Genomic DNA, 72,089 nt, shown 5'->3' with positions numbered 1-72,089 from the left:
CTTCCCTCCAGTGCATACCCATGTGTGGGCTGCCCATTGCTGGTCCAGATTATCCCAGTAAAAGCACTACCGCTGACTTCAGGGAGAGGGGAGCCCTCAGCGGGTTTCTTATCTGGTCTCCCTGAAGGAGTCAGGATTTTAAATGCACAAAGCAAATGCTGAGTGTCTGCCACAGCTATTACAGGAAGGGGAAAAAAAGCTTAATGTCATGCAATAGCACGCTTCTCTCTCAAGAAGCTTTGATGTCAGGAAACAAAATACCCAAGTACCACTGTTTTTCTAACTTGTTCATCTTTGGGGGTTGCCAGAGGAAGGTTGGTTTTGCCTCCCAGACCACTACAAAGTTGAGATACGGAGAACAAGCGATCGTCCACATGACTCTCCTGTGAAAGTTCTGGATTTTCCAGAATGGTCATTTACAGTTACATGTTTATTCATTGTTCCAGTCAGTTAACATTACAAAAATAAAGGACAGAAAAACAGAGGTTATGCTAATAGTTCCCAAATGACTATTGAGAGCATGTAGTTTCTGCCTCTGATGCAAATAGATTTTCTCAAGAAACTGAGGGAAGACACAGCCTGTCTTTGTGAGATTGCATACAAGATAATAATTTGAAAAATTTTTATTTATAAAGCCATATCAACAACTGATTTTTAGGCAATTCTTGGAATTATTGGTAGCATTCATCACATTCTCCAACCAGTACCAATTGTAATAGTTACAGTAAGGAATTTTCCATCAGAGCTGAACAGCCCTTAGATGAGCTAGGACTTCAAAAAACTTCTTTCAGTTAAATAAGCAGTACCAAATTTCTCATCTTCTGAGACTCAGACATATTTGGTAGTTGAGAGCGGACATTTGGAATGTGGGGCTTTTATTAGATTTTCTTTCATAAGAAAAAATCAAGTCCAATTAGTAAAACTCCGTGGAGTTGACTGAATAGTGAGAATGAAGCTCATCTTCCTGCTCTCCATCATGATTAACTGAATAATCCAATATGCAGCCTTGTTTCAGCAGTGGTGGACTAAATTATACCTTGCTTCCTCATTGGGATGTTGATAATAGATAAGCTGTTTATCAGCATTAAATATTACAACCCTTCTTTGTGATTTCTCCTTTTTGCAACCCTCAGAAACTTCTGAACCAAATTTAATACCGGTTGATAAGCCATGCCACAGTGAAAGCACTCATGGACATGCAGTGCTCCAGGTGGGGGTCTCAGAGTAGAGGGGCAGATCATCCCTCAACCTGTCAATCACACTGGTTTTGATGCAGTCCAGGATACAGTTGGCTTTCTCGGCTTCAAGCACCCATTGCTGGCTCATGTTGAGCTTCTCATCAACCAACACCCCCAAGTCCTTCTCCTCAAGGCTGCTCTCAATCCATTCTCCACCCAGCCTGTAGCAGTGCTTGGGATTGCCCTGACCCACATGTAGGACCTTGCACTTGGCCCTGCTGAACTTCATGCGGTTCACACAGGCCCACCTCTCAAGCCTGTCAAGGAGTCTCTGGATGGCATCCCTTATCTCCCACATGTCAACTGTGCCACACAGTTTGGTGTCATCAGCAAACTTCCTGAGGGTGCACTCGATCCCACTGAAAAAGATGTTAAACAGTGCTGGTCCCAATACTGACCCCTGAGGAATGCCACCCATCACATCTCCAGAAGATCCATCAAGTTACTAAATGGGGGTAAACTAGGCACTGGAATGGGGTAGTTGTGTTTTTACTCACTTGAAGTATTTAAATTGGGATGACACATTTTCCCATCATCACCAGGAGCTGTGAACAGGAATCGTTCAGTGAAATTCCAAAGCTTATGTTACGTAGGAGGCCAGCCAGGATCATCGTAATGATCCCTTCTGGTTTTAAAAGCTCTGAATGCTGTATGTAATCCCTGTAATTAATCTAGCTCCATAGGCTTCTGTTTGTGAGTCAGTTATTTTGGCTGTCTGTATCAGGAGAAATAACTAGTTGCAGCCAGTCAGGGTTTATTGAAAGTAAGGAATTACTATTTGGGGGACAGTCTATTTCTAAAAAGCCTGCTGTATAAGTCTCTGCTCTTTGGAAACACCGAAGGTGATCTCTATGACACATGCTATTTGCCGAAAGTTTACGGTAGATTGACTCATGCAGTTTTGTGTTGTGCTCTGTTTAACATACTATTTTTTTTGGTTGAGTGGTAGCTGTTTCAGTGGTTACCTTTTGGTTTGATGGTTTGTTTTTATAGGGCAGAGAAAGTTTACCCAAATTACGAGCAGTTGCCAGTACTGCCTGAAAAAAAATGTCATCCTGACATTGATTTCTTTGGGGAATGAATCATGCAGCTATATAACTTTTAGCAGCTCTGTCTGTGTAGATTTGTAATCTTTTTTTCTTTCTCTCGGTACAAAGTTTGTCACTTGAAACAATGCGTGATGTCTCGTCTTAAGCATATTTATAGTTCTCCCTGTGTTTACTAACAGTTCTGTTCTGTGTGTCACTCGGGTCTGGCGTATGCATCATCAGTAGTTCCATTTCAGAATGGAAACCCGTAATTTCACTTTATATTTTGTCCATATGCATCATTTTTGTGGTTATGTTTTATCCATGATGGGGCATCGCAAGGAGGCCTTCTTAATGATAGAAACCATAATGTGTCCCAAATATAGCCCAGTATGGATAATTGCAGACAGGAGTTCAGGAGTATTTTGGGGTTTTGACAATTAATGGCTGCCTGCATGGAAGTTTTAATGCATTGCATCACACAAAAAACCACCAACAGAAACCCAGTGGCGCATTCCTTCGGAGAGTTCCCTTGAGCTCAGCTAATCCAAAGAAAATCAAACCGGCCAAATCTTTAAATCAGCACAAACAGAAAACCTAAGCAATGAATGCAGCTTTACGGATTTCTTCAGGCCAGATCCTGCTCATTTGAAATGCTCCAGTGTAGAGGAAAGGGCTGAGGAATGCCAGGAGCAGCAAAATCAAAGCAGCAGACATTTCTAGCCTGGTTCTAATCCCATGTAATTAGAATCACAGATAAATCATAACTTCTCATTTTCTTATCCCTGCTTTCTATTTATGATCCCTCAGTTCCTTTGTTCCCTTGCTCTATTACTGGGTGGCCACGTTACTTAGTTTTTATTATGTGCTGGTTGATGCAAAGCTTTGGAGGTATAAAGCCATCATGTTTTCCATGATGTCTGGGGATGTAGTCAATAAATCTCAGCTTTTGCCCTTTGCCTTCCTGAAGAAGGGCAGCTCAGCGTTCAGTTTGCGTCTCCATAACCCTCCCTGCAACAGCACGGAGAGACGCTCACTGCACGTGCGCCTGTCCGATGGCACAGCATGACGGCGGGTACGGTCATCACATCTGAGGGAACTGGCGCTGAGGACACGCTGGCATCCTCACACAGGGAAAGACTCACACTTACTGACTCATTCTTGCCACAGATCCTCCTTGAAGGAGAACACGTGCTGTCAGTGAAGCTCTTCCTAGAGCTAGCCAGCAGTAATGCACTTTCAGATCGATTAAGTCTAGAAATTTAAAAAAAAAAAAAGCTATCATTGAGAAGTGGCCAGTTCCAGCTGGGGAGCTGGCGTAAGGCAGCACCAAGCAGGATGCCAGGCTAAATCGGCTTCCAGTGCTCATCTGTACCCCTGTGAAATTGGCTGCCCACCTCTGTGAGCAGGCACCACGCCATCCTCCTGCATGGGTACGAGGGTGGGCAGCCAGGCGATAATGCACACGCACTGTGGGCAAGAAGGGCACGAATCCAAACCCAGGAATGTGGATGCGACGGCATGGCTGGAGCCTTTGCACAGATTCAACAGCTAATGGACTGTGTCAACAGCGTGAAGCTGGAATCACCTCTGAGATCAGGCAAAGAGCCTCCTCCCCTGTGTGAAGTCATTTCTGCCACCAAGGAATCAGAACATATATTGCAAAAGAAGAGAAGAGTGAGGAGAGGAAGGAGAAGAGCAATTGGAGATTTCTTCATGATGGGTTATGCTTTCAAACTCTGCCTGCCTGCTGCTTAGTCCTGATTCATTTGATCAGGTTGTTGTTCTTTGGAAAGAAGCCATCTGATCCGTAATGCAGCACTGCCAATGCTTTGTATGGCAGGTCTCTTCTGGGCTATAAAGCTGAGGACCAGTTAGCATTAGAGACAATCTGTTACCATTAACACAGCTTCTCACAAGTTCAGGTTTATTATTAACTGCTTCTGGCTGGTTATGGCACAAGGAGTAAGACTTCCCTACTACAGTGTAGGACAAAAACCTGCCAGGATCTACTGTTCTGTCCCAGCATATGGTGCTCTGACCAAACTGCAAAATCTATCAGGTGTATATACAGACTGGGAGAAGAGCTCCTTGAGAGCAGCCCTGACGAGAAGGACCGAGGGATTCTGGTGGATGAGAAACTTAACATGAGCCAGCAGTGGCTCTTGCAGCTCGCAAGGCCAATGGTATCCCGGGCTCCATCAGAAGAGGGGTGGCCAGCAGGGACAGGGAGGTGATTGTCCCTCTCTACTCTTCCCTCATGAGGCCCCATCTGGAGTACTGTGTCCAGATCTGGGTACCCCAATACAATACAGATGTGGAACTGTTGGAGAGGGTTCAGAGGAGGGCCACGAAGATGATCAGAGGGCTGGAGCAGCTCCCCTACAAAGAGAGGCTGAGGGAGCTGGACCTGTTCAGCCTGGAGAAGAGAAGGCTGCGGGGGGACCTCATTGCAGCCTTCCAGTACCTGAAGGGAGCTTATAAGCAGGAGGGGATTCGACTTTTTGAAAGGGTAGACAATGTCAGGACAAGGGGGAATGGACTAAAGCTAAAGGAGGGAAGGTTTAGATTAGATATTAGGGAAAAGTTCTTTACAGAGAGAGTGGTAAGGTGGTGGAATAGGCTGCCCAGAGGGGAAGGAGAATGCCCCATCTCTGGAGGTGTTCAAGGCCAGGTTGGATGGGGCCCTGGGCAACCTTGTCTAAATCATGCCTGTTGGTGTCCCTGCCTGTGTCACGGGGGTTGGAACTCTGTGATCCTTGGGGTCCCTTCCAACCCATGCCATTCTATGATTCTATGATTATGGCAATTTCCTGTCCCTGGGACTGAGAATGACTCCAAGTCCCCTAATACGGTTGGAATCTCCAAAACCCTTGGAGAAATATGACAGTGCTACATAATTTTTTACTGACAGTGTTGGACATAGTCCAACATTGTCCCTGGAACTGATTTAATGTAACTTCTAAACTCATAAATTCTTTCGAACATTGTCATAAAAGCCCACACATTAAACAAAACCATGCACCAATTTTTGGTGATGAGAAATACTGTGCTGATTTATGAGCCTTTCTTCTGTATCTGTACTTACATTGCTGCAGCCAGAGAGCAGGTAGATTAAAAAGCAAAGTACCCAAGCAGCTGTCATTTCCTGTGTGGGGATGAGACAAACAAAAACTTCAAGTTTGAGGGAATCCTGGCTGGGGGAAAAAACGCTGAAAACAGTGGTTCTCAACAGTCCCCATCAATGGCAAAGTAATTACTATTCAGAAATCTTTTATAAGCCCCGTAGCTGAATTTTGTCCTTACCAGGGGTGGCTCAGCAGCAGTTTCAAGTGATGTGAATTATCCCAAATGGTAGAAGTCACAGCAGCCCTTTTATCCAGCCTGTGCTAGTGCTGTGCTTTATATATTAAACTACTCTTAAACTAAAACCCAGCCCTAACAGCACCACATCGTGTACCGAAGCAAGTATCCACAGTTCAGAGACACGCATTCAAGGTGGGGACTGGAATCTAGCCTTCCAGTTCCCAAAGCTCCAGAGGTACTGACAATAGTCAGAACCAAGTTAAAAAAAAAAAACAAAAAAACAAAAAAAACCCAAACCTTTCATGTTTTTTTCTTTGTTCATTACACAAAACTGGACGCTGCAAAAAGCCTAATTCATCAGCAGGTTAAAAACCCCCAAACAGCTTTTTGAGCATGGACTGGGAGAAGGGGTTCTTTCTTTTTGGTTTTGGTAGGCTGTGAAGCAGAAAATATGCCACCACCATCACCCTCCCTCCCCTTCATGAGTAAACAGTCTGTCAGACAATAACTAGGAAGGTGAGAGAATGAGATTGAAAAGTTTCTTGCCAGAAAGACACCCACGCAGATGTGCAAACGACGTTACGATAATGCATTACACAACACCATGTGTCTACAAACACCATGGAAGCAACTCAGGAGGTAAGATAGAGTTCACTGAGCACGACAGATATCTGGGGACACATTTGGTAGCAGGGTTCAGGCAGTGACCAAGGCCAGGAGCTCTGAGGGCAGCAAGTTAGCCCCTTCGAAGCAGTGAGCAGCTGCTGTCATCACTGATAGTGTTCAACAACACAGAGAAAAACCTATCATCTGGAATACCTGTTTTAGACTATGCCCATATTATCATAAACCTATGGGCTGGGAGGGAGGTCATCAAGCTTTCTCTGGTGTTTATCCTTCTTGTTCATTGTGTTTGCCTTTCTCTCATCTTCCTGGCGCCCTTGCTTTTTCCCTTTTTGCTGGATGAGCTCATAAATCTTCCACGTGTTTCTCTTGCAAAGTGCTGAAGAAAGTGCTAAAAGCTGTTTGGCTCTGGCTGTTTGGAGAATGTGCGGGAGAGTTTGAAAGAAGAATGAGAAAGAAAAAAAAACTAAGCAACTATAAATCTATGCAATCTGTAAATACACATGTTCAACAAGAAGGCCAAATGGGCAATGCAAGACACAGCAGCTGAATGCTAGGACCAGGAGACTAATCACAGAATCACACACACAATCACTGGATGTTAGGGGTTGGAAGGGACCACAAAAAATCATCTAGTCCAACCCCCCTGCTAGAGCAGGATCACCTAGATTAGGTCACAAAGAAAGATGTCCAGGCAGATTTTTAATGTCTCCAGATAAGAAGGCTTCACAGCCTCTCTGGACAGCCTATGCCAGTGCTCCATCACCCTCACAGTGAAAATGTTCCTCCTTATATTCATATGGAACCTCCTATGCTCCAGCTTGCACCCATTGCCCCTTGTAATATTGCTGGCCATCACTGAGAAGAGCCTGGCTCTGTCCTCCTGGCACTTGCCTTCTACATATTTATAAACATTAATGACATCACACCTCAGGCTCCTTCTCCAAGCTAAACAGCCCTAGCTCCCTCAGCCTCTCCTCATAAGGAAGGTGTTCCACTCCCTTCATCATCTTGGTGGCCCTGTGCTGGACTCTTTCAAGGAGTTCTATGTCCTTCTTGAACTGAGGGCCACAGAACTGGGGGGGTGCAGTCTCATCAGGGCAGATTAGAGGGGGAGAAGGACCTCTCTCCATCTACTAACCATACCCTTACTAATACACCCCAGAGTGCCATTAGCCTTCTTGGCCATGAGGGCACATTGCTGGCTCATGGTCATCCTGCTGTCCACCAGGGTCCCCAGGTCCCTCTCCCCTACGCTGCTCTTCAACAGGCCAGTCCCCACCCTATACTGGTACGTGGGGCTGTTCTTCCCCAGGTGCAAGACTCTACACTTGCCCTTGTATTTAATAAAATTTCTCCCACCCAACTCTCCAGCCTGTCTAGTCCTCACTGGATGGCACCACTCCTCCCAGTTTTGTGTACTGAGACCCTGTTGGACTGACAGAGCTTGTGCTTTGAAGTTTTGCCATTGCTCTGCACGAAAAACAGGTTTCATACAAAATCTGCAGGTCAACACATGACCTAGACACCACTTACTCATTTGCACATTTTATCCTGGGCACAAGCATAGCCCCTGCCATCTCTTGTGACTATCTCTTCCATCCCACTCTCCAGAGCACTCACCCAGTTCTGCACTTCATGGAAGGGTTGTGAGCATGTTGGCAAGCCAGGCTCAGGTCTTCACTAATGCCAGGCTTCACTGAAGGCTCTGTCAGTCTATACTTCAGGGTCAGTGACTTTTCTGTTCTCTTACGAAATGTTAAGGAGAGCATGATCACCCTTTTTCGGTCTGTTGTGGTGGGCCGAATACCTCTTCTCTTGGGGCAACTTCTGCACAGCTTTGCCACTAATCCCTACTATAAACTTAGAAAAAAACTCAAAAGACTGCCCCCCAGTTCTATTCCAGTTCACATCAATCTTTTTAGGTCTGTTTCTAAATATAAATAATTATCCACACAATCCTCTGTTTAATTGCTTACATGATTTATTATTATTTTTCTTTATAGAGAAGCCTCAAACCAGAAGGGGAAGGGTATTAACTGGGAGACAGAAGAGTGATTCCCCAGAACATTACATTTGGACCCTATTTCTGCAGCCCAAAATAGCAGCTACTCAAAGAGCATCATGGATATTCAAATTCCAAAGTCAGAAGTAAGCTCCACGGTTCAAGACATGATACAGTCTCTTGGAGGGGAGTGAGGAAGAGCTCTAAAAGAGAGAAATGCCTGAGATAAGAGCATAAAAATCCAAGGCTGGGTACATGCCTATAATCTCTCATGTGCAAACAAAGAGTTAAATTTCTGTCAGGGAGCAGCATGTTCAGTTTTCTGAAGAAGACATGTTTCCCAGAAGGAATTACATAAATATTTATGAAAATGAAGCAGGAAATATTTTCCCAGGGTAGGACACTCTGCAGCACTGCATCAGGTCAGCAGAAGCTGGGGTTTATTTTGTCAGTCTTCCCCTGGAACTGAATCATTGCCCTCTTGTTTGCAAAAATCTGTTCTGACACAGGAAGAGGCTGCACTTAGATAAACACAATTACAAACCACACTGAGTATTTCACTTTCTATCACATCTCTGAATGCATATGTGAATGCCTTGATTCTTCAGGCAGCTTCTCCAAGTGACTGCACAGGACAACATAACAATAGGTATCTGTCTCAGGCCTCTCGGGAAGGCTGATGCCGTATGAGTAAAGTCAAAGGCATCTTCAGCAGAACCAAAAGCCTGCAGGCTAACTGTCAGAGACGTGTCCAGAGAGAGGTCATGATAAAAGTGCTTGTGACACAATCACTAATCACTGTGAGCCGGCAGATTCTCACCAAGTGCCAAAGTTAGAAGTGCAGAGTTGTGATGCAGCGCTGCCCGAGCGAGCGGAAGGTGCACAGAGCTGAGGTCTGTTTAAAACACAGGGTACAGGGCTCAGCACTGCACCCCACAGACCCTGTGGCAGCTCTCTGAACCTGTGCTCTGCAATCCAAGCTCCTTCTGAGATTTTGGTGCTGATCAGCTGTTCTGCTCCCTGAGGCCAGGCTGTCTCCCAATCCCTCCTGCCTCCTAGCAGGCGCTTCCAGATGGAATCTAGGCCAGCTTTTCTGTTTAAGGGCTAAAAGCTGAGGGGTGTAAGAGTGGGAAAAGAGAGGTGGATTATCCCCTCTAAAGTTCTTATAGAGCCCCATCCCTGTGTCAGACCAGGGAATGCTCACACCCAACTCAACAGAGTCAAACTCACCAGCAGGAAACCAGGGAGGCCATGGTAGATAGAGGAACATACATTTCTACACTGCTGAGGCTCACAAAGCCCCTTAAACATCCAACATGAAATACCTAAAGTTACTGGAGTCCTACAAGCTCTTTTTACTGAATGTAGAAGCAAGGAGGTTTTGGAGAATTCTGTGCTTAGTTTGGCTCTTTTTGCCAGTTATTTGCAGGCATATCAAGGTCTAGTCATTGTTTATATCTTACTCAGAAAAACAACTGGTGGAGACCGTGTTTACAGGCTCGAGTAGTCATTGCGTGGTGTCAAAACCAAAAGTGATGTTTTACAAAATAGCCCTAGGATTACTTTCCTTCCTACACTTGGCAAACCACAGGTCTCTGCTTTTCTTCTTCCATCCTCTCTAAGCTTTGCCACCATGATTGATGTATCCTGTATGACAGGCTGAAACACTCCAAATCGTCATGACCTCTGCTACCAGGAAAAATGAAACGATGTCGGATCCCAAAGCAGAGAAATATTGTACTTCTAAAATTTCTTCTACTTGAGATGCCCCTAGGTTTATTCAATACTGTAAGTACAGGAGAGGAAAGTTCTCCTTAACACTGTAGTTGGGTTCAAAAGGACTCTCAGCACTTGTGGTTGAATCAGCCCATGTAATAGGCAGGGTGTATTAGCCTGGAGTCGGACTTCAGGATCTGTGACTCCAAAAATAATTAAAATTGGCTGTAGATCTGGCCACCCCTTGACAAACACCATTTCAGGATGTTGTCTGTACTTCTTATGGTTTATTGATATTTAATTACCAACATTTGAAGAATAAGCAAATGAAGGTAATACAAATTTCCAAGGAAGTACTTGGACTTCCTTGTACTTCAGGCTAAGACAGTTGGGCTTGTTCAGCTTGGAGAAGAAAAGACTCTGGGGAGACTTTACAGTGGCCTTCCAGTACCTGAAAGGTGCCTGTAAGAAAGCTGGGGAAGAACTGTTCATGAGGGCGTGTAGCAGTAGAATGAGGTGTAATGGTTTTAAACTCAAAAAGGGGAGATTTAGGTTGGATATTAAGAAAAATTTCTTCACTATGAGGGTGGTAGATCACTGGAACAGGTTGCCTAAAGTGGTAGTGGAGGCCCCATCCCTGGCGATATTCAAGGTCAGTCTTCATGGGGCTCTGAGCAACCTGATATAGTGAAGATGTCCCTGCTTACTGCAGGGGGTTTGGACTAGATGACCTTTAAAGGTCCCTTCCAACCTAACACATTCTATGATTCCAATGGGGCTATGACTCCAAAGGGGCAATGCACTACACAGAGTTTACCTGACTACCAGTCAACTCAGCAACATAATCTTTCAGGACTTTCTTTGGTGACTTCTCAGGCTTTCCTTGTAAAGCCCTAGGAAATGTTTGCTTTATGTCTTTTATGTCTGGACAACGCTGCTTAGTTTGCTTTTCTCCCTTCCTTGCAGACATTTCTCTAAGTCTGCTTCAGTAAGAATTAACGTGCACAATAGGCAATGTACCTTATTAAAGTCCATGGCCAATGAAGCTCCCTGATGAGTTTTCAATGCAACTGGTTTGAGACATACCAGTTTGCCAAAACTACATTTTTTTTCATGCTAGTGTATCAGTTTTGATGGACTGTCTGTTAAGGCAGGTTTCCTAGCTCCAGGACAGGATTTCTGGTCCAGCACAGGGGAATACATAATTGACTAATGAACAGCCCTGTAATAAGGCAACATAACCAGAAGGCCCTAGAACAATGGTTAAAATTATGCAGAGAAAGAATTTGAATCTGGATCTCCTACATTTAAATAAGTTCCTTTGTTACCAAGCTCTTGGATGTATTAAGCTTCATCTCTCATTGTGAGTTTAGGGATTTTGTGACTTTTGGTGGGGGGTGGGGGGTGGGGGAGGGAGTAGGGTCTTGGTTCCTTTTCTAATGTGCAATGAGAACATTTGAAATTTATCACAGGAATTGTAGTGCCCAAAATATGTTCCTGACTTAGTCCTGGGCAGTGACTGAATGGGTTAAACAAATGGTTTCCTCTCTCACTTACACTTACCCCTCTCTATCCCTGATAAATAACAAAGAATTCACTGTAAGTCTCTCAGTACTTCAGAACAGATAGCATCATTCACGTCAGTTTGGAAACATTTCCCAAAATGCCTCCTCCAAAGCTAAGTACACTAGCTTCCCACTCCTACGCTCTCTATTCTTGCTCTTACATTGACCTTCTGCTCACAAAATGGAAAGTGAAGAAAAGAAAAAGATAAATAAAACAGATTTACAGTGTACAAGTCAGAGGCACAGTGCCCAACGCAAATCACAGAGGAACAAGTTTATTCCTGGTACAACTCTATCCATCTATAATCCCAGCTTTCTCTTCCCTGCCCCCCCTCAGCTGTGGTCTATCTGTTATTAAGGCCACATTTGAGGGTGTTAGCTAGATTATATTCTTTAGGACAGAGCTGCTATTTATTTCTGAGAAGTACTGTACACAGTTTTAAACAAATAAAGCTTTGGGGAAAAAACAACAACAACAAAAAAAGAAAGTTTTGAAAAGTGGGCCAGTCTGAGGCCAGGCTAGAAGGAAGGAGTGTCTTGACCCCTCTTGGGACTTTGGCCAACATTTCATCCCAGATGAAAGCTTGACATCAGAGTCTTCTTTCAGGCTTTAAGAAAAGGTATTCTTCCTACATCAGCACTGCCACTTTTTCTGTCTACTGACCGGCTGAAACACTGCAGGGCTGAGGATCCGACACTCTCGTAAATAATGAGGAAAGTATCTCAAAGCTATTAGCACAACAAATGCACTTTTTGCCTAGAATGGAAAGCAAACATGTGCTCTCATCCCTCAGGCAGTTCAAAAGCATAGCTCAGCTTTTTGAGTAGCTGTCTCCTTCTCTGTGTAGGAAACCAGAAGTTAACGGAATTCTTGGGAAGATGACAAATACTCATCCTCTCTTTCTTTGCTGACAGGCTGCCTCGCATGGTCTCTTGTCCCTGGTTGCTGGGCTCTCCCTAAGAGAAAGCTCGAGTTTGTTCTAGGAAGGGATTGCACATGGATCTGTCACAGCTCCTTCCCACAGGATATACAGAGGATTTACATGCTACCTGTTCTCCATCCAGGAGCACTCCTACATCTGGTTGCAAAGTGCCAGCGCCCAGCTGAAAACCTGGCAGCTGCCTCATGCAGATTTGAACCAGCAGCAGCTTCCTGGATGACCCAAAGATGACGTCGCACTGTGACCTATACCACTGTTCTGGTATAAGGTTTCTCCCATTTTGCAAGGAGAGGAGAAAGGTGATATGGGAGGGGGTACTGCAGTCATTTGAGCTCATCCTACTCTGTAGCTTCAGTCCTGAAATCTGCCCTTCTGTAGTGTGTCTACTAACAAAACAGAGGCTTGGAGCAACTATCGGGGAGCAATTCATAACCATAAACCCATCATTTGTGGGTTTCTGGCTCAAAAACCCATTGATGACACTACCTTCTCATTCCCTGCACTGGGAACTATGGGTATATGGCACCCAAAAGGTGTGAAATAGCACCAGTGACTACCACCCACAGCAGACTGGCAGCTTGTCCCGCTGTCACTAGCGCTGTCCTTGAAGGAAAGCATTAGTGGAAAATTCCATGTGTGTTTTATGGAGTCTGCATCACTCTTCCAGCACACAACCAGCCGCAAGTATCTAATAGCTAATTAGTGCTCACTTGGATACAATACCAAAGTCCTTTGTCTCTTGAGTAAGCGAAAAGCTGGGTATGAAGAGTCAGTGCTGAAAGGAGCAAAATATGACAAAAGAGGTATTCCCATATATTGAAGACATTTTCCATGGCAAAAGCAGCTAAACATCTCACAGATAAGAGATAAACTGGAATAAACAGCTGTCAGTGTTAAATAAATATCCTGGATAATGTGCAGGACAGAAATAACTACAGCATTGTCGAACTCTTTTCTTCACTTTATTTAGCTGGTCTTGCATGTTGCTCCCAACTTTGCACTGCTTCAGTTAGCCGAGCATTTATTTTTGAATCAGCTGCATTTGTTAAGCCTGTAACAACGAAAGGCATTTCCTGAGAAGCTGCAAGGATGAGCAGCAAGAAAGAGCAACAGCTAAGGAAATACGGGACCCTAGTAGTGTTTTTTATCTTCCAAGTGCAGATTTTTGGTTTTGATGTTGACAATCGACCTACGACAGATGTCTGCTCAACACACACAATTTTACCTGGACCAAAAGGTGAGGAATATCAGGTTCCTAATGCTGAGACCAATACTGATAAAGGCTAATTTTTAAAAATAAAGACATGGAGGGCTTGTGGCATGGGCTGGGGATGAAAGATGTGGCTTATTGTGGGCTGTACAAGCATCTAGGAAAGTGGAACTGTGATGGGGGGAAGCGATGCAGCAAGGAGATTTGAATTTGCTTTTGTTTAGTTTCAGGAGCGATGCCACATAGCCTGGTGTAAGTTAGAGTTGTCCTTTTGCCTCTTCCTCCAGCCACGTAGATTTTCTCTTACTTCTCGTTTGCATTCATCGCGCAACCAGTACAGGTCGTAGCCACGAATGAGTGGGGACTTCTAAAAGTAAAGCACCTATCACGAACTGTTACTGGTTCACGTTGCACCTATAGTCAGAGAGAGATAGGCAGTATTTAAAAGGACTGGACTGCCACTATTTCCAAACACGGCTCTGACGCACTCACCAGACCTGATCCAGCACTCCTGATGAATTCAGCAGGACCTTTGCTACAGATTTCAACGAAAGCTAGATCAGCCCTGGCATGTGCGGTTCTTTTATCTTCAAAACTCTTTGCAAATATCTGAACCTAAATTTTCTGCATTAACTTACTTTTTGTGTAGCACAACTAACATCAATGGAATCGCCTGGAGGGTAACACAGCCAAAAATTAGGTTCATGATGTACAAATCTATCTTGCGGTGACAGATCTAAAATATATATTCTACACCATGGCTATTGCAGTTCAAACTATTGCTTTCTTTTTAGTAATTTATTGTATTTTTCTATAGGCTACAGGCTGGGAGGAAAAAAAAATGCAACTGATTTAAATTTTAAGCAGAAAAAAAGATGATCAAGTCAAAAGCACTGCTAGAGACTCATTTGTTTTTGTGATGGATTATTCAAATGCGTGTTGCTTAAAGGACCGGTTTTAATCAGCAAGTTAATTTCTTTATGATTACAATCCGAGCTAAACTTTTGCTGCCACAGCATAAATGCAGAGAGATGTAATGATCCCCGAGGGAGCCAGCGGGAGTTTGTTTAGTTAGAATCTGAATAACGGCAGGCTGGAGAGCAAAGTTTGACAGAATTGTGTTTAACAAGTCACAAGGCTAATGAGGTGGTCTGGTGACGACACGAGAGTAGCTGGGACTCCAGCTGGTTTCTGTGGTCTAGCCTGTATGGGGAACATTTAAAGGTTAGATATTATGATTCCTTGCAAGCGAGATACTGAGAAAGTCAGGATTTAGTTGTTACCAGTCCTACTGGCTCCTGGCTGACACCAAGACATGAGAGGAGCCAAACAGTGTTTGGCACAGCCCACACTACTGCTATAAATTACCGTGCCCGAGATCCCTGATTGGTAAAAGAAACATCAAATAAATCACCTCCAAATTACTGGCTTACATCCATTGCAGGTCACTGAATACATTTTGCAGTCTATGTGATATGATCCCATAGACTAATTTGAATTCCTACCATAGCCAAGCTCATCCAGGATGGTTACAAGCAGCTTTCAATGCCACTGGTTGTTTTGACTGTCAGTCAGCTGGACAATTAAAGACTGAGCAGGCTGGGTGTGTGAATTACCCTGTTACTCCTCAGGCATCCCTTGTAGTCAGGGATGAAGCATGCTGACCTAATATGGCAGAAGAAAGTCTGTCCAGCTGCCAGTTTTCCTCTATCCATCTTACATCTATGGACTCAGAGCACACGATGCCCAGCGTATGACCACACCACAGGCACGAGCAGCATTCTGCTGCTCAAATTCTAATCCTGATGATGGACAAGCCTCTGATTTCTGTTGCTGTAAGTCTTATTTTCTGTGCTACATCTATTCTGCCACTTTGTCCACCATTCTTTTGAAAATGGGTTTTGACCCATGCTGCCCAAGTTTCACCCCTCACTTCCATCTGCTCAGTGCCTTTGGCTACGGTAGAATACAGTGATGCTCCCACAAGACAGAGGAGCTGAGCTGACACGGTGTGTTGGACAGCTTTTTCTACCACTGTGGGCCAGATTCCTGTTGTGGAAGACTCCCTAGGCTGTCCCACCTCACCCGGCCTAATGCAAGGCACAAATTGTCTGTAGGCTACACCCAGTCTGTGGGGTACAAGTGGGATGGTCCCCAGTGCTACGCAGCAGCAATACTGTTGTAGCCATGACACAGTACGATGGAGAAGATAAAGCTGAGGGTGAAGTGGGGTTGCCTGGAGAGGTTCAGAACATATAACCCATTGTGTCTTGCACTGTCGGAGGTTGCATTACTTCATCATCCAGGCATTCACAGTTGCTCCAGGAGCAAGCACCCGACCTCTCTGCATGCTCATCCTGAAAATCACCTGCTCAGAAAGGGTCACCAGTGTTGTGAAAACTGGCTGCTTCTTGCACAAGCCACATATAACTCTTCCAAGTTAATTTGTGCAAGTCAAAGTCTTCCCCTTCAAAAACACACTCTTTGTTATGCTCATACTTGAGATGTCATGAGAGAAGTATGATATGAGCGATGGGATGAAAAGAAAGGGTAATTCCAGGCTGGTTATCAGGAAAGTCTTCAAACCGGTTTTGACAATCCCCCAAAAAACCATGAGGCAAAACCAGAGACCTCTGTGTACAACATGAAGGGCTAGAAAATACTCTGGAAGGATACAGTCTTTCAGGAACAGAAGAAATGCAGCAATGTCCTGTAAGCCTTTCAGAGTCCCTGACGCAGTGATAGAAGTCGGTCTGAATTACACTGGTCAGCACGAGGAACCATCAGGAGTTTAGCTCTGACCTCTGGTGGCTCTGCCTGATGCAAGCCAGGCCCCTAGCTTGCCATCACGGATGCAAGTGAGACTTTGAAGAGTGTTTGGAAAAAGATATGCAAAGAAATTTTCTAAATACACACCCCAGAAAAAGGGAAAAAAATTAATAAGAGGGGACCAAAAGCTGGCACTCTTCTCCTGGTTGCCTTTTCTAAGCAATGCTTGGTTCTTTTCTCAAAAAGAGGGGAGTCTTTCTAATGAGCACAGTCCTTGTGCCATGGCTGTCTTGTTCTGCCTTCTTGAGAAAGCTCTCAAAGCACACAGCGAGCTGATTATATAGCAGTTAAAAATAGAAATGTGGTAGATTTTCTAGGACCCTTATGAAATCTTATGAACATTAGGATTTGGAAGGGACCTCAAAAGATCACCTAGTCTCAAAAGATCAATCCCCTGCCAGAGCAGGATCACCTAGACTAAATCACACAGGAACGCATCCAGGTGGGGTTTGAATGTCTCCAGAGAAGGAGACTCCACAACCTCTCTGGGCAGCCTGTGCCAGTGCTCCATCACCCAAACAGTGAAAAAGGTCCTCCTTATATTCACATGGAACTTCCTGTGCTCCAGCTTGCGCCTGTTGCCCCTTGTCCTATTGCTGGCGAGCACTGAGAAGAGCCTGGCTCTGTCTTTCTGACTCTCACCCTTTACATATTTATAAACATTAATGAGGGCACCCCTCAGTCTCCTCTTCTCCAAGCTAAACAGCCCCAGCTCCCTCAGCCTCTCCTCATAAGGAAGGTGTTCCACTCCATCATCTTGGTGGCCCTGCGCTGGACTCTTTCAAGGAGTTCTATGTCCTTCATAATAAAATACCCCAGGAAACAGGGAAAAAAAGAACAAAAAAAAATCATTGCTTTGAACCAAACCAGATTTCCAGTATTTGTAACTGGTGATTCCTGGTGTCTGACCTGTTGTGTGTAGGAACAGTTTTGTTGCTGGACTGCTTTGGCACCAGACCTCTGAAAACTGGCATCAGGTAGCGCTCACCCACAGCTGAGACACTGGGGCAACAAAGGCCAAGTTCTGTACTCCATTGACTTCTTGGGTGCAAAGAGAACCAGGTCAAGCATAAACAAACCAAGGAATTTCCCAGGCTACCCAATGCTTGGCCTAACAACCTTACTTTCCACCCTCCCAAGGCTGGACACAAGCTGGCTGTTGATGCTGCTGAAAGAGGAACTGGGACTGTGGAGGCAGCTAATGCAGCAGGACAAAAGCAGCAGTTGATGGCCCACGCCCTAGCAGTGGCAGAAACAGCAGTCTCTGCTCCCCTGGGCTCTGCCTTCAACCAGTGTCCCAGCCCTGTCCTTTCTTCTAGCCTGGTTTTGCCTGGAGACTCCAAGCTCAGTTTTGTCTAACCTGCAAAGGAAGTTTCAAGTGGACTGTTGACACAGATGAGACGGTATCTGAGCTGGTAAATCAACCAATAACAACATGGGGGCAGAAATAAGCTGAGGGACCAAAACTTTGACTCCTAAACTTTCATTAAAAGCACGAGCAGGGAGGGGGAAGACAACTGGGGTGGGGACTTGCTCTGCAGAAGCTGATTTTACGTGGATTCCTAGGAGCTCAGTGCTTCAGAAGACTGGCTCTAGATCTTGCTATGTGTCCCAGGTCCCAGCCAATTTCTTTTGAAATCCAGAACTTCAAAGGTCTTGAATCAGATCCAGGTTGAGAAACTGGGATGACATGAAATGTGAAGAATACTGGGAGTTTCCCATAGCAATTAGGATGTAAACCATTTCCTTATTATTCCTGACAAATGATGCTTATAAACTCTATGACATTGGCTGGCACCTCAAAATAGCATTTACTGTGGTCTCCAGTATAGCCGTCCATCTCTCAGCTTTCATTACGCAATTCCACTCCTGGAAAATCTCAAACTCTCTCGGAAACCAGATACACTGTTATCCACATTTCCTTACGAAAATATAGAATGCCTTACCACATCCTATAGGTTGCTCAAACCTGTAACTAAACTCCCCTCTTAGCGCCCCACAACTGATCTGAAGAGTCCTTGAATTTCAACACATAATTCTATTTTTTCATGTTTTTCAGACTCCCTCATTTTAGCACATGTTCAGTTCCCAAAGCTTATCAGCCAGAGCTCCAAAGCATGTATGTGAGATTTAAATAACGTACATTTGATAGGTGTTGGCTCCATATCTCTTACCGATGTCAGTCTGATTCCTCACTGAAGCCACTGTAATCCACGGGTCTCTGAGGTCATGTCAGAATGGCAGGGGAATAGTCTGGGGAAATTAAACTGGGCAGACCAAGTGAAAAGAGAATCAGGAATAATTTAACTTATTTCTGTGTTATTAAAGAAATAATAAATGTGCCAGCCACGCACAAACACCCACACCTTCAATACAAGTCAGCTGAGCTTCGCTTAATCTGCCGAAGGCTTGGGTCTGGCTCATGCAGTGCAGTGAGAGAGGAGGGTATTTCCACTGAAGGTCAGGGATGTTTGCAAGTGGAGAGCAGAAAAGCGAACAGAGAATACAGTTTATATTTGAAGATTCTTCCTATTTTACCAGGGCAGGGCCCCTGATGTCTAATTTGGAGCTGGGTGAAAAAATACAAGTCCAAGAACTTGTGAGCAAAATGTTTCATTTTATATGGTGGAGTCTGTGGGAAACCACCATGTTCCTACAGAACACCTGGGAGAGCAGCTACACCTGACTCCCAAAAAGGGACACCCAGTATCTCCCTCCCCCCCTTCATCTTGTGCTGACTTGGCTGTTTATTCATCAGACTTTTCACCAAGCTGATTCAGCTGACTCACTAAAAATGGGTATTATTTGCCTTACTGATAGTCCCCTCTTCAGTGAGTTGAATTCCTTCAATACTGGGTCAGAAGAACACTCAGCATCAGGTGTGGGGGAGGGGAGTGGTGCAGGCCAGTGTTGGGGGCTGAGGGGAGGAGGAAGGACTGGGAAGAGGACATTGTGTCAGACAGGCAGAAGATGTCAAGAAATTCCATCCCCACCAGCCATATATAGCTTGAAAGCATGTCCCACTGCTACGGGAAATGCTAAGGATCTAAAAGTCACTGAAAGTGAAATTAGAGGGAACCTTGAGGCTTTCCATTGACGTCGCTGTGACGCGCTCACGCGCTGGAAAGACAAACTGGGCTTTCTTTGCTTATTTCTCGGAGTCTGGGACTCCCTCTGCTGACAAAACCTCTCAATAGACGTTGTGCATGAGCAAGTGCTGCAAAGGTTCACACCCAGTGTCCGTAGGCTGCAGGCTAAAGATGCTGAGAGCTAACCCTGTGGCTACCTGCAAGGCTCTTCCCGGAGGGCAGGGGTCTCAAAGCTGCAGAATTACATGTATTTCCCTTCCCCTTTAGTTTAACACTCAGAACATGCAGAAATCACCTGTACACTTCACACTCTGCCAGCAGTAGTGGGGAGGGTCCATGTGCCACCTCAGATGGGACTAAAGCATGAAACTTGGAGCTCAGCAGAGCTGTGTTGTGCATGATCCAAGAGTAAAACTGCATAAGATTCCATACACAGCCTTTGTGTGGTGCAGTGCAGTATAGAACATCCTTGCAACTACAGGGTTAAGGTTACAAACCGCTAATTAGGTTACAACTTAACAGGACACTGCCCCGACTGTGAGGTAGCACAGGAGAGAGGTTAACCTTTAGGTGGAAACCACAAGCATATGAGGCCAGAGACCAGGGTTGGGTTTTTCTGTAAGAAGACTTGTGGCACAAAGTGCAGCAGGACAAACCTCAATCCCCCCAGTCCAGAGCCCTGCCAGGATGTACATTCAGTTTTCTGGCAGGTTACAAAAGAGCAGCTAATACCGTGGGACGGCTTGCCCCCACAAAGCCCCAGAGGAACGTGAGGGATGTTTATGAGAATTTGGAGACAAAGCCAACTGAACCCCTGCCCAAAACCAAGCCAACCATCCTCTCTCACACACACACACGCACCCCTCACCTGGTTGCACATCGCAGTGGCACCACGAGGGGGGAGCATAACCCAAGAGTTCACGTTCCTTGCCAAAAACTGAGGTGCCTGCACCCAGCCGAAGCAGGACACACTTCAAGCACTGGCCTTAATCCGGTTGGAAATCAAGAATGAGATGGTACCTCTAATTAACGCTGATTGCTTCTACCCTTGCTTTGTAATGGCCATTCTCAGGTGCAATATAAGGAGGGAAGCAGGATTTCCCTCCCTTACAGATAGGTAAATTGCTATTTACCATTGTTCCCATTTTCTAAGGTCATGAAATTAAGGCACAGAGTGGTAGGCTGCTTTACGACAAGATGAAACAGGTGACAGATCTTCCCTCTCCCTTAGGCTTTTAGACAGCTTGGGCAAAAAAATGGGACCACATGAGATGTTGAGACACTCCCTAATCTCTCAAAATCTCCAGAACAAACTTTCCCACACCTTTTAGCCCTTTCATCTCAATCTGATGGCCCATACAGGGCTACCCAGCTTCACCACCAGCAGCTCCATGTGTGAGAAGCAGCTTGTTCCAAAGTCTCTTGGAAAAAGCTACTGCAGCTGTCAGTGGCTCGAAATGTGGAAACAGATTGGAAGAAAGAATCTTTGGAAAGTAGTAACAGCTTCTCCAGTTGTATATTGACCTTCTTCCCTGAGCTCTAGTTCTAAGATTAACTGTCTAAGCAATATTTCTGACCAACACCCCTCCCTCCCCCTCCAAAAAAAACCCCAAACCCCAAATACCCAAACATACACAAAAAAGCAAAATGAAAAGCCAAAACAAAACAAAAAACCAAAAAAACCCACCCAAAGCCCACTTTCTTGCAAGAGGTCTTTCTTCTGCAGCAAACAGCAGTCTCTCTGGAGTCTTTAACCCAACCGAGCTGCCTGCAAGCCACAGAGAACGTAAGTAGCTGGCCTGAGAGAGATTATGAGGACTGCCAGGGTGACAAACCCTGGTTTGGAAGGTCAGCAGGAATCTGGTTTGCTTTCCTGGATGACACAGGCCAAAGAAACTCCCTCAACAGCCTCTACACCAAACCCAGAATTACAGCGTATCTTAAAGAAAGGAATTCATTGCACGGGGAAAGGCTGGACATGAAACATTTCCTGTGCCTCCCTCCCCTGCTGAAAAGTGTGGTCCATTTGTTAAATACCCCTGTGACGCATCTCTAGATAGGACTCACCTAGCTTTTCCAGCCTTTGAATCACACCCTGCTTCTTTTCTGTTATCACACATTTCTCCCCCAGTAGGAGTTTGCACACTGGGATGGGATCAACTCTTAACCTTCTCCTGGAATTTAATTTCACAAGCCCTCGTCAGCCTCTGGTAATCTTTCCTGAATTTCTGAACTAACAAGAAATTACTTCTACCGTTTTCTCAAGGGTTTCATGGATGAGTTTAGAAAGGATTATTTCTTGGTTTCTCAGCTGTAAATGTTAGCACTGAAGTCAACAGCAAAATTAAACTGTGCCTCCTCTGTCTCTGCTGTTTGATGATCTTTAGGCAAGAACCCAGTACCAAGCAGCATCCTTCCATCAGCTCCAGGCTCAGGCCCACAGTTTCAGCTGGATGTTTAAGTAGCTTGGCTATTTGAAATATATACTGACTTTCCCTGTATTTTTTAAGAACCAGTGAAAATAGAGATGTTTAAAGTTTGTATTGCTTGCTGCCTCTTCCCTTCCTACGCTGTCCTCTAGCAGCTGGTGTTAAAAAATCACCTGACTGATCCAGCACACACATAACATTGTTTCCTCTTTGTCCCTCCCTTAAGCCCCTCTTCTTCTCCAGCTTGGACTGCTGACCACCCCTTCAAAGGCCATCCTGACCAACAGGGTAGGTCTGTCCTCCACAAGAGAGTCTCAACGCAGAAGGAGTTGGGCTTTTTTTTTAGCATGCAGGGATGGACTCAGCCCAGTCCCCATAGCTGACACGGAAAGAAGCCAAACAGCTGGTACTACATTTTATATGCTGCAGTTAATGTGCATTGCTTCTCATCTTGCACCACCCCAAAGAACAGCCCATGATATGCTACCTAAGAAGAAAGATCCAATGAAACAATCGGTCTGGAACCTACTTTCTCCCTTAACACATAATTAAATCATTGATTGACCTCTTTGCCACAGGAAATTATAAAGGCGAAAAATATAAATGGGTTTAAAAGGCACGGGACTGATTTGTGCAGGGAAGAATCAGTAGTGGCTGTTCACGAGTGGTCTGGCTGCAGTGCTTGGCTCAGGCAAGCCCTTGAAACCACTGCTCCTGGGAGGCTGAAGTGGCTGCCGGGTCACAGTCACCCTCAGCACACCCAGTGCCCTGAACATCTTCTGCCAGGGCTGGATCCACCATCCCCAGTGATACAGGTAGTTGATCTTGTCACCTAACGCTGTTCCATCCCCAGCTCTCTTTTGCTGAGATGCAGGCAGACTTTCCTCCCTCAGGTACTCTGTGTGCTGGCTGCAGCCTCTCATCCCCTTCCAGGCTGCAGGCGCAGGCACGAGTGGCTGCCACTCACACCGGAGCCCCTGCCTTGGCCAAGGGACTGTGGCTCTGCTTCCCACCGCATGGCAAGGCCTAGTGACCACAAGGGTAGGGGACAGGGACAGAGGCTTTGAAGGGCTGCCTGTAGCCACCCCTGGTCAGTTGGTGCAGGGGACTGCAGGGGTTGTCCCCCCTCAGCATTTCTCTAAAAACAAAAGGAATTTGGCTCGAAACTCGTAAGTGGTAGAAAAGGAAATTCACTCCAGTTGAGCCTCCAATTTCCTGCCTAACATGAAGCAAAATGCCATGCTACCTAAGGAAGGACATCCCATTTCTTTCCTACTAATAGCTGTCTTGCTCCTTCGGACTGTAAGCTGCTCAGTGGGAGACCGTTGCTTACAACAGTGAGAGCACTTACACGGTAGGTACTGTATAGGAACCTCATAATAGGGTCTTGATCTCATTTGGAGAAATCTCTGCACTACTGCAATAAATGCAGTGATTTTTGCCCCTTGCAGATGCTCTGTGTATGACATTTTCAAAATAAAACATTGGAGTAATTGCAAAACACGTTTGTTACATAAGCACACAAACGCTGCCTGTCAAAGGCTGAAGGCGAGGCTTCCGCCACGCTGAGAGCTCAGGTCTATGTTAAGATCTATTTCAACATGTTACATTCCTCCCATTGCAAAAGCATCTGCATACCTTGAACACAGAGTCATTACAGAGTCACTGGGAACAATTAATAAATTCCTATTGCCTCTGTGGGCAGCTCTTCTGCGTGTGTGCAGGTTTCCCAGCAGAAACTGGCTTCTTTTTCAGTTTTCTGGCTAACAGGGCTTAGGGGGCAGGACTAGGAACTGGTGGTGTATAATTCTCATCAACAGCCTGTCCAAAAAAGGAAAGGTTTTTAGCTTTTCCTAGCGATGGTCAGATTCATCAGCTCTTCTGCAGAAATTTATCCCATGGCTACTGTGCCTGTAATGTAAAATAAAGACAAATCCTTCAGCAAAAAAAAATTGTGAACTTTATTTTCTGAGAAGGTAAAGCTGCACTTACTGCAGTGAGCAAAATGTGCCATGATGTTGTATTTTCTGCTTTTTTTGCAAGGGGATGAAGGTGAAAAAGGAGATAGAGGAGAAGTGGGCAAACAAGGAAAGGTTGGACCAAAAGGACTAAAAGGTATTTATGACAGTTTGTTGGCTGCTACTGATATAGAAATACCATTATACTCAACTGTACTGGTGCATACGATCAGTGATGTTTAATGCTTCTCATTCCTGTTGCACCACTAGATTTCACAATCCTGTCAAACATTAATCAGAGAACCTAACAATACTTGGCGCACTTGGTGCAACTCCTACCTATACATAGGACAGCAATAAATTTACAGTCATGTAATAAAATGGTACATTTACTGCTGCTCTCCCAAGTGGCTGTCATGAGGGTGATCCTGAATACCCAGATGATATATATAATCTGAGAGAGATCGTATGTATAATCAGAAAGATTACTCTTCTCTGGCTGAATTTTGAGAGTTATTTCCTAGCAGTGCATCAGGATGCCCAATAAAATTCAGTTTCAGTTGTCCTGTTTTGCAGAAAAGCAAATGGAAGCATACAGTGAGACACAAAGCTCCTCTGCTCAAACAACATCTGAGCTGAAAACCAGGAGCAGCCAATGTCTTAGGGCTGCGCTCTACTAAACATATCCCATATCCACAGTGGGAGCTGGGCAAAGCATTTGGAGACACCAGATGTGACGGTGACATGCTCAAAAATAATTCAAAAGCTTAATTTATCACTGGAGTTTAATGACAATGCATATCTGTGGTCTTTCTTCCTTGACAGTGGTTTAAGGCTAATCAGGCAAGTTTTTACTTTTATAGAAACCTTAGGATCACCCTGTTATTATTGTTACATTAAAAACCCCTTCCATTTTTTAATGCCTTCATATGACTTTTTGCTTCTTTCCTTAAAGAGAAGACCAGGTATGATACAAGGGAATCAGGTAACCAAATATTTACAGACCATCTTAGTGATGTTAAACTCAGTGTGTACAAACTGAGGCTCCCTAAACTGGGCTGTCATCATTAGTCAACTGCTTTAAAACTTAAACTATTAATCAATTAAAAAGGCATTCATTATGTTGGTGCTCGGAGGACTCAGAAAGCAAAACTAGTAGCTCCCTGTTTGCAGTCCTGCTTTCAGAAGGATTTGCAGAAAAGTCATGAGGACTTTACCTCAAGGAAGAAGGAAGACTTTATGTCTGGGGTGGAGAAAAAAAACCACCACAAATAAAACTGGTTGTTGGCCTGGTGTGGCTGTGAAGTAACATTGGTATTTGAATACTCACTAGTAGTTTTGGTTTGTGTTTTCTGACACTTCTGGGCCTGTGAACAGGCAGTCCTACTCAGGTGCCTTGCAATGAACATCCTACTGTTGTATCCTACAGTAGCAGAGATCTGCATTGTCCTCCTCTAGTCATCCTCGGGGCTTTGCTCATTTCAACTCAGCCACACATGTGGAATGGCCGTGCTCAGAAGTAGAGACCTAAATAGTACCATGGGAAAGAAAGAACAGATACCATCTATACTCTTTTCCTCTGTATTTCTTCTCTCAGGATACAAAGGACCTGTGGGGGATGTTGGTGACCAGGGAATGCTTGGGAAAATCGGCCCAATTGGTGGAAAGGGTAAGCTCTGGTCTCAGAATTTTCTTGTTTTTTCCCTTAAGGTAAATATGTGTTTTGTGAGAGTTCCAGGTATGGAGTAATATCAAATAATGCTGTGACCAGTGCTCTCCCAGTAAGTTATGCATAAAGATTGGTGACAAGAGCTGAGATGTTCTTTTCTGACTCACTTGGCTAAAATCACAGAATCATAGGATCACCTGGGTTGGAAGAGATCCTTAAGATCATCAAGTCCAACTGCAGCCTAACCCTGACTAGTCCACCTCTACATCATGTCCTTAAGCACTTCATCTGCACACCTCATCCAGGGATGATGACTCCACCACCTCCCTGGGAAGCCTGTTCCAATGCCTGACAACCCTTTCAGTAAAGAAATTTGCTTTGTGAGCTAAGAAATCAATCCTCTTTGATAGTAAAAGAAGGGAGAAATCCATCCCTTGTGAAGCAAATCCTCTGAACACTCTAAAGGAGAAAGCCAAATTTCTGCCTGTGCTTTGGATGCTGAAGGCCTAAGTCAATATTCTGCTGGTGCTTGGGATGCCACACCTTGTCACCTACACTGCTGTGGGACACAGGAGCAAGCAATGCACAGGACAGCTCAGTAAGGAAAGGCTTTTGGGAGTTCTAAAAAAGCACTCGCATAACCACTTGCAAATCAAGGCAGTCTCCAAGTCTACCTAGACAATAATTTAATGAAATTATGCTCTAGTTGTCTGAGAAGAGGCTCAGGCATTCCTTTCTGGTATTCCTAAAGAGCTGCTTAAGAAGGAATATTACTTTTGCCACAAGACCTGCCTTGATAGCTGAGCAGGGACTCCACCATCGGCAGGTGAACTCTGTGGTCTCTAACCAGCACATCAACCCAGGCATGCAGGTGAATGGGTGGAACAGTCTCTCCAGGGAGCTTCTCAAGCCCGTGTTTTTAATAAACCTTTGATGGCCTCCAGCCACCTCACTATTGGAGAAGAACAAAGAAGTTGGCCTGAGGGGCTCATTTTCAGAAGTACCTAGACAACTGAAAACACAGATGGTTATCTCCAAAGGTGTCTTCAATCACCAAAGACAACTAGGATTTAAGAATCCCACAAATTGTTTATCTTTATCTGTAAGTAAACCAATGTTTAAAGTCTTTAAATCAACCTCTCCCAACCTGAATGTACAATTTATTGTCCCTTTTCAGTTTTCTCATTTTCTTTCTTTATTTGAAGAAGCAAAGGTCACTAAGTCACTGTTTAAATCTACCATTAAACGTTTAAGTTCTTAATGAAGCAACCCTGAAATTTCAGCTTGCAAGTGTGCAGTGTCAGGCAATGCTAATTAAAATGACAGCCAACTCCTAATTTCTTTCTAAAAGCCACAACCACATGGCTATCAGCAAGCATTAGTATTTTTCACCCTCTGAAGGTTTTAATTCATAAAAGAAGAGCTGACATGAATTTCAGATAAATCACAGCTGAGAATTTTTAAAAAGCTAGTCACCTCCACTCACATAGTAGCACAACATTTGGAGAGGTGTTTCCACGATTTTTCTGATTTACAGAAGAAGAGGAAAGCATTTGGATGAAAATAAATCACATTTCCATGAACTATATCTGAAATGAAATGTTGCTCCTTAACTGACCTAATTTCTCCTTAACTGACCTCATTTTGTGCAGGTGCCAACTGCTGCCCGCACACGTAATCTGTTGCACGCATAAATTCAGTGCCTTACTGCACATCAGACTCATCTGGTACCTCATCCCATCCCGGAGCCACTGAGCTCAAGGGAGGGCTCTGTCCTGCAAGGCAACACGAGAACCCAGGTCTCACCTCCCACAGGTTTCTTGGGTGCTTTCAGCCTCTCAGGATCGTTGCGCAGTTTATATTTAAAGTGAGCGGTACCAGGAACCAGCAGCACACACAAGATGCCTGTGTTATCAGTGAGTTAGCTATTAAACAGTTCTCCTTCCTTCCACACACCAGAATTAATCATGGTTTGTTTGACTTGGCCCATCTGCCCTTACAGTACATCAGCCCTTCCTATCAGATGCAGACCATTAATACATTATTAAACAGGCTTTCACATACGCTCCCCTGACACGCACTGTCAGGGGTATGAGAATGTTTTTTCCTCTTTATTCAGGTGACAAAGGAGTCAAAGGCTTGTCGGGGGTTTCTGGGAAAAAGGGAAAAGCAGGTAAGCTATGCATCTTTCTCTGCAGAACATCTTTGATTTCAGGCTGGGTTTGTCTGGAGCTTCACAAAATTTCAAGGCCTGTGGGCAAACTTGGGAATAGGTGAAATGAACAGGAAGAGACTGAAAAAGTTTTGCTTAGTAAAATGAAAGCTGGGTAGGGCAGGACCGATGGCTGTGAATACATCAACAGACATGAAACATGGATAAGAGGTACCTGAAGTAACATGCAATTTGCAAAGGATGTGCAAATCCTACACTGATACGGGTGGGAAGAAGATGGAAAAGTGGGGATTCTTAAGCCAGTTAGAAAGGGAGTGTACAGAGCCAAAACATTAAGTGCTGTGATCCACAGAAGCATAGCCAGTGGGGCAGGGTGAGACTGGCTCTCCACAAGTTAAGGCCAAGTCTTTAGAAGCTTTGAAAGTGGGCTACAGCCTACCCTCCATGCACTCACACAAATGCTTCCCAACAGATAAATCTTCTGTTCTTTGTATTGCATCAGGCACAGTCTGTGACTGTGGAAGATACCGCAGAGTTGTTGGACAACTGAACATCAATGTTGCTCGTCTGAACACATCCATCAAGTTTTTAAAGAATGGTAAGGATCCTTACTTATTCAGTGACATTAATTTGGCTCCTATAACTTTTACCATCACTGTTCTTCTACCATTGCTGCTCTGTGGAAGCATCCAGCTAAAGAGAGAGGGTCCCGCTGTGTGAGGCACTCGGAAACATGCAGAAAAGAGACACTCTTACTCCTGTAAGAATATAAGCAGCTGATGAATATAAACTAAAACAATACCAAAATGCTCAACAGCATCACAAAAAGAATGATGAAAAGCACAGAGCACAGCTTGCTAACCGCCTCTGCACTGTCAGTCTGCTCAGGCTCTGCAGCCACTCTGGCAATGAAAGGAAAATGTTTGTCCCAATGCGCTCCAGGGAGACAGGAAAAGCAATAGGAACCTCTTGATATTTCTGCTGCATGGGAAGATTGCAGGTGCAATAGCTCCTAGGCTTCCCTCAGCACATGCTTTGTTTTCCTGTAAGAAGAGGCCAACACCCAAAGACATGGGTTGTAAGAAGCCACCTTTGCAGGCAGAGCTGTCAGGTGGAGAGTTCAGGATGCCCCCATTGAAAGGAAGGAAACGTGTTGCCTGGGTGTAGCAGATATTTGAGAAGGTTCCACAACAGCTCCAGGACCAGGTCTGTATCACAAAATTAAAAGTGGCTGGGGCAACTGGCACAGAACAGCCCTCATCTATGTTATTAAATCCGGTAACATTGAAGACCATATTGTCAGGAGTGGTCTTTGATGAACACCCAAACTGTGCCTGGGGTTACTCCTGAGTTGTTTGGGAAAGTGTTAGTTGCCTGTTGTGGTTTAACCTTAGCTGGGAGCTAAGCCCTATGCAGCTGCTTGCTCACTCCCTCACGGTGGGATAAGGGAAGAGAATCAGAAGAGGGAAAATATGAAAACTTGTGGGTTGGGATAAAAACATTTTAACAGGTGAATCAAAAGCTGTGCACACAAGCAAAGCAAGACAAGGAATTCATTCCCCACGTCCCATGGGCAGGCAGGTGTTCAGCCATCTCCAGGACAGCAGGGCTCCATCATGCCTAACGGTGACTTGGGAAGACAAACACAATCCCTTCAAATGCGTGTACCACTCTTCCTTCTTAGCCCATCTTTATCTACTGATAATGACATTGTATGGCATGGAATATCCCTCTGGTCAGTCAGGGTCAGCTCTCCCTGCTGTGTCCGTCCCCTCCCAACTCCTTGTACAGCCCCCAGCTCCTCGCCACTGCCACCCGCACACTACCCCAGGCCAACACTCTGCTCAGGACCACTCCAGCAATCCACCATCAGGGACACTCAACCCCCAGCCACCCAGAGACGCTCCTTGGCACTGCTTAATTCACTAGGACACATGCTGCCTGAGAGGTTTGCCTCGTAAAGCTGCTAAGCAGCCAGTTTCCTTCCCAGTCAATGCCACTTAGCGGCTACAGCAGCTCCACATATCAGGCAGTATTTAAAGTGTCTTATTTTAGCAGTCACATTAACTTTCCTCTACATCAAAAGAGCCAGAAAAGCTATCTATACCCGTATGTTTCTATCCCAGGGCACTGTTTCACAATTGTATCAAAAATGTGCAAAGCGATGAGGGTGACCCAGAGCTAGACATTTGCTGGTTGTTCATTTAGGATTCCTTACTTGGATTAGGACTAGGTATCTGTGAAGTAAAACTGAAGTGTCACAGGAGATGCACGCCAATCAGGACTCAATAGTGCTTGTCCTAATGTGTGCAAGGTGCTTGTCACTCCCATAGTAGCATCAGTGTCTGATCATACCCTCGTTGTTCATCACAAATTCAGCAGTGGGAATACTTTTCCTCTCTCCCTTTTATTAATTCTGATGTAAAAATCATCTCCTTGTCATATTGGCACAGAAGCACCTTCCATATCTGTTGAAATGCCATTAACCAATTATTTCCCCCTTTAAAGTTATAGCAGGTATCAGGGAAACAGATGAGAAATTCTATTACATCGTGAAAGAAGAGAAGAATTACAGAGAAGCCTTAATCCACTGCAGGGACAGAGGAGGAACACTGGCCATGCCTAAAGATGAGGCAACCAATGCCTTGATTGCTGACTACATCTCCAACAGCGGTCTCTTCCGAGCCTTCATTGGGCTGAACGACATGGAAAAAGAAGGACAGTTTGTGTATGCAGACAACAGCCTGCTGCAGAACTACAGTAACTGGAAGGAAGGAGAGCCTCATGACCCAGCTGGCCGTGAGGACTGTGTGGAAATGCTCAGCACGGGAGAGTGGAATGACTCTGAGTGCCAAGTCACCATCTACTTTGTCTGTGAGTTCCTCAAGAAGAGGAAATAAAAGTGCTGCAGAACATGCCTGGCACCCGCTGTACATACAATAACCCCTCCTCAATCATCCCCTCAAGGGAGAGCAGACAACCAGGGAAAGGGCTCAACCCAGCCTTCACCTCACTGGGTTAATCAAGAGCAAGTACTGTTAAGGTAGCAGCGACCCTAAAGTCAGCACAGGTCTGTGGGGGACATCTAGCAAGTTGCAAATTATTTCATTTCTATGTGGAATTTAGGGGCAAATTTAGAGCATGCAGAGGTGAGTGTAATTTCACTAAGGCCAGAAACAGTCATCTCACTGGTATACCAATTACTGGCATGCTTCACAAAGTCCACAGGGGAAAAGAGTATGATCCTGACTCATCTTCGACCTGCACAGGAAGTCCTGGTAATTTCCCGGGTGACTTCAGAGCTGGGAGAACAGATTTGTGGTTTCTCTTCCAAAAAATCCTTATTTTGTTAGAATCATAAAGTAATTTAAATTGGAAGGGACCCCTGGAGGTCATCTTTTTGAATCTGCCATGCAAAGCAGAACCAACTTCAAGCTTAGATTAGAAGTTGTTACATTCTCCTTAATTTGGCTGTGCAATTATATTGCCTGATATGCAGGGGCGGACTCGCTTCTCTCTGCTTCCAACTATGAGGAATTAACCCAGCCACAGCACTTCTGCAGGCAAGCTTGAACAGCTTGGAGGCACCCTGAGAAGAGATGGAGAGTTCTAGCTTTTTTCCTGGAATCTGAGAAGCATAGAAAAGTCTGTCACAAAGAGAATGGTGCAAAGGAAGCAACTCCACTGCTGCAGGCTGTAGAGAAGCACATGTAGCATCATCTCTGCTGATGTGCATTGCTGGCTTAACAAGACATTCTAGGAACAGGTTAACCCCTCAACTCCAGTGACGTGTGATGCCTAATGCTAAAATGACCTGTGCCTTTGTGATGCAGGAAGCAGCTACAAAACAAGAACCCACATTTGGGTGTGGTTGAGCAACTTCAGTCATAAACTTCAGTGGGACTCTCCACAAATGACGAGCATCAAGTGCAAAGGCTTTGCTGCTGGTGTCCAGATATTCAAATCTCCATACCAGTTGCCCACAATGGATCACATTTTCCTACTTTTGATAAGAGAAGGAGCTCTTTTCTTCAGGCACAGCAATGATTTTGCCTTCAGAAGTGAGCCTGTTCTTAGACATGGTCCGCCTTTCCTCACAGCAGGAGCTGTCAAAAGAAACCCCAGGGTGCCTGCAATGAAGATCTATAAATTTTGTTTCCCACTTGACACTAATAATGTGGGAATGCTATCTGGAGCCTAAGGAGAGTGCTAGACACTTGGCACACTGCAGCAATGTACCCTGAAAGTCAATAAGCACTGATTGTAGATCTGGGTATAGGAAGAGCTGGACATGCCATCAGCTAGTAATGCAGATGGTGAGCTCCAAGTCTCCCTTTGACTGCAATGTACAGCACTGCAAAGGCAACTAGACAACAGTCATACTCCCTCAACCTCACCCTCAACAAGGAAATCCTCCAAACCACTTGGTTGGTTGTTAGTTTGACTCCAAGCTCATCTCTGAGCAATTACCAAAGCAGGAGCATCCCAGGAGACTCTCTGACTCAGAACCATTCTTGTAATACAGTTTCTCTGCCACCTGTTCCTCCAGAAAACCCTTGTTGCTACCAGCAGTAAAATACCTCTGTTGCTACACACCCTCCAGGGAGCTATTCAGACCTGTGAGTGAAGGGGTGGGACCACATTTCTTTGCATCGCTCCCCTACTATGCTATGAAAGGATCTGGGCAAACAGGTTCACTTAGCACAATAGAACTCATCCTGAATTGTTATATTCCTGGTAATTGATATTCCTATTCCCCCAAATTAAGCAGAATTACACTTTTTAGGATCTATAGTAATAAACTCATTAAGCTAAACACTTTGGTTTTAGAATCATTAATGGATAACGCTAAAGAATTAATGACCAATTCAGACAAAGTTTCTTGAGGAAAAGTAATGCCTTGTACAAGTTCAAGCCCAGGGCTGCCAGCATCACTCACAGCTGGTCAGATCTTACCGGTCATGCAGAAGTGGCATAGTGACACCCCCATGGGTAGGCAGTATCACAGATACTGTCTCCACCACTAGTCTTTAGTTTTGACCCAAAAAGTCACTAAAACATTCTTGCCAGACTGGGGATCCAAATTCTGGAACCCTCTGGCCACACTGGGACCACTGGCTGACAAAATCCAGAGGTACTCTGAATGCTCCAGTTGGCACGACCAGTTCTTCAGAGGAAACTCAGAGCTGGGAGCAGGTGGAAGAGGAGCAGTACTTTGTCACAGGACCAAGCTCGGGCTGAGATTGGACCAGGCACTCTCTTTCACGTACAAATTCAGGGAATACCTGTCTGAATTGAAACTCTGGTCTCTTTTAGGAGATGGTGACATACAGGTAATCCTGGAGCATGCTCCCCGTATGGGAAGGAATGACTGTAACTGTCTCTGGCTGAGGGAAGTGAGAGAGGAACTTGCATTGGGTTTCTGCAATGGAAAGGCTGGAACTGCTCATTTCCTCCATCCACCACCTCTCCTACCACACCAGTTTCTTCCTTTCTGAAAGAGAAAAAATAAACAAACCAAATCCTTTTACCCCCTATATATGCAAGTAAAATGGGGCAAGGCTCTACCAGTTGGAACACCAGACCTGGAGTGGCTGTTCCTTTGCTAACTACAGAAGAGGGACTGGAGAGGAGCACAGTACAGATGTTCAGCCTAGCCAGGCACACATGAGATCAGGTGCTCATGCCACCCGCTCCTGAAGTTCTGGGTCCTAGTTAATGTAATTTTGCCAAGAAGCCTAACTAGCAGGCCAAGCCAAATAAAATAAGCTATCTGCACAGGAAACCTGACATACAGCCCTGCACCATGCCATGCAGACACAGATTGAGCCTGCACTGACTCAAATATTATATATATGACTCTGCATGCCATATATATAATATATATGTCAACATATAATATATTATTATATATAATAGCTGTGTTTTGCAGAAAAAATATTCTTGTTACAGTTAAGAATTTGGGCTGTGTCATGGGTTTCACTCTTAGTGAAAATTCACTGTGGGAGGTAAAGCACCTTTGGTTTCTACATGAAATGGATGGAGTCAGAAGCACAAGAAATGGTGTCTCACTATTCAGGATTTACCATCTCTTAGAGCTCAGCACCTAAACCATTTTACCCTATCCCAATATTAAGATTTTTCCCATTTTTTTCTTCTTACTATACCCACTCTGCAACATTCTTGTTTCAATTCATGCCTGCTGTTTCTTCACAGAACCGCACAGAGAATGGTTTGGAAAGAACCTCAAAGCCCATCTAGTTCCAGCCCCCTGCCATGGGCAGGGACACCCTCCACTAGACCAGGTTGCCCAAAGCCCCATCCAACCTGGCCTTGAACACTGACAGGGAGGGGGCAGCCACAGCTTCTCTGGGCAGCCTGTGCCAGGGCCTCACCTCCCTCAATGTAAAGAATTTCTTCCTAATATCTGATCTAAATCCACCCTCTTTTAGTTTAAACCCTTTACTCCTTGTCCTGTCACTACAGTTCCTGACAAACAGTCCCTCTCCAGCTTTCCTGTAGCCCCCTGAGGTACTGGTAGGCTGTTATAAGATCTCCCCAGAGCTTTCTTTTCTCCGGGCTGAACAAGCCCAAATCTCTCAGCCTGTCTTCCTAGCAAAGGTGCTCCAGCCCTCCAATCATTTTTGTGGTCCTCTGTGCTCTAACAGTTCCATGTATTTCTTGAGGACACCAGAGCAGTACTTCAGGTGGGGTCTCACCAGAGCAGAGTAGAAATGCAGAATCACCTCTCTCGACCTGTTGGTCATGCTGGTTTTGATGCAGACCAAGACACCGGTCATCTGGGCTGCAAGCACACGTTGGTCATGTTGAACTTCTCCTTAATCGACACCCCCAAGCCCTTCTCCTCGGGTTTGCTATCAGTCCATTCACCACCCTTCCTTTAGTTATGCTAAGGATCTTGTCCACTCACCTATCACAGCTGTGAAGAGCCTGGCTTTGTCTTCTTCAAGACTCCCTCATATGTGCTGGCAGGCTTCTCTGAGGTCCACCTGAAGCCACCTCTTCTCCAGGCTGAACAAGTCCGGTTCCTTTAGCTCCAGCTCCAAGTATCTTGGGGCCCTCTGCTGAACTTGGCTCCAATTTTTCATTGTCTGTACTGCACTGGTGGGCTCAAAAGGACACAGTGTCTGTTTGTTGTCTAACAGATGCTGAGTGGAAGGATAATCTCTTACCTCAAGCTCCTGACTGTGCTCCCTCAACCACAGTGAGGATGCTGTGAGCCACCTTTGCTGCCAGGGCACGCTCCTGACACACCAGCAACGTTCTGTATGCCAGGACTCTCCTGAGCCTTCACAAAGTAAAGCAAATCAGCCCCAGCCTGTATTGGTGCAAGGGCTCGGCCTATCCAGACAAAGGACACTTTGCATTTGTTCTTGCTGAATTTTGTTAGGTTCCAGTTGGACCATTCCTCCAGCCCATCTAGGTCCCTCTGCATGGCAGCCCTCCCTGCAAGGTATCCACTGTTCCCTCCAATTTGGTGTTATCTGAAAGACTGATGAAAGTGGTCTTCATCACTTCTTCCAGGTAATTTATAAAGATGTCATTCCCAGTTTACAGACCGCTGTAAGCACTCTATTCGTTCTCCAGGTAGAGTACCACCCATCAAACACCCTCCGAGTCCAACCATCCAATCAATTTTTACCCACCTGGTTGTCCATCCATCCAGACCATAACATCCTAACTCAGATACAAGAATGATGTTGGAAAAGGTGCCAAAAGCCTTTCTGAAGCTGGGATAAGTGAGATGCACTGCTTTGCTTTCATCCACCAATCCAGTCACTTTATCATAGAACACTATTAGGCTGGTTAGGCATGATTTACCCGTAGTAGATCCATGCTGATCATTCACAATCAGTTTCTCCCCCTTCAGTTTTTATTAAAAATTACCACAGAATCAATATACCCCATTAAGAATGCATTTTCCTTAAGCATTTCAAACAATCTCACATGAACATTAAGCCGATACACTTTTTTCACTGCTTTAAAGCTGTTCAATCACTTAAATATTACCTAGAGCTATGTAGTGCCACATTGTTGACCACAGCCACAAGAATATCTGGGCAGCTCTATTTAATTTCACATACAGTTGTACTACAGCTGTAGTTCAACTGGCTGAAATGGTTATTAAGAGATGCCGCTTGATGCCGTGTATGACGATATAAAGAGTAAATGTATGACAGAGAGAGGGATGGTTGTCTGGAAAGCATTTGCTCTGGGTTGTCTTGCTTTAATATGCTTGCACAGGTACAGAATCCGTGAATTGCCATTTCTTTTTGTCCTCTTATTTATGAAAGTCACACATAACCTACTCAACGTGTAAGAAGGAATGAGTAAGATCAAAGCAGGAGCTTAATCTGGGTTGCTTTTACACTTGCATGGTAAAGGAGCACAGCATATGGTGAAAGAATTCCCTGGCTACCTGCTGCGTGCATCGCGCCTGACTGGGCCCCGGGGCCCCGCCCAGCCCTGGCCTGGAAAGGTTTCTCCACGCTGATGTTTCAACACAGGCAGGAAAAGGTTTCACTTGATTTTCCTTAGGTGGGTGGGACCAGGGACTTGCAGCACCCCGTTGTGCAGAGATCAGGTAGCAGCCTACCGAAGCCCAGTGCTAACTACACACGATCTCCGTGGCTGGGTGTGCGTGCTCACATGCATTTCGGAGCTCCGAACCCCTAAGACCCCGAACATCCTCAGCACTATGCCTGAGTCCCATACCTGATGAAGTATAGCTCTACAGATGTCGGGGCAGGAAAGGGGATGTAGCTCCTCATTGATATGATGCAGTACAGCATAAGCACATCTGCAGAGCCGTGACCTTCTCATATGATGCAGTTTCAGTACATATCTTCCTTCTCCACCCAGATACGAGCTGCATTTGTCTCTCCTTATGGTTTGGTGGTTGGGATTTCTTTTACAACTATTATTATGTTGGTCTTACCGTTGCAGACATAGTTCAATCCTTAAGAGTACCACAAGTGTATCTTTTTGGAAATAGATTTTAATCATAAGCCCCTTGTTAATTTTTTGCCCTTATTAGATGTTTCAAGCCTTTGCTATCTTATTAATCTCAGCAGTGAATTGCTCAGCAAGAGATGTTAACTATCCCAACTTCATACAATAGAAGCCTTTATATCAGTTGCCCTACAACATTCCCTGAGCACGTGGAGGGTGGAAGGAGCAACAATGATGATCAGTCAGTCAGTGGAAGCTTAAATAAAACGTTGCAGAAAAATGTGAATACAGAGTTGGCGGATGCTTAGCATGTGAACTGAGGAATTTATTTCCCACTGTGAGGCAGTTTCTAGGCGCTGAAAATGCTTTAAAGCTTGTCCAAGGAAACCTAAGAGGTTGTCCACAGATCCAAGACCAAATCTCAATTCAGTAGCCCAGCAACCCCAGAGCTTTCTGCATGTTCACATATGTAACCAAGGACAATCACAGGCCTCTCCTTGTGAAAGGCACACCTTTTCCATTTCTACTTTGTCAGATATGAACATTTTCCAGTGTAGGCACATACCAGTGGACCTATTAAAGCTTAAGCAAGCAATGTATATGGCTGCCCTCCACTGTTTGCTCCTTGGACAGGGCAGTGTGTAGCAGATGGCAGTGACTCTGCATGCCATGCCCTTAAGAGATTCTCATAAAAGAGAACAGTAGTAGTACTAGTAATAATAATAATAACTATAGAAGAACTCTGCATCAAAACTATCCAAGCAGCTATGCGAATTTGGGAAGCAGAGTGGAGAAGGCAATGGAATAAAGATAGGTATACTTCCTTATCCTCCCCAGTTGTTCCAAGCACATTAATTTGATTCAGGACGTGGTTCCTCTGAACACATGAGGATTCAATTTGTAATTTAGAGATGTCACACTGCATGTTCTATCATCAGTCCCAATATTCATCCCCTTTGGCACATACAGGTTATTTTTCTCTATACATGGAGAAGGGTATTAGCCAGTTCCTATTTTGATAGAGCTGAGGCTTACTAGAAAAGCTGGAAATGAGGGCCAGCTGTTTGTACTGGTCAGCAAAAAATGGGAAGATTTGGAAAAGGTTATAAAAAAAAAAAGCACAGCCCTACATTGATCTGTACAGGAGACCAGTTCTGGGGGAAGGAGCTGGAAGAAACACTTGCAGGAACATGTCACAAACCTGAAAATAAAGATTTTCTAGGGAAAAGCTGGACTTGGACATGCAAAGATGTCCCTGGAAGGAAAGAGTTTGTTGAGGTTTGAGGTACAGCGTGCCATTCAGTACGAGGCACCAAAAACTGGTCACCTGAGCAACTGTTTCTGTGGGGCTGAAGGACTCGCAGCAGAAGACAATCAGTTTAGTGCCGTGGAGGCTGGAGACAGTTTTGTGTCTGCCACAGCTCTGGCAAGGAAGCAAGGTCTTATATTTGCTTTGTGTTTACCTTACCACAGAACATGTGAGACTGTGACACACCTTCAGAGGTAACTCCCTCACTACTGGCCAGCAGGAGAGGCTCTGCAGTCTCTGTAAAGAAGCCAGGGCAGGCTGATGCAGCTTCAAGCCTGGGTAGGTTTGATCTAGGAACTCACCCTGCTAGGCTCTGATAGTAAGAAAAACACAGAACTGGAAGGCAAAGAAAAAGAGTGTAACATTTTTCGTTCATTGCGTGAAACGTGCTTGGAACCAAGTACATATGTCTGGGGCATACGCAGAGTGTCACACTGAGTCAGTCCCTTCAATCAAACAACTCAGACTGTTATTTGACTCATTTTAAGCGGCCTTTATATTTACTTCCAGATCATCACAGAAAATACTGAACTTGTTTGATCCACAGATTTCTCTTACCTAGCTTAGTTATCTGCAAAGTAGACATCTGCATCAGGCCCAGCCACCATAAACTTCCTCTGCAGTCAAGAAGCAGACAGAAATGAATCATAAGATCTATTTCAGAGGCCTGCTTTAGTACAAAACAAACTGTTCCTCAAAGGTGGCTATTTCTTTCCCGTTTGTAGTGGGGGGCCCTAGGCAGGTAGTTCAGAGATACACAGAGGCCCTAGGTCAGCTGAATCCCACCTGGTTTCTTTCACCATGCACCAGAAACCCAAAAGGACTTCATGCCAGGTTAATGATTTCTTTCTGAGTATAGCTAGATGTAAAAGTCTACCAACACAACATTAGTCCTGTACGACAAATTACATCTTCAGAAGGCCATATAAACACTAACTACACAGGAATTAGATGATCCTATTAGTATAATAATGCACAGAATACTGACCTGTTTATTCTTCTGCTTTATGTAAAATTAATGAGCTGTGCTTTTTGACCACTGATTCATCCTTCTTCCAAATACTTGTGGATTAAAATTTAAGCTACTTAAATAGCTCCACAGAATTACTGGTAGGAAGAAAATGGCAAGGCAAGTATTTGAAATGCACTGCTATGTACTGTAAACACAGAAGGGTACATGAACAGAAGGCCCCATCCCGAATCAGGTTCCCGAGTAGAATTAGTTTGTTTAAAGGTGCAGGGACGCTGCTGGTTTAAGTTTGTTTGGTTTTATTTTCTAATTACTGCTCTGTAATGAATTCCTGGCAGGTAATTCATCACCCCTTTCCCCTGCCTCATCCAGCATCTATGAGAAAATCTGCAAGTCCACTGTAAGGAGTTAGTTACTGTAGGGGATGAAAACAGTCACTGCCTAAAAGATGCATGTACAAGAAGTGTAAAGATGCCAGGAAGAAAACCACAAAAATCAGACACTAACAAACACAAGGAACTATTAGCAGCTGTGACTGAATTAAAATATTCATTATCTGTGTGAGCAAATTCTGTGGGTGTCACATTGAAAATCATAAAGGGAAAGTGAGATAGTTAGTCTTTAACTTATTTTTCATAGTCCAAACCACATCTTAGCAGAGTGTGAGGGCAGCACAAACCACTTTACCTTCCTTAATGATTTGTAAGTAAAGGATGCTAGAAGAACCACAGATTGTTTTCTGCCCAGAAATTGCATACATGCTGTGTGTAATAGTTATTTCTTCATGAAGGACATCAGGCTAACAGGAATGCAGTTTAACTGGTTTAGGATTTATGAAAGGAAAGAAAAAAAGGAACCTCAATCCTGTTTGCTTTCCTGTGAATCAAAACCTACTTGATCAAATGCTTAAAACTTACTAAAACATTGTGAAAGAACCTGTGGCTGGGTTCAGGTGGAACCGAGTAGCTGAGATAGGCCTGAAGAAACACATTCACAGCTAATTCCCCATTTATAAATACTTGTCAGTTCATTGCATGTACAGCTGCAATTCCTCGAGCCTCTTCCTCAGAATGGAAATCCTTTCTGCAGGTGTGAGGAACCACAAATATTCCCAAAGTCACGGTCTGTTGAAATAGGGATTCTGTTTTCACGTGTTACACTAACTTCTGATGTTGCTTCAGCACACAGTGAGTCAGAAGCAGTTACTACTTGAACTTGCCTTCAGTGTCAGGGCTGGTTTTCAGAGGATGTAAGCACATCAACGGGCAGCATTTCTCAATCTGACATCAGAACACTGTGCATTAGAAACAGGGCTCGTGTTCTGTAAGGGGCATCCAGCTCCTGCACACACCTGAGTGCCTGATGGGAATTTACCTTTGCAGAGGACACACAAGCTCATAACCTGAAGTTCAAGGTTACAGATGTGTATTTGTGCTTACTAAGTAGCAAAAAAATGAGACAAATGCTGATATATTGTGACCCATTCATCAATATTGAGACCCTTGGAGTCTGCCAGGATGTAAACCACTGTAAACTTAGCTCAACTGAATACATTCCAGATACTACTCATTTCCCTAAAGTCACATGTACATAAGAACATTCAAACATCTCTTTATGAACGTTCTGAATTTCATAATCAAATCAGTATCCTTCCAGTGTAAACAGGTAACTGTGACAATCTGATTTCTCCCTTTACTTAATATGGGCACAGCAGCACACGGTGTCTAGAGGTGCAGAAGCATGGCTCAGACCAAGTGACTGCTTCCAGAGGCCACATCAGCATTTCTTATCTAAAAGAAAAATCATAATAACAGTTTTCCATCTATCACCTTAAAAATGAAACAAAGCCCATGCACTGTACATTCCATAAAGAAGATAAAACATGACACGTATCCAGCTAGAAGTTCTGTGTTTATTTTTAAACCAATCTGTTAGTACTGAACATTAATTTATTTCAGCACAAACCTAATCAAAGAGGAAAGAGAGAGAACAGCTTTGCCTTGGTCTGACCCACTCTGTACCCTCACTTTCATTAGCTGTGATGCAAAGGAGGCAGAGGGCAACCACAGCTGGGGGAACAGAATCGCTTCGTTTGGTGGCAGGTCAGTCCCAGTGGCTTATGTGCAGCTCGAACTACCATGGGAGAGTTCGTAAACACCAGAGGCACAGGATTCTAGGAACCTGGGGTCAAACACAGTTTTGAGATGAAGCACAGTCAATAAAAGGATTACAGGTCTGCCAGCAATTCGGCTGTTGAAGAGCTCCCTCTGCGCCGTGTAACTCCAGTAGTTACTGTAAGTAGCAACAGATGTTAGTACAGTAAGACCCTGCTATTTTAAGCAATCTGAAACTAACTACAGACATACAGAGGTTGCTTTTGGATTCACTTAATGATGCCTGTACTTAAAATCAAATTGCTCTTTACCATCCTAACAGTCATCAGATAAAGCCTAATTATGTGTATACATTCTAACATTAAGATAAATTCTTTTCATTTACAACTGAATCAACTCAAGAGTGCTGTGAAATCCATAGGCTCGCTTCTTTTTGCAACAGTAGTTTTATGCTATTTCAAAACATTATAGAGCGTTTGTAGGCAAGCATATTTTAATGTGGGTCCCTGCTTCTCCTTCCTGGATTCATTCATTGCAAAATGAAGCCACCACTGTCTTTTGCCCAAATATCGTTTGCCTTCTATTGGATTTTTAGCCAGGAATTTGCTCGATAAAACAAACAGTCCCCAAAAAGCAAACAAACTGCAACGGAGGGAAAAAAGTGACTCCCTGTCAGCACTGATGGTTCATGAGAACACTAGATACATACTCCTGAGCAAAAGGAGATAAGATCGGAGGCCAGTGCGTTATGATTAAAGATTAGTACATCAAGCCCTGACTGATGGCAAAGTGAGAAGAGCCCCACACTACCAGCAGTACCGATGGCACAGTGCTGTGACACAGCGTGCAATGGCACCGCTTAGCAAGAATTCGTGTTCCTCTGCAACCAGCTGAACTGCTCCTCTTTTACACTATGGAGCCGGAGAGGGGCAGGGCACAAAATTGAGTTAAGTATTATTGTTGTGCATCTGCCTGTTTCCCTGGGAAATTCTGTCTTAAAAATATCAGTACTACTTATTCATTCCTCATCTACAAGAATGTTACGTTTCAGTTTGTACCTCTGAGACTTTCCCACTCCCTGATGGGGATGATCCATACAATCCATTCTTCCTGCTGGCTCACCTATTCCAAGAGCAGAGAATTGACTCCTTGCAACATTTTCCCGGTTGGTAACTTTGCTCTGCTCTGTCAGTTCCCTCCCTACCCACCAGCGTCCTGCACCACCTGCATTCAGGAGCCTCCTCTCTGCATTTTTCCCCTTTACTGCACCCTGACACACATAAAAGGAAGTGCTCGGTGTAAATGAAAGGAGAACCCATCATTTGACTGCACATTATACTATATTGCTAGAGAACTAGAGTGCCATCAAGTTAAACAAACAAAGTGCTGGCATCCTTAGAAACATGGAAACGATGTTATCGGAACAGGTCAGCGACCTCAGTCAGGTCTCTGCCTACTCGGCCAAGGAGGGTCTCTGGCTTGGCGCCAGCCTCCTGGCTTTGTGCTGTCTGTGTGAAAGGACTCTCAAACTCCCTTAACCAGCAACTAAGGATCCCTTACTTCAGAAGGCACCCCAGGACCTTGATGGTTAGACATGTTGCTGAGGCACGTAGTTTAGTGGTGGTTTTTGGCAGGTCAGGGTGATGGTTGGACTTGATGATCTAAGGGGTCCTTTCTAACTGAGGCAATTCCATGGTTCTATGATTCACCAAGGAGAGCCAAAGCAGCCAGGTCAATACCTTTCCTCTCAGCTCTGTGCACAGAAGACACTCTGCAGGAAGAGGCGGTATCCAGACTGCCACCGCAGCCTTATGTGCCAGCCAGAAATCACTCCTCAGAGCAGCTCTGAGACCGCCTTGAGCTACTCTAGGGACAGATTTGGTAACAAGCCCGCCCTGGTACTAGTGGGCCAAACAAGTGACACATACATCTTCATCTCCTCTTTCTGGCAGGCATCCCAAGCTCAGTTTAACTGGATCAAGTGAGTGATTTCAACAGTTATTTTTCCCTTAGTTTGATGATGCAAAAAGGGGCAGCATGCAATCAAAAGCCTGGCCCTGCCAGTTAGGGAAAAAACCCTGTCATGCTGCCTCCCAAGAAACCTCAAAAATGTGGTGGTATTTGCACACCGATTTATAATACGCACAGGTCCAATCACGAGGCTGAAGCTCTGTTACCACTGAGTAAATACACTACACAAACGACACTAAAGCGTTTCCTTATCAGTCATCTTCTGCAAACCAGTTTTATGCCCATTTAATTGAACTGGCTAAGGGGGAATGGCTCCTAAGTTTTTACCAGTATGAGATCAGAATCCTACATGTAGTTTTCAGGAGCACATTAATTAATCCATAAACAAAACAGTCCACGTTTCATACAGTCAACTTTGGGCTTTCTGTGTTTGATGTATAACTATGGGACTAAGAGCCTGTGTTCTCTCTTAAGAAAAAGCAGCTTTGCAGATCTAAAAGAAAGACAGAGGGCTTTGGGGGTCAGGTTTCCATAGATCAAGAAAGTTACTGGAAGAAAAAAGCAGGCCCTAATACTATCAGAAAAGCCTTACTCAGCTCTGCTCTGGCTTAGGGAGATCTGTTTGTGCAGATCTGCCTGGGGGTAAGCAGAGCCACATCAGTAGAAAATAAGGTTACTGTCATTGATTTTAAACTCCCCCCCACTTTGGCAGAGCACCCTTGTGCATGCTGCAACAGGAGACATTAGAGGAGGAGAGTCACATCTGCTTCCAGAGGGCTTCTGACAACACACTCAGATTAGGTGTTACGGACCATGAATTCTTATATTACTTCCACCTATTGCTCTATTACATATAGGGCATATTATATAATACATATATGAGATACCCTATTTCATAATTTAATGCATTTTTCTAATGATTGGGCACTTGGGGAAGAGGAGAATCACAACATTCAGAACCAGATCTTTCAATTTCAATATTTATTAAAGATATACACAGTGTACATCATTATACTTGAACTGAAATCATGAGTAATTTCTATAATATAAAAAAGATAGCAACTGGTTTTGCAGTTCTGTGACAATGCCAACTTTATGTTAGGCTGCCATAAGGACAAGAAAATGAAGGGGGAAGTGTTTGAACTTTACATAACAGTTAAGAGAAGTTTTTAGTCTTTTTGGTTGTTTAGACAGAGCTTCCTGTGGACAGCAAATCAATATACTTCTACTTGTTGACTCTGGTAGACTTGAAGCAGCATTACTAGTTTACCCTGTAACATGCCAAGATGCAATTATTTACATTAAAATGCTATTAAAAAGCAGTCCAACACAAACACGTTCTTTTGCCATGGAAACTTAAAAATGCAAGGCTGATACTCGTATCTCAAACTATCCAGATTTCTAAAGATTCAACCAGTATATGGATTGGTATGTGAAGAATCCCACATGGCTTTGAAGGGAATCCTACCAGTAAAAATAATTTAAACAGCTACCTTCATTTAAATCATTAGGATTTAGAAAAAAGTATTGCTATAAATCTACTTTAAGGCTATTGGTATATATATAAATCTGTAAAAAATGCTGTAAAAAACTCCTAAAGTTCAAGAAAATCAGTGTTAAAAGGAATGTACAGGTTAAAATGAATGGTATTTACAAGTAAGAATGACTGTACATGATTTGCAATCCACCAGAACACAGCTGGAGTTCACACAGATTAATTCACACAGGATAATAAAACTGGAAATGTTTATGACCAAGTGTTATTTGTACTTCCACTGCTGTGATAAGGATAATCACATTTCTTGTTCCGAATCATAAACTGATCAACTGCATTTTCCACCCACTCAGATTCCTCCTTCCGCAGGGCAGTCTCAACAGATTTAGGGCCAGCCTGTGAAGTTAATTGGACATATGGTCTCCTGAATGCAACCTCAAGAACGAACCACCTACACCTAATCACTTAGGCACTAGTCTGAATCCTATTCCCTTCCAAAACACACACCACCACCACCACCCACCCATCAGGACCTGTAGGCATGCGCCTTCAGAGCCTGGAGCCGTTCCCTGAAGATAAAGGGATGGGACACAAGGTTCCCTTTTAAAATAGGTCAAGAGGAGGAATATGAGGTATCAATCTTATCTCAGACAGGAGGGGAGGCCAGGCTCAGAGCCTTCCTTAGCCTAATGGGGATTCAATCCCACACCTCCCACTTCTTACGACTACAAGAGACATCCAGCTACAAGGGGCATAAGGATGAGGAGAGGGCACAAGAAACAATGCAAACTGTTGCTTCTTCTTCCTTCAGCAGCCATGATTTCTAAGCTAATTGGCTATTAATGCCTTTTAGAAGTGTCCCAAACCTATTTATGTGCTAGGTATGCTGGAAGCACAGATGAGTTGTGTTTAGATGAGCCGACAGCTCCCCATCTAGAACTTGGACTGGGGTGGGGATGACACCCAGGCTTCAGCATTTCTGGTCATCATCACAAAAGCACAACTGAGAAACATTATGCACCTAAAAAAATAAAGGAATACAGTATTAATGTCCATGCTGGTTCAGTCTCTGGAGCAGATGCATACACTTCTACAAACCCTTAAAATGTTATCTTCAAAATTGCAGCTGTAGATGTGAAGATAAACAGCCAGAAACATTGCAGAGGGATAACACTGGCTGAAACAGGGCTCAGTCACCCCAGTGACAGGACACTCCATCCTCAGTCACACAGGGGGAACTCTCAAAACTGCTGGATGATGCCACATCCTTCATGTGGGGATAGCACTTATACCGAGAAGCATGAGAGTACTCATTGTAAGCGGTCTGATGAGCATGTAGCTTTCCAGACCCTCTCCTACCCAAAACTTTTACATCAAACAAACTGTTTTCTATTAAGCAGTTACGCACAGTTAAGTCAGACGGAACGAAAAGCAGCTACACATGAAATGGTTTCAGTGTCAACTTAAAAAAAAAGCTGCAACCTCCTAATTTCGAAGCCTGTAGTACCTGTAACCAGAAGGTAAACAGCAACCTTCTGCAAGCTGGCATCAGGAAATAACTCCCCAGGTCTGGCTGGATCTGACTCAAGGCTTGTGAACGAGGAGCTGAGCACTCCAGCGCACATACTCCCAACGGGAGCCGAAAGCCGCGGGCAGGGCACGGCCCCTCGAGGGAGCCGGGTGGCTGGGGCACAGCGCCCTCCAGACCGCCTCAGCACTGGGCACAGCGCTCGGCCGGGGGAAACTGCCCCAGCCCGCCCGCACCGCCGCGGCCTCGGTCCAGGACGGCCCGAGGGCTCGGCCGGGCGTGGTGAAGCAGGGCAGGTCCGGTCCCTGGCAGCCTGGGGACGCCCGACCAGGCCTGGGCTGAGGCGAGGCGAGGCGGGGCGGGCCCAGTGCTGGGGCGGGCAGAAGGGAGGTGGCCGGGGCGGCGCGCACGGGCTCGCCCGCACCTGCTCTCTCCTCCGCCTCCTCCTCGCCCACCTGGCCGCGGCTCGCCTGTCCCCGCCGCGCTCGACAGCAGGAGCCGTCGCCGCCACAGCAACATGTTGCCCAGGGGAGCCTCGTCCATGCCACCGCCTCCCAACCCCGCTGCCTACTTTCCGCCTCCCCGGGTCACCTTGCCCTCCGGCCTGGAGATCCTACGCACCTACTCGGGAGCCGTCATCTTCTTGGAGATCGTGAGTGCGGAGAGGGGCGGGGGGGAGGCGGGGAGCGGGAGGACGACGACGGCGACTGTCGGCCTTCCCGCGCTTCTCTCTCCCCTCAGCGCCCGGCCGCGGCTTCGCGTCCCGCTGCCCCGTGCCCGTCTCCTACCCGCGTAGGCGGCGGTGCCCGGAGCCGGGGCGGACGTGCCTCTCCGGGTGACGGCCGAGCAGCAACCCCGCGTCGCCCGCGCTCCTCACCTGCCATTTTGTGAGTGGGAAAGGTGCGGGTGGCCGAGGCTGCGGCAGGGGGGAGCCCCCGGGCTGCCCCGCTTTGGGGCCGGGCTCTGAGGCGTGGGACTGCGCTGGGAAGGGCAGCGGGACCCGTGCCCACTCCCTCCGGCCCGCCCCGGTGTGTTTGCTCACCTCGGGTCGGGCGGCGCGGAGCTTCCACCAGCCCTGGCCGGGCGGCACCGGGAAGCCCGTGGAGACGGGCTTCGAAGGGGTTGGGCGAGCTGTGGAGGACTTTGAGCCGCGCAGCCCCAGGCCCCCAACCCACCGTAGGTCATACGCCATTACGCTGTTTTTGCCTGTGTGTGTTACAGGTCCTTTGCTAGCTCCAGCGCCTTTAATTCCAAGCGCCTGTGAGACCTCTGGTGTACACAGGGCTGCGGACCTTGGAGCTAAAGCCGAGTTTGAGGTTCGGGAGAGCCGTGGTGCTCCAGCAGAAGTAAAGGCGGGGAGTGGTGGTGGTGCAGAAACCGTGTCAGAACAGATTTTATTCATTCACCTTTTTCCTGGAGTCAGAGCAGAATGCTGCTCGGGTCCCAGCTGTAAAACTGCACCCAAGCAAAATGCTCAGCATACAAAAATCCAGGTGCCCAGTCGGGCCCCCAGTCTGTAGGGACAGCAGGTTAATTAGGGTGGCTGACCTTGTGCATCTGACAGGTATAATATGAGGGAAGTGGCACAACGCTGCTGAGCTTAGCAGCCTCTGCAGTAGATTTCTGAGGGGTTGCTCATTCAGAACACTCAAAATATTTCATGTGTCCCCACACTTTGTTTAACAAACGCTGTCTGCTATCCCTTCTGCTTCCCCGCTGCCCATCGCAGTCTGCTCTCTGAATAACAGACTTGCACCTGCAGTACTGTGAAACCAGAGAAAGTTTGGTTTGTTTCTTCACAGCAGCTAAAAAAAGAGTGCTAGAAAACAACTTGCATGCTAATACGTAAACCCTTGGGAGCTTTGAACTGAGCAATGCATCTTTACATAGATGCTGCTGCAATGTAATATGAGAGAGGAACCAACTCATTTTATAGCAGACCTCTTTCAAAAGGTTTCTCTCATCCTTGATTCAAAAGAAAGTTCTCCGAATCTGAAAATGTGGTTGTAAATCTGTAGAATTTAAACAGGAAAGTAGTAGCTTGCTTGAAAATTGATTGTAGCTGTCACTACACAGCAGGTTGCATAAGTCTTTTTGTAATAAATGAACATACTCCTGATGGCAATTATGATTTTCTCCATTTACCCTTTTTTATAGAGCTAGGATTTGCAGGGAGACATAGTACCTTCCTTAGGCTAAGAGTTGATTAAACCAGGCAAGCTGTAGAGTATGTAAACTCTCTGTCAGCTCATCATAGCACAGCATCCCCACCACGCATTCACTGTGATCAGTATGCAGAGAAGAAAGTTGGCTGTGCTGAATTCTACCCCGGGTTATGATAATTCTGGAAAGCTGTATGTTTTTTCTCATCATTTCAACGTAATTTACAACTTGCTGCATTCTGTATTCTGTTTTTCTTTTCCACTTTACTGCTTAATGTGTTTGCTTTCAGCTTTTTATTACGAATGCATTGAAAAAGAGGATGCAATTTCTTGTCTTTTCTGTATCTCATCAGATTAGGACTATGGAGCTAAATTATATGAGATTGAATCCAAAACTGATGCGCATCCTTGCTATGCTAACTTTGTATATACAGAGAAATCTGTGTATGTGTGTGTTAGAACCATGTTTTCACATTTCTTGTATGAGAATAAGGGTAAAATTTTCATTAGCAGCACACAAGTCAATTGGGTTTGTAAATCCCATTTTCAAGACTATTTTAAGACCTTTAAAGGATTTCAGAGTGGCTTCCTCTTACCACTACTTAGTGCCTGTATTTTCCAAGAACGGCACTTAGGCTCTGAGTACTTCTGAAGTGTTTCCACTTGGTTTCTGAAAGTAATCTGAGGACATGTTGCTGTGTGATACTAGTTCTTGGGGAGAAAGGACAGAATAAGAGTTCTCTCTCAGTTCATCGTCTCTATTCCTTTCCTTGCAGCTGTTTGGAACGATAGTCTGGATTTTGGTAGCTTCTACCCGAGTTCCACTGCCACTGCTGCAGGGATGGGTAATGTTTGTAGCGGTGACTGCGTGGTTCCTGTCCATTGTGTTCCTGTGTGTGTTCCTCTTCGGTTATGCAAATAGAATTGCTGTCAACTGGAACCAGGCGGTAAGATTTTCATTTTTCTTTTTTCTTTTTTTTTTTAAGGATTCCCTTTGTTTTATAAACTGAACATCATTTTATGAGAAGTACTGATCTGAAGTCTTAATGCCTGGCCTTCTGTTTTAACAGAAAGTTTTTCTCTAAGCAGAGGAATTCAAAACTGGAAAAGAAAAGAGTAGGGCTACAAGGATGACAGAAGAAATACAGGACCTGTTTTATAATGGGGGTTGACAGAGTCCAGCTTTTGAAACTGGTTACTGATACTTGTCCTCTGTGAACATATATGAGCAGCAGGAAGATGACTAGTTTAACAAGGCATGACAACAAATTGGTTTAAATGGCTAGAAATAGTTGTGGACTAGACATTGGAAAATATTTTCTGACTCTTAGAGAAGTGGTAGTAACACCCTGTGAATAATGGGCAGTTAGAAAGATACATCTAATATGGTAAAGGAAATGATACATATGCGAACACATTGTGTGATGTGGTAGTCTGAGATCACACAGATTGGACTAAAGCATCCAAGAAGTCTCTTCCAGTTCTTTAGAAAGTCTTCTGCTCACTTTTGGATCAGTTCCTTAAAGCTAGGGCAGCATTGGTGAGTGGCTGTTAGACCTTAGGTAGTCAGAGACTGCATAGCCTGCAGTATGATATAGCTTAGCATCCTTTTAGGACATTTAACATTTTTATTTCTTAGAGGAAGCCTGGTGAGACTACAGGTGCTATTTACTCTGCTCAGCTTTTCCTCATTGTGAAGGCAAGACTTGATTCTTGCTCTAACGAATTGTTATGGCTTGTGCCATTAGTTGTCCCAGACTGTACCTTCCCCTTAAAAAAAAGGAAGCTGTTGGCTCCATGTTTTTACCAACCACACGGGTACCTCAGGTTATTCACCACTAATTTATGGACTCCTTTGTTGTCATTAACTGGTTTTTACTTTGAGTTTTTAGTGCTCAAGTAGTTGAGCATGAGATGGTATCGTTTATCTTATATTACTGGAAGTGAATTATTAGAGGTGGCAAAACTGTGATCAAAATGGGAATTGTAAAAAAAAAAAAATCTTCCAAAAGAACCAGAACTTCAAAAATCCTAAAGTGTGTCTGTTTGTGCCTGCTGACTGCCTTCACCTGCTGTGTGGCTTAGTTTGCCTATGGACACTTTCCCTGATTAGAGCTGGAATTTTGTTCTTCAGTATCAACATCTGTGGCTATTTATCTGTTCAAGGCATTTGTGGACAGTCCCTTAAAACACAAGGTCTTTAAAGCAAGTGATAGAGCTTCACAAGTTTGGGGCTCTGCCTGATGACGTCAAAGCCCATCAGTGGTACTGGAGTGGATTCTATTAAAACAAACTCTGGCACTTTGGTAGTGAATGCACACGTGTACAGTCAGCTTTCCGGCACAATGCAGGCAGTAATTAAGCTAATAATGAGTTACTATTACAGAGACCTTTACAGGGCTTTATGCTGCGACATCCTCACAAATTATGATGCAACAAAGCCCTTGAGCATGTGCATAACTGAAGTAAATTAATAGTGTCATGGGTTTCATTGAAACTGTTTGCCAATTTACAATCATATACATCTATTTAAGAGTTGCTGGGTGAGGGCATAGCCTCTTATAGATTGAAAATGCTGTACAAATGGTCATCTTACGACAAGTGTGTAAGTGTGTATTACATATTTACTACTTGATGCTGGCAGTGATTTGTTGTACTGTTGATTTTGTCCCCTTGTGCGTGATAAATTGTAGAAAAACTTTCTGTGTCAGGAAGTTGCTGCGTTGCTTACATAAAAGCTGCATCTGTAGGACTCTAACTTAATCTAAAGAGCTGTTGTGTCAGTGTCTTAAATGGAGAGTGAATTGTTTCATCTCTAACACAGTAGCTGAAATTCAGCCCCTTCCAGCTGTCAACAACAGTAATACTTGATGGATCATTTGACCCCTGTTTTCAGGTACCCAAATGGTCTGTAACTTGTTGGCACTAAATTCTTTAGCAGCACTTTAGAAGGATTTTTTTACCTTCTGTTGTAAATAATTATTAGAAACACTAAACCTGGTTTTATTACTATAAAATAGAAAGGGCATACCTGTTTGGTTTAGATTGGCATGTGTTTAGATAAATACATGGCATTTGCTGTTTGATAAATTGAATTTACAATAGAACTTAGAAGCTACAGGTCAAAAATGGGAAGAGTCATAGTGTAGTTATATTGCAGTACTACAGCTTCGTGTAGAAATTAAAGAACAAATATGGTTTAAGACTCCAGGAGTTTAATTGTCAGTTTGAAAAATAGCATGGGATTCTGACAGCCCTGCATTAGTAACACCTTATGCTGTAAGTAGCTCTATTGATAGTACTACTGATACTTAAATAATAAGATGCTGCACAGTGAAAGGATGAGGGGGAAATACAGACCTTGTGGAGGTACATTGCGCTGTACATCACTGTATGAGACCAGATGGTATGATAAATACTGTCCTTTGCAGCCTGACTCACAGCACGTTCATTTACAAAATTAGATGTGAACTAACATACCATGCAGATCTGGTTGTGCTCCACATACTTGTATGAGGTTTCAATGATTATTCAAGTGTGGAGGCGAGGGAGAGTAAGGCACTGTGCTAACAATTACTAAAGTCCAAAAAAACTGCTCTCAAAAGATCTTGGGTTTTTTGGTCCCAGAAACCATAACCCCGCTGACATGGAACCTTACTGACGTTACATAGCTCCGCTGCAGTTGTTGCCAGGAGAAGGAAATTAGAGGGCTTGGCAGGAGAATGAAGGAAATGAAAGAGTTTGCCTTCTGAAAATACCTCTCCTCTACGCAGGCAGCACTGTCTTCCTCGTGGAGCTGTTTGTGCTCCTTCGTGAGCAGTGGTGCCAGAAGGGTACAGCTGGTAACAGTGGCCAAATTGAGTTGCACACTACTTAGCAGCCAAAAAAATAACGGATGCCCTCCATTACTCGTGGGTTTACACAGGCCTTTCAGGCTGCTGGTGAGCTGTGCTATGAACTGGTTATGTCAGGCTGGGGCATGCATGGGGTCTGGCACTTGTTACACAGTGAATGCACACCTGTGTGTAGTATGACATGGTGTGTGTAGGCAATAGCATGCAAGATGTGTCTGTCTGTCTGCCAGCTTGGGTGACGGGGAGGGGGTGGGGAAGCCACAACAGAAAGTGTCTGGTGGGGAGAAGTGCCTCCCCAGCTGCAACAGAGCACTGCAGCTTCCCTGATGCTTCAGCACTCTCATGCTGGAGTAGGACCCTGCTATTTTTTTCTACAAGGTGCAGATATTAGAGCAGAGCTGGAGACTGAGGGAGCACCTTATGCCCAAAGCTTGAGGTCTGGCAAGCCTGGTATATAAAGGCTATCCAGCTAGGTCAGGAAGCCACCCTCTGCTCCCTTATCCTCTCAGTTCTGTTGATGTCAGTGGGGCCTCATAGTAATACTCCAAGAGGAGGTAATTGTTTTTTAAAAATGGGGGGGAGGGGGAACCTAACAACCCAGGCAGGATGTAAAACCAGAAGTTGTGAATTACTGAAGCTGTTTTGCAAAAACTTGGATTTGCAGTAATTGGCAGCCATTAAGAAAAGCTGACCTAACCTCAAATGATCAAATGATTCCTAACTAAGAGAAGATTATTTCCTGATCTAAGTGGAACAGGAAACTAGTAGCAAAAAGGCATGTAACTTACCAAAACTGACTAGACTGTGACTTAAGTAGCTTTAGCTGCTATCAGATATGGAACAACTACTGAGTTTGGAAAGAAAATTATTTCAATTTTAAAAATCTCACATCACATCTATGAAAAAACAATCCTTAAACAGGGAAGTACAGCGCATCCTCTCTTTGATGTCAGGCAGTCAGTGGGTAAGGATGTTGCCCAGTAATGTGTAGTGTGTATGAATGCTCTGTGCTGTTAGGATGGACTCATGGTTTTCGCTCTTAGTCCGTTGCACTCAAGTGAATTAATGTACATAAAGAGTTACTTGGTGCTGGAGATTGACAACATCCATGTTATACAGTCTAAGAGCATATATATATATTTGTGTATAATTTTAAAATTTATGTCTATAGCTTTTGCAGACCTGCATAGGTATAGGCACAACGGTTGTATGGACTTGGGTACTGAGTGCCATGCAAATGTCAGCTTTGCAGAGACAGCAACAGGAGGAGGTGGTGGAAGAATACTTCAGACATTTTAAAACTGTACCAGAACATGTCTAGCATCTTGCTGTATAGAACATTGGTCTCTGACATACATACAACCTGTAAAGAGATTTAGTCACCAGAGCAGCTTTTTCATGTGCTTCAGTTACAGAATCCAGAAATCAGTTAGATGCTTAAACCTTGTATTCAGCCAGCATTCACCACAGAGGAGGGAATTGCCTAGAGAAGGCCAGGAGAGAAACATGTTTAAAGTAAATCCTCATTCCTGTCCTCTCAAATCTCAAGTGTTTTATTCTACAGTGGCAGGATGTACTGTATTCTGGATAGACCCAAGTAGGAGAGAGCTGAGGAGATCCCTCAGTTCTTGGATTCTTACTGCATCAGGAAGTAAACTTCAGCTGTGTCAAGGCTGAGGTGTTTCTGGGCATTTACAGAAGCAAAATTTAAGCATGGAGAAAGGCTTCTGGAACTTAAGTTATTGCTGAGAAAGGATTGGGGGAATGCAAACTTGTTTTGTACTGCTTAAGTTGTGATAAAGTTCATCTGTATGTCCCTTCTTTATCTAAGCCATATAAAGGGATAGTTCTGTAAGCTCTAATAGCTTTCCAGTGATCTGAAAGGTCAGCATGTGCACCTACAGATAAGCACGTGCCTCTTAATTTGAAAGATTGTAGGGTTTGGGGAGAGGGAGAGTTGCCCTTTATCACTAATTATGTTACTGAGTTGCTTGTAATTGCAGGCAGCTGTGAAAACGTGTCTGGGTTAAGGATTTAATGCTGCTTATCTGGAGTTACTGTTATCAATTTCACGTTTCAGTGTTCAGTTCCATTTGGACTGAGACTAGAATTAGATATGTATTGCAGCCCAGACTGACTCAGTTATTTGCTTTTCAGGATTTTCTTTTCCATGGAGCTACTTTTGTCTTTTATTTTGGAGCTTTTCTACTGCAAGCAGCAACTACATCTCTGCATCACTTTCCCCGCAAGTTCAATTCCACCACGCAAGAGAAGATTCTGGCTGATCACGAATATAACATCAGCATAGCAGCCTCGGTATGTTTGTCATGTGTTTATATCTAGGGACCAGAGGCCTGTTGTAAGCCCTGGTAGCCAGCCATTCAACTTGGGAACTTAAGAGCAAGCTGGAATAGAAAGGGGAGCTGTGAGTGAAAAGCATTGGCTTTGAGAGCAGCAAATACTGTCTTACAATGATGTGTAAGAAATGCCGAAGTAAGCTAAGGCATGAAGTTCTCAGTTGCTTCACTTCACTATAGTGACTGAAATATATGATCTTTATAGCTTATTTCTAGATGAGATACTTTAGAAAAGCAGTGTTGATTATTAGAATAACAGCAGTAACACATATTAAGCACATCTGATCCCTGTATGTGGTGCAAGGACAGTTGAAGCACAGCTATGAGACACCACCTCTAAGGGAGGGCTTTATACTAAGTAAGTATCTCAGACTCTACCCTTAAGCGTAACTCTTCTGTCCTTACTCAGTGTGTTCAGATGTCACTGAATATATGGTGACAAATGACTTCAGTCATTTTGTCCAGCAACAGAATACTGGCAGCTCCAAGAGACCCTTCCCCCTTCCATACTATTTTTCCTAGGGAGAATTCAGTTCTCCAAGTCCCTCAAATCACTGACAAGGTAGGAGTAGGAGAAGACCCTTATCTAACTTACCTCAGTATTTTTAATTAGGAGATGCTGGGAAACAGTGTTTGAGGTAACTGTAGTCTTTCATGTATTTGCTTTTTTTTTTTTTCCAAAATATCTAATTAGAAAGTCAGAACATACAGGAAAAAACTCAGAATCCTTTAAAACAGAGTCCTGTCATCGATGTGGGGGGAAAAAAACCCAGAAGGTTGCTAACATTTTGTCTTTTAAAACTACATTTGTGATTAAGAATACATGTTCAGTTTATATAGGGGATAATTCTAGGGTGTAGCATCTATTCAAAACTTTGTCAAATTAACATTTGTATGAAAAGCAAGGAATAGGTTGTTATGACATAACTGAATTGTTATCTTCTAAGAGATTAATCCATCATTAGAACTGGCCAATACGAGAAACTTTTTTTTCAGCAGTTCAGTTTCTCATTTCTTCCTCCTCGTTTGGTTTATATATTCACGTTTAGTGTGGCATAACCTTCAGATCAAACCTACTTGGTTTGGTTCTTGAGCAATAGCAGCCTCTCAGGAAGTTGTTCTGGCAGCTGGTTGTCTGGTCAAGAAGGCCAGATCTGTTTCTCTATTTCTGCCCACAAGAGAGCTCTTTTGTTTAGAGGGATGTTGTCATAGTTGTTTGCTGGTAAAGGCACCCACTTGAAAACAAATCTGAGATTAATATTGGGTCTAGATAGGAGAAAATTGAAATTAAGTGTGGGACACAAGGGGAAACGGCCAACCTCTTTTCCGTGTTTGTGCGGACAGGACAACGGGCAATGGCCACAAGTTGGGCCACAGGAAGTTCTGCACCAATATGCAGAAGAACTTTTTCACAGTGAGGGTGACAGAGCACTGGGACAGGCTGCCCAGGGAGGTGTGGAGTCTCCTTCTCTGGAGACATTCAAGCTCTGTCTGGACACCTGCCTGTGTGATCTGTCCTAGGGAACCTGCTTTGGCAGGGGGGTTGGACCCGATGGTCTCTGGAGGTTCCTTCCAACCCCTACAATTCTGTAAAAAAGAAAAAAAAAAAAAACAAAGAAGAAAAAAGAAATACAGTCTGTACGTACACCTGATTACTTTGTACCATAACTTAGGCAGAGCTCTGTTTTGTTTTCTATTTTGAGAAGTCTTCTGAAGCAAGTAAGTTAAAAGCAATTGCATAGGGTTATAACAGAGGCTCATGAAAAAATTTCAGAGGATCCCAAATCTGTCTTTACCTTAAACATTTTGGCTGGGGGAGGTAGCTTTTGGATCATTTCTGTATTCCTGTATTCATTTAGATTAGAAAATAATGTGAAGTAATTTAGTACATGATTCACTTTTTTTCTTTTTTTTTCTTCTTTTTTTCCCTGCTCCTGGTCTAGATTTTTGCCTTTGCAACAGCTGTTTGTTACGGTTTCAGCACGGCCCTGGCATTAAGGAGATGGAGGCTATAGCAGTTGAAGAGAGGTTAATGCCTGAATGTTCCACTTCAGATCAAATTAAGTGCTACTTGTCTGTTTTACTGTAATCTAATTCCAAAAAGACTTTTTTTCCCCTTAAAATCTGTTTGAAAGTGCTGAAATGCAAATAACCCTTCATAAGGATTTCCTCAACAGAAAACAAGTTTCCATCTCTTCCCCTTCTAACACTTTTGTGTATCCATTAGAAGCACATTTGTTGTATGGTATTACAGAGTTCAGGGATAAACAGATGTGTCATTAGCAGAGAACAGAATTCTAGTGCTAAATTAGAAGAGGAAGAACATGGAAACAAAACAAACATGTTAACTACATCAGCAGCTAAATGGCTCCTGCTTTAAGTCCTGGGATTGGGCCTTGACTTCTGCAGCGCTGCTGTGTGTTCCAGGCAGGCAGAGCCTTGAGGCTTCTTGTTGAGCCCTGGGTTTTCTGTGCACTGCCCCTCATGTGATCAGAGCCCCAGCTGACTTTGTGATACCAGCTTAGAAGATATGTTATTAACTTTGATGTACAGAAAAAAATATTTTAAATACCCATCCGGTGAAATCTTTTGATACTCTTTTATAGCCATATCCAGGTGTGGTCATCTGATCTGTAAAGCTTACTGTATTCCTTAGTAGGTGAAAATTGTTTGGGACTGTCAGTCAGTAGTTCATTAGTTTTAGGAATTTAGCTTAATCAGATGTATTTATACTTCAAAAAAAGACAGTGCATTTGTGTTGTGTGTGTATATACATGGTATATTTTTGTTTAACAAGAATGTTTGCACTGTTATACTTCCTTGGAGTACAGCTTTGGTTTTGTTACTTCAAGTGCTGCATTTGTTACTTATTATGTGAGTCAGTATCATTTGAATGGAATGTTACCAAATGGTGAATACACCTCAATCCTTGCAGTGTGGAGGTTGTTGTATTCCAAACCTGCAGTGTTGTAAAGGTGGTTTTATTTGGACAGATGCCTATGCAACATCTTGCTGAAAGCAGTGGAGTACAAAAGTGGTCTGTCCACTGTGGAGTTTGCTTTTGGCACGAATTAAGTTTAATTGAACCTCTCTGGAATATTCCAGTTGTATAATGACATGCAATATGATGTGTAGAAAATTAATTTAACAAAACCAGATGATGGCATTGCAGCCTACCCACCACCACTCGTGCCATTTTGCAGATGGTGACTTTGTTTTATAATGCTAGTAAATAATGTTTTACTTTTGTGAGTGGTGCCAAATTGATAACCTGGGAGAATAAAGTCTCCCTGTCATTTGCAGAACAACTTGCTCACCGCATTTTGCCAGTGCACCCAAATAGTGTGCAGAGACCAGCAGTGGGTGGGTAAGGGAAGGCAGGACTTTATTCCCAGGCCTACTCATTCTCTTTGAGCCAACCAGAGTGTCTGCTGTGGAGGTTACATTATGACACTTGCCAGATAAAAGGATCTCTGGGAGCCAGCCACCCTCAGCAGAGCCCCGCAGTCCCTGCTGATCCGCACAGGTTCTTGGGGATGGCATAGCAGTGAGTGGCAGCCCTTCCGACTACTGGGACCACTTGGTCACCCTAAATTCCTGCAATGAGATGTTCTGTGTTTCTTGTTTGCTGAAGTCTTTATCTTACAAAGATTTTTCTACTCTGGCTGATGTTTTTTCCCTAATTCTCGACTTGCATTGACATCTGTGTTATGAATGTTTGACCTAGAGCCATATACTTTTAAAAGTGCTTTGTATTGTATAAAATAATTTACACTGGAGTATATGGATGAAAATATGTAACAAAAATTTATGCTAAGCAGCATTAAAGTTACTTAATATATTTATGGCAGTAGTCTGGTTATTAATTCTTTGTTTTGAAAGTATCAAAATGCTACCTCACAACTTCCACTGACCTGAGGCTAGACACAGAAAATTCAGGCTAATGTTTCCTGAGAAGGCATCGTTCTGTTGGTGCTTGTTTGGGGTAGCGGTTTGCCACCTCACACAGCCTGAATATTAGCAAGGGGAAGAGTAAGGTCAGCTACAATAACATTGCAAACGGGCCCTGACCTGCGGTGTGGTTTCTCCTTCATCCTGCAGCCTGGATGTGCGCTGCACGCCACAGACTCCACATACCACGGCTGCCGCCTCTGCAACCAACTGTGACAATGGGAGAAAGATCTTAAATTTTTGCCTGTTTAAACCTACAGAGTCTGAATCCCACACATGGTGTCAATTAAAAAGCTGTCCAAGTTTAGTTGGCAGTTGCATGTAACCTCTGAGCTCAAGCCCAAGGTGTAAAGATCATGATTGATGGGTGCTATTCAGGTCTCTTAAGCTACTTGCAGAAGTCCAGATAGCAGTGTGGTGAGTGCAGCATGGGAACTGTTTGTATAGTGAGGAAAGGCTGAACTTTCCCTCTTAAGTATCAAAGGCAAACAAAGGGCAGCAAAGAGATAAAGCTAAAAACTGCAGTAAAGAAGGGCTTTCCTAACTAAAAAAGGAGTGAAAAAGCAGAAATTTTCTGTTGGTATGCAAGAAGTGTTACTGTACTTTGAGGAGGATCTAAGGAAGGACACACCTGAACAAGCAGCTGCATTCTTTAAAAAAAAATAAAAAAAAACCAAACAAAAAGCCAGTAGTTAATTTTGTGTAACTTTACACAGGGAGCCAAAAAGGCAGGTGTGACTCAGAAGTGGTATGTGTGTGCTGGGATGTCTGTATGCAAATACCGATACGGAATGACACGTAAACCTTGTAAAAATTGTTACTGGTATTATATGCAAACTGGTTCTAATAAATCCAACTTGTCCCTGTACTGAAGTGCCCCAAGCCTGTGACCTCAAAGAGCACAAGCTTAGACCTCTCCAAAGCACGGAAGGAGTAGTGGAGGGCAAAGGCTGTGGAGTTTCTGCCTACTACTAAAGAGAAATGAAAGTGCACGTTTTAGCTGAATATTTGTTAGAACTTGCTTGGAAAACACAGAGTGAAGTTATGCTGCAGTAAATCACAGCTCAGAAGGGTGAGAAAGGCAGGACCAGGGATCACACAAATTGCTGTTCCTCAGAAGAGAGTTAAAGAAAAAGCAGGGAAAATTCACTGTACCAGTGTTTTCTTTCTCTTTAGCTTCCAAACTAGATAGATGACAATGCTGACTCCTGTTGCACTTACTCTTTATCACTGTATTTTTGCATTTATAGAATCATAACGTGTATTTCATAATGTTTTTAAATGTTGACGATCATTTTCCCATGAGACCTTAAAACTGACAGGTGCTTGTTCCATTTTCATTTATATCCTGTGTAACTGCTCTCTGAACAGCCGTGTCCAGAGGCGTTTTGTGCTCCATTGCCAGGCTGTCCATGTTGTGCAGAAAGGTCTTCTCTGCAGATAACGTTGAACCACGAGTTCTCGAGCTGAGTTGCAAAGGGGATGTTGCTGTCTTCAATCTTACAAGAAGGAAACATTTGAAAGTAAGAGTGTGTTGTATGTCTTTCTTAGCTGCATTTTGTACGGTGGTCATGACACATTGGTCTTTGTTGAGACAACCAGAAGAAAAAACAGATGTGATGTATTAAAATCAGTAAGCGTCAATAGAAAGTATTTAGGGTTTTTTGGGGTTTCTTTTAAAGTTGAGTTCAGTGTGACAGTTCCCTGTTCTCCCACTGGGTTAAGTTTCTTTTGGCCCATTATGGTGTTTACCTAACCCCTCTTTTAACCTGTGCAGCTCAGAACTTACTGTATTTATCCTCGAGGTGCTCCTGGGAAGAGGGGAAGTACTATTCTCCTTTTGCAGGTGGGAAAGTCTGACAGATGCTGAGCAACTGGTCTGTTGAAGGCCTGGCACTGGAGGTCCGTGGCGGAGGAGGAAAAGGAAATGGGCTTTCTCAAGTGAGAGCAGCTCGTGCTGCTGGTCACTGAGGGCAGGAAGGAAGTGGTATGGCATGAATTGTGTCCGACCTGTCCCACTTCTGGCTCTGTTGTTGTGGTATTCCTCTGGCAATTTACCTGGGATTAAAGGTTTGAGTCAAAGGGAGGTTTAAAGTGCCCAACTGGCATTCTTAGATCAAACATCTTAGTTTCTGGGTGTTCTGACTCTAAATTTTGATTATCCACTTGTAAATAGGCTACATAGTTCCTGTGTGAATTGTTGATCTACCTCACACATCTTAAGAGAAAAAACAGGTCCTCAGGAATCTGCAGGTTTCAGCTGCTTCCTCCTATTCAGCATGTTCGAGCCCTAAATTCTTGGCGCTAACAAAGGATTACCTGCCTGAAGCCTGCCAGGACACAGTGCCTTGCAGTTCAGAAACCTGACCTCAGTTTTGGCAACTAACTTGCCCAGCTACCTTTCAAGAAGGGAACACAATGATCAGTCAGATTAGGGCTGGGCGTGGCTTTAACGCTTTTCTTGCTGTGGGATTACTGCGAGTATCTATAAGGATTCTGGAGATCCTGGACAAAATCTTCACACTTTTAATGCCCAGCACATCCAGTTTCAGACCTCTCGAGCCTCAGCACTACTGATGGTCTTAAAAGAATTACTGGAGATCTTAATCTCATCCAAACACCTTTTCCTGGTCATCTCCGCAAAGCGTGGCCTATGTCACTGGACCAGCGGTGTGACACAAAGAGCAGCAGGTCAGAACAAGCCCAGTGGGGTTCCTGGCAGAGGAAAGGCTCCTGTGGCTCCTCTTGCTGCCTGGTCAGGATCTCACACCACCAGTGCTGGGGCTTCCTAGTGATCTGAGGACATGCTTGGGCAGTTCTACTCACAGCACCCAGGAATGATCAGCTTTTAATGTAACTTTGTTACAAGTGGTGTTTTAGGTTCAATAAGCTTTATGAGACAAACTAATGAGGCGAAAAGTGTTTTGTTTCTATAAACTTGACCCATACAAGGACCATAGTCATTTTTCTTTGTGATTACTTTTCAAGTGGAAAACATACTGCAGCATAAGTCAATAATGCAGTTAATGATATTGTAGGTCTACTCCCAAATTGTGTGACCTGGAATTATTTCCAGTCTCGTGGGTCCAGGTGAACAGCCCAGCCAAGCTACAGGTCCATGCCATGGTAAGATCTAAATGAGCATCTTCCCCCAGCCTCTTCCTTGTTTTTTGAGAGAAATCAGGATGCTGCTATATGATCTAGATGGGCCGGACAACCCAGAAATCAGTCTGCTGTTTTGGGATAGGATTCACTGTTAAGTAGCAATAAACGGCACAGATGGGCTTAAGGTGGTTCCACCAAGTTAACACACAAGGTTGTGGTAAATGGGGAAAAGGAGCGTGAGGTCTGTTGACTAGAAACAGAGACTGCTACCCTAGCACTTGGTTACATTTGTTCCTTGTACTAAATCCGGCATTGGATCCAGCTCTTGTGTCCTTACTATACCTGTTTTTCAAACTGTGAATACCGTGGCCTCGGGAACCTGTAGGGCCAGCTTAGAGCCTCGGGCTGTTTGAGTAAGAGGCAGGGTGAATCATCACCAGATGCTCTAAGCCAATATTCAGGAGCTGAGGGGAAGGAGAAATGTTCTCCACTTCCCAGGTCTACTTACCAACTCACCACCAGCTTTAAGGGTCAGAAGAAGGGCTGGAGTAGTTCTCCTCTTCCTGTCTACTCCCTGGCTCCAACCAGTATGGGCCCTGGGTGAGCTGGAGGACAGAAGGCAGTCAGACTAGGACAGAGGTGTCCTCTGAGCACTAGGACATTCCTGATCTGACCCACAGCAGTGACAGCTGCTCCTGGGCCAAAGTCCAGTGTAAAAAATAAACATAGCCAATAATGAAAGTGTCAAGCAACAAGTCTGACTCTTGGCTGGAGAGAATGATCTTAGGAAAAGGCAGAGCTGCCTTGGAAATGAGATGATGAACAAGAGGCTGAGTCTTGCTTTTAGTTACATAAATGCAACTTCTTTTGCTGTCCAGTTGCCAGTGAGGAATTTTACTACTGGAAGTAAGAACAGAATTTTCCCTCAGTGTTGAAACAAAGGGCATTGCGAATGCCTTGGCCTTCTGTCATCTGCCTTTTCTCTCAAGGGTCCTGGTGCTGGGGCAAGTTACTGCTGGAGTATCCACAGCCTTTGTGCCTGCTGGTAACTGAGCACACGCAGCTGCTTGCTCACCCTTCCTCATCCCCCAGGGATGGGAAGGAGAATGGAAAAAAACCCTTGTGCATTTGGGTAAAGACAGGTTAATTGCATAACAAAGGAAGACAACAGTAATAGAAATAGTAATAATAATAGCATAATAAAGCAAGTGATGCACAAATGCTCACCACCCACAAAAGAGGGAAAAAAACTCCAGCAACCTGATGCCCAATCTGTTTCCAAGCAGCAATTCTGCCTCACATCTGGCTTTCCCAGTTACATACTTTAAATGGTATGGAATATCCCTTTGGCCAGGCTAGGTCAGCTGTCTGGGCTGTGCCATCCCGGGTTCTTGTGTGCCTGGCAGGGTATGAGAAGCTGAAGTGTTCTTGACTTGATGCAGATGCTACAACTACCCAGCAAACTAAAAACACCAGTCTGTTATCAACACTATTTTTTCATGCTAAATCCAAAACACGGCGCTGTGCGGGCTACCAGGAGGAAAATGATCTCAGCTGAAACCAAGGCAGTGCCCATGGCAGACTTAGAAAGGGTAAAGGCTCAACCATAAATACCCAGCACTTGTGGAATCTCATGATTCTGAGGGACTTGATTCATGAGTTGGTCATTGGTTTAGGGTTGGCAATGTTGGACGGGGGAATCTGAGGTATGACATCACCTAAAACTCTGAAGATGAAGAACTGCTACAATAACACCAAGTGGAGGGGTCTCCCAGAGACTCGAGTGCCTCTGCTGTTTGAGAAGAGATGAGAAGAGATCCATGGTGAATTTACTTCCTGCCTATGTACCTTTTCTTCCTCCCACCCCACATAGAAGACCACAGAAGAGAACACGGAACAGGCGGCGCGATTGTGCCGGTTAGTACCAGTAGATGGAGCTGCAGCCACGGAAAGTCCATCTACTCCGGGCTGAGTGACATCCTGCCTGCTTTAGGGACACACTTCCCTCTTTAGGGATACCCTTCATCAGTCATACATACTTTAGGACTTCTACGTACCCTAATTACTAAATAAGCAAGCTCCCAGGAGTGCCATTCGGAATACTCACTGTAACTTCTGTGATTCATCTGAAAAGAGAGCTCACACTTTCATTTTTTTATTATAAGTAGACATGGCAACAACTTAGCACCACACAATACCTCATAGTTCTGTCAGTATGGTTATATTGCACATTTCAGGGAAACATCAATCCCAGGGCACTAATATAAGGCAATATCCCATTTCTGAGGAGCTAGGAAGCAGCTGAAGACAATATCCTTTGCTCTTCTCCCTATGGGACACAGCTGGCTTTATTGACCTCTATAAATCATACGTGATCGAAATCCATGAAGCTCCATTAGGTTAGAGAAGTGGAAACTGGCCTTCAAAAGAGCCTTAAGGGGATTTTGGAGGGATTTCTTCTTCATAGGGAGCTGTGAAAGTTAATGAAGACAACCCATTTAAAGTGGCAGCTGAGCCAACTCATACCATGTAATCAGTGCTGTTGCAGAGTCTGGACATGATACTAAGCTCTTTCAGATAGTCAAGTTCTGGACAGGCCTTGAGGACTTCACCAAAACAAGTTGGCTCAAAGGTGGCAGATGAACTTTAATATAAATAAATCCAGGGCAACTGAACTAGGAAAAAATTATCCATATCAGACTTGGAACTGAGAGTTACAACTTGGGAAATAGATCTTCGAGCCATTGCTGGTGGTTCTCAGAAATCATCAGGTCAGTATGCAATGGCAAACGAAAAAGCCAGTGAAGTGTTGGAACTCACAAGGAAGTTATTAGGAACAGGACGGAGGGTGTAACGTTGCTGCTACATAAAAACTGATCGTGTTCTGGTAGTAGAGTTGAAGGGCAGCAAAAATGGTCAAGGTGCAAAGCTGCTGCTTTGCAAAGACTAAGAATACACGGGCTCTGCTCTGGAGTGAAGGATGCGATGGAGAGATGCAAATGGGATTTACAAAATGCTGAATGTGCTGGTTAAACCAAATATCTACCTGCTGGTTACCAGAGCCTGGGATGGGATCTGGGGACCACTTCAGGCAACTAGTAAAAGATCAGTTTTAAAAAGAGAAAAGTAAGTGTTTGCACACTGACTAGTGAATGTCTGGAGCTTGCTGCCATGGGAGCTTTTGGAGGCAGAGTGTGAGCATTTTCAAAAAGAGATCGGGCAAATTCAGGAGTGATGGGTCTGTATGCTAAAAGGGTGAGGCAGGAATGTACCCTCTGGTATCCCTAACCCAACAGTAGTGGGTGCTGTGTACTAGGGAAAAGAGCTGCACATCACAGCCAACCTCGCATATTCTTCCTATACAGCATCTCCTCTTCCAACTGTTGTCTAACAGAGCAGTGGACTAGATGGCTCACCAGTGTGACCCACTTACCATCTCTCATACTCAGCTCGTGATCTCGGCCAAAGGGTGAAGCTCCCTGTGGGATACAGCCTCACCTTCCCTGTGGGATACATCCTCACCTTCCCTGTGGGATACAGCCTCACCTTCCCTGCGGGATACAGCCTTACCTTCCCTGCAGGATACAGCCTCACCTACCCACTCAGTCTCTGCTGCATCACTGAAATGCTGAGTTCATCCTCAGACTCAGGCCTGAGGCCAGCTGCTAGTTTAAAATTAAGCCAGACAAATTAAGATTTTTAAGAAAAGGTACAACTTGTATGTTCTAGCATAAACAGAACTGCTTGCTTTGGTACAAATGAATAGCAAGGTTGGCTCCTGGTCCTTCAGGAAGCAATAGAAGAACATGAGGTAAAATCAGGCTGTGTTCTCATGCACAGTTTTGGGAACAGTAAATGGATACAATACAAGATGACCAAGTCAACCGAGAAAGTTTTACCTTACCCTTTTAGTACAGCTCATCAGACTTTCCCCAAGTACATTTTTCAGCAATGACAAGTTGAAAGCTAATTGTCAAAACTAAGTGTATGTCAAGGTTATTGAAAAAGCAGATTCACAAAACGTTCTGTTATCTCCATGTACTTTTTGTCCTGTTTTTTTATTCATCAGTTCTGTTCTTTTTCTTCTACAGTTCTGCAAGTGCTGGGCTGCCTGTGTGCACGTGCTCATGGGTGCAGACCCATACTCCCTCATCCCACTCACTGATCTCACCATCAAATTCCCTTCCCAGTCTCCCACAGCATCCTGTTTTCAGTCCCAGTATGCCTTGCTGGTATTTCAACCAAGGAGTTACACAGATTCTGCTGCCGGGCATGCCATGTGTGTTGGGTGTTGAGTGGGGGTCTCAGAGGTGGTTGGGTACCCACCTTTCCCTTTCAAAACATAGAGCAGCTTAGTACTATAGTTACAGGATTATTTTTTCACTATAGGCAAAGCAGTTTTTCCAAGTTGCTCTTTCAGAAAGGATTGAATGACTTCTGATGAAATCTTTCCCAGACAGTTCAGCAGAAAACAAGCAACCAGCATGGAGAGTTCTGGCCTAATCGGTTTAAAATCTGGCAAGTCGTAAGCAACTGAAAAAGACTTTCAAAGGAAAGTGTTGTGTTTCCTTAATGACAGGCAACACTTCCAGCTCTAACCATAGCATCTTTAACCCTTCCCACTAAATAAGTCCCCTTGACACCAGAGGAATGCTGCCTGTTTTGCACAAAATTTCATCTGTATGATCATCACTGAAAAACGCTTGTGTTGCTATAAACAAATCTTTTGGATTACAATGTAAATGGCATTTTCCTGCAGTAAACAAGAGTGTGGTTTGTTTTTCAGACTGTCTGCATGAGAGAAGTATTTGCCACTTCTGAAGTCCCACCATTCCCTGAGCACATGTACTGCTTTCCTGGAGGTCTGGAGCTGCAGACCTCTCCTACTGCTGTGGGGCAGCTCTCCTGGCTTGTCCATCTGTGCCAGCTCACACCAGTTGAGGGTCCAGCCTTGTCTTTAACCAAAGTTCCTTTTTGACCTTTAAGTTTTGTTTTTCTTCACCCAGCAGCCACTGTGATGATGAGGGACAACTCTGATGATGACAGCGACGACTCTCCAAGAGAGATACGAGCATGCAGTGGCAGATGGAGGGAACAGACTTCAAGCACCACTGTTTCAGGAAGATTCACAGTAACACACTTCTGTAGAGAATGGAAATGTATTTGGTAAGACTGGTCCAGGCAATGTGCCAAGAAGCAAGGGTTAAACAAAGAACATAGGAGTGTGTGTTGAGCAAGAATCTGGAACAGCAAAATATGCATGAAGCTGGGAGTGAATGGGAACTTGGAGGAGACTGTTGAACACCAGCCTGGGAAAAGAAATGTTTAGCTTCGTGCTGTTTAGAGACCCAAGTTGAGTGACCACTGGGGGAACAAGTGGAGCCTCCCTTTAGAGGAAAGTATTTAAGCAGTAACGTGTGTAATAAAGTTGATTCTATGCTAGCACCTGCTGGAGTCCGTGTCTTCCATATACCACACACTTATCTCAGAGAATATGTTTTATTCAAATATTGAGTCATAAAATCACAGAATGCTTTGGGTTGGAAGGGACCACAAAGATCATCTAGTCCCAACCCCCCTCCATTGGCAGGGACACCTTCACTAGACCAGTTTGCCCAAAGTCCCATCCAACCTGGTTTTAAATGCCTCCAGGGATGGGGCTTCCACAACCTCTCTGGGCAGCCTGTGCCAGGGCCTCACCACCCTCAGGGTAAAGAATTTCTTCCTAATGTCTAACCTAACCTACCCTCTTTCAGATTAAAGCCATTTCCCCTTGTGCACTCCCTGGTGAACAGTCCCTCTCCCACTTTACTGTATGACCCCTTTAAGTACTGGTACACTGCAATTTGGTCACCCCTGAGCCTCATGGCCTCCTCTGGACTTGCTCCAACAGCTCTACATCTTTCCTGTACTAGGTACCCCAGAGCTGGACCTAGCACTCCAGGTGGGATCCCACCAGAGCAGAGGGGAAGAATCACCTCCCTCAACCTGCTGGCACAAGACACAGTTGGCCTTCTGAGCTGCTAGCGCACACTGCCAGCTCATGTTGAGCTTGTCATTGATCAGGATCCCTACATCCTTCTCCTCAGGGCTGCTCTAAATCCATTCTCCACCCAGCTTGTAGTTGTGCTTGGGATTGCAGAACTTTGCATTTGGCCTTGTTGAACTTCTTGCAGTTCACATGGGCCCATCTCTCCAGCCTGTCAAGGTCCCCCTGGATGGCATCCCTTCCCTCCAGCGTGTCGATCTCAACACACAGCTTGGTGTCATCAGCAAACTTGCTGAGGGTGCACTCAATCCCACTGTCCATGTCACTGACAAAGGTATTGAACAGTGTCAATCCCAGTACAGACCCCTGAGGAACACCACTCATCACAGACCTCCATGTGGACATTGAGCCATTGACCACAACTCTTTGCGTGTGACCATCCAACCAGCTCCTTATCCATAGAGTGGTCCATCTCTTGAATCCACGTTTCTCCAATTTAGAGACAAGGATGTCATGCTGGACAGTGCCAAAGGCCTTGCACAAGTACAGGAAGATGATGTCCATCATACTTTCTTTGTCCATCATCATTTATGATGTCATTAAATCATAAAAGGCCACCAGATTTGTCAGGCACAATTTGCTCTTAGTGAAGCCATGATGGCTGTCATCGGTCACGTTCTTATTCTCCATGTTCCTGAGCATAGTGTCCAACTTCTCTGACCAGTCTGTAGTTATCTGGATCTTCCTTTTTCCCCTTTTTAAAAACGGGGGTTATATTTCCCCTTTTCCAGTGAGAGGGGACTTCTCCAGATGGCCAGGACCTTTCAAATATGATGGAGAGTGGCTTGGCCACTTCATCCACCGGTACCTTCAGAACATTTAACTATACTGGAAAGGATAGCACATAGCCACGGGATCAGCATAACTCTGGGTGTTCAGCGCAGACTGCACAGCTTCCTGGACTGTATTTAACAGGAGAGGAGGCAGAGCTGGAAAGCTTTCCATTTTCCATCCTGCTGGCTTTAGCAGTAATGTCGTGTAAAGCCAAAGGGAGACAAATGACCTTCTAGCTCATGCTATTGTGCTGGTAACACACATAAACAAAGCCTGTAGCTAGAGGGGGAAGAATTTCAAGGAAGACAAGGTCTAAGGAGAAGGCCTTTTCACCTTTTCATATAACACTACTGTGATAAAAAGCTCTTCCTTGAGTGTTTTCATCCTCTTTTCACCTAAGGGATTTAAACTCACCTCTCTCACTGTCAAAGGAGATCCTTAAACCACAGAGATTGTGTTGCACTCAAACGGTGGCTGCCATCAGTAAACTTCAGCTGATGATCGTTTTCCCACTGTGTCCTTGTCTTCCATTTCCAAACGGCTGTCTAACGTCCCTGCCAGCTTAGAGGTGAAAGTGACAATAGCCCTAGGATATGGGCACATTCTTGGGCTATGGTATCATTACTAGTGCCCATAGCCACTGTCAGCCTGGAGGAATCTTCCACTCCTCACAGCCCACTGTGTGCTGAGATTTGTCCCCAGATGCCGTTTGAGGTGACCCTGCCTCTGACACCAATTTTGGGCATCCCCACCCTGGTTGCTGTTCCCATACCAAGGATGACATTGGATGTCCCATCATGGCCTGTTGGCCCCATGGAAAGTACCTGTCCAAAGGGAGCTGGCAGTTCTCCACAGATGTGGGCAGGGTGTACCGAGCAGCAGAAAGGGGGAAAAAAGGATTTAAAACATTTCCTATCTTTAGCATTTGAAAAATATTGACTGTTCCAGTGTAATAACGTGCCCCTTGGGTCTTACTCTACAGCTCAGACCAGCTCTCCCCTTTGATGGTTTGCCCACAGCGTAATAAACTTTACCAAAGAAAAGAAAAACAGCTCTTCTCTTTGAGAGCCATGGACACATGGACAGGAAACACGAACTGAGGCTGCACCATGGTTTGTGCCTCAGCAGATTCTTTTATGTTCAGTAGCCTAAAAAGATACTGTAAAATTCAAGCAAGCAGAATAATGGTCACAGAATCACAGAACATTAGGAGCTGGAAGGGACCTCAAAAGATCATCTAGTCCAACCCCCTGCCAGAGCAGGATCACCTAGACTAAATCACACAGGAATGCATCCAGGTGGGTTTTGAATGTCTCCAGAGAAGGAGACTCCACAACCTCTCTGGGTAGTCTGTGCCAGTGCTCTGTCACCTTGTCATGGTCATGGTCAACCTTGTGGGAATTTGCCTGGGTAGGAACTGTGTTTCTGAGCTGTTCTGGTAAGATACTACATTTTGGCAAGTGCAGAAAAAGGGAAGAGACTTCCTTCAGAGCTAGGCGGCTCAGTGTTCTCTTCAGACTTCTGGCTTTGACTAGTATCAAAAAACCCAACTGAAATATGAAAAATGTGACTTCTGGGAAATAATCAGCTGTGGGGAAAGCAGAAGTCAGGTCTGAGAATTGTAACTGGAAAATAATAATTTCTCTAAGACTCACTAAAATGTATGGCCAAATCCCCGGTGCACTTTAAGTTAAAAGGGAAATGTTCTGTCTAATCTGTCCTGAACAGTGGGAGATTTTTTTCCTCTCACTGTATTCATTTCTGTTTGGGTCATTCCTGGAAAGGGACTTCTTTTTTAGATATCTTCTAATTTTGTGGTGGGGAATTGTGGATTTTGACAAGGTGCCAAAGTTTAAAGACTTTCAACACTCGAAGTTTCTAAGAAAGAAATTATGTCAGATAGACTCTCTTACCTCACATGACACTTGGCCTGAGATTTACTGGTGTTTTTCTCTAGAATGCTGGAAGAAAGCTACTCTGCCACTAAGAGAGCAGACTGTAGTTCATCTTTCAACTAGTTCTTCACAGGTTTTACCTACAGAGGAACAGAAAATTTTACCCAGAAAATGTAGTGCATCAGCAGTAGCAACATGCAACGTGAGTTAAATTTGGGACATGTTTTTAAAACCACGTATGTGATGTGAAAGGCTAAAAATCCCATTGCTTTTTTAAGTCATGAAGGGCTGGATTAGACTGAGAAGGAAGTTCATCAATACTTACAAATATCTGAAGAGCAAGTGTCAAGAGGATGAGGCCAGACTGTTTTCAGGACAAGGGGCAATGGGCACAAGCTGGGACACACGAAGTTCCATCTGAACATGAGGAAAAACTTCTGTACTCTGAGGATGACAGAGCCCTGGGACAGGCTGCCTGGAGAGGTTGTGGAGTCTCCTCTGGAGATATTCAAACCCTGCCTAGAAGGGATCCTGTACAACCTGCTCTAGGAGATCTTGCTTTATCAGGGGGGTTGGACTAGATGATCCCCAGAGGGCCCTTCCAACCCCGACCATTCAGTGATTCTGTGGCTCTGTAAGAGATGGCTCCTCAGAGGCCTGAGCTATGGCCACTGCACACATTGCTGTATCTAAATGTGGGTCCTCATTGCTCAAACTGGAGTTTCTTGCTTGGATTCAGAATCAGAGAGCACGTAAGCTGTCCCATTACATGGCCAGGAGACACAGCTGTGCTCGTAGCTAATTTTGACTTCAATTTAAAAGTACCATGTAATAAAACACACTGGAAAAGAGTCCAAAAGATGAGGAAGCACATGTCAAATGAGTAGAAGTCAACTCCTGTTGCTTGTGCTTCTCTTCCTGTTCCTAATTTGAACAGTCCTGCACAGTATTTCGTTTTTTTTTTTCTCAAGAGGAATTCCCACAGCCCAGAGCACTGTGCTCACCACAGTGCTTCACCCTCATCACCCCCTGCTTGCAAGCAAGCACCGTGCCTGTATAGCCATGGCCAGGGCAATAGCCCCTGCCCCTCACCAACACCTGGCAGTGATGCTGAGGTGCAGCACAGTAGGCAGTGCCCTACTTTGCTCTCTCTGTTGGCATCTGTTAGAGCTTTTGAATGTCACACAGTTTTCAGTGATACTGGGAGACCTTCAATGGAAACCAGTGCTAAATGAGGCAAATTCTTCCCTCCAGCTGTTGCAGAACTCACCGGCAGAGAATTATGTCATGGTAAGGGACAATGTGGGGGATGTGTCCACAGACAGCACTTTGGGGGAACAACACTCTCGAGGCAAACAAGACTCCATCTCAGAGGCTGCATGCAGTGAGTTTCGAGACGTTGTGAGAAGTCCTGCGCTATCAAGCAAGACAGAAGCTACTTACTCACCTTCTTCTATTAATAAAGAGGTGTCTATATACTGAGCTTATGCTTGCCCTGATGCTCTGCAGATGGACTCTACTTGTTGACTCAGTAGGAAGCAGACCATGAAATCCCCTAGGACTGTCTCAGAGGGTGTCTGCATCTCTCTGACAGCTGCAGGACCTCAAGAGGATGAGAAGAAGCTCTCATTGTAGTGTGTGCCACACTCTGTCCCCTGACACATCATTGCTTTTTTTGCTGAATATTCAGTGATGACAGCAGTAGTGAACCATTTGCGATTTTTAATTAAGCAAAATTCTCATTGTACAGCCAGCCTTTAGACATTTCAGGATTTATTATTATTATCGTCATCATCATCATG

At 44.5% G+C, this 72,089-nt stretch overlaps 2 protein-coding genes across 2 annotated transcripts; both read left to right on the top strand.

The window, feature by feature from the left end:
- Window positions 1-13,487: 13,487 nt before the first annotated feature.
- On the top strand, window positions 13,488-30,680 carry COLEC10 (collectin subfamily member 10; the record flags this gene model as incomplete). The annotated part of the gene is made up of 6 exons (XM_084260733.1): window positions 13,488-13,660; window positions 24,024-24,095; window positions 25,536-25,607; window positions 27,727-27,780; window positions 28,283-28,378; window positions 30,289-30,680. The coding sequence occupies exons 1-6, from the start codon at window positions 13,513-13,515 to the stop codon at window positions 30,678-30,680; spliced, it is 834 nt and encodes a 277-aa protein (XP_084116859.1). The 5' UTR covers window positions 13,488-13,512.
- A 15,977-nt stretch (window positions 30,681-46,657) lies between these two features.
- On the top strand, window positions 46,658-56,528 carry MAL2 (mal, T cell differentiation protein 2; the record flags this gene model as incomplete). The annotated part of the gene is made up of 4 exons (XM_084280400.1): window positions 46,658-46,792; window positions 49,079-49,249; window positions 54,314-54,472; window positions 56,457-56,528. The coding sequence occupies 4 exons, from the start codon at window positions 46,658-46,660 to the stop codon at window positions 56,526-56,528; spliced, it is 537 nt and encodes a 178-aa protein (XP_084136526.1).
- Between the last annotated feature and the right edge of the window lie 15,561 nt (window positions 56,529-72,089).

This window comes from Gallinula chloropus, assembly GCF_964237585.1.
Source record: "Gallinula chloropus genome assembly, chromosome: 2".
Classification (NCBI taxonomy): domain Eukaryota; kingdom Metazoa; phylum Chordata; class Aves; order Gruiformes; family Rallidae; genus Gallinula; species Gallinula chloropus.
Note: the sequence above shows the minus strand (reverse complement) of the source record. Positions and strands in the feature narration are given on the sequence as shown.